Source organism: Paramacrobiotus metropolitanus, unplaced genomic scaffold (assembly GCF_019649055.1).
Source record: "Paramacrobiotus metropolitanus isolate TYO unplaced genomic scaffold, Prichtersi_v1.0 Parri_scaffold0000082, whole genome shotgun sequence".
Lineage (NCBI taxonomy): Eukaryota > Metazoa > Tardigrada > Eutardigrada > Parachela > Macrobiotidae > Paramacrobiotus > Paramacrobiotus metropolitanus.
In genome coordinates this window covers 360,298-421,245 of record NW_026570302.1, presented here as the reverse complement: position 1 = coordinate 421,245, position 60,948 = coordinate 360,298, and the positions used below count along the sequence as shown (strand labels likewise).

Below are 60,948 nucleotides of genomic sequence, written 5' to 3'. Positions count from 1 at the left end.
GTCTTATCTTCAGTTTTTAATATTTACAAGTGCGTAGTGCGTACGTAATACAGTGCACATAAGTGTTGTTTCACCTTTTATTGTATCGAGAGCTACAAGTTAGATATGTTATTGTATGATATGATCCAAGTTTTTCGGCAGTTGTGTAAATCTTATTATTTTCTTGCCGCTGCTAAATTTTCTGATACAGATCCGTGCTTGTGCATTTCCGTTGTCAGGTTTACACGATCACAACGCGTTGTGCTTGCAACACACTGTAAATACCTTGTCCTCCAGGACTTTTCTCAATATGGTGCCGTTCGCGGTTTTTCTTCTCGGATGTACACTGTTGAATACCGCATACTATTTTAAAGTGGCTGTAAGTTACTTTATACTTTTACAAGAGTCATCTTCGGCTTCGCCTCAGATTCTCTTGTGGTCTACAGCCAATTCCTTGAAAAATAATTCTTGTTCATTTATTTTTTAAGCCTGGTTTGTGTGTATGTTTTTACGTTTTACATATGATTAGGCGCTGTTCATAGCTTCAGTTAGCTTGCTCTAATCTGGAAATAGCAGTATATAGCTGATCGGTTCATTTTATGTGAAACAAAATTGTTAATTGCACGACTAATAATCGTGCAATTAACGCTGACCGCTCTCCGGTGAGCGGTCAGCGTGCTAAGCTTCTAATAATTCTGTTTCGCTACTTTTTAATAACTGGTACGTGGAAACCAATTTTGATCGAGGACGATAATATCCTTTGTTCAGTAATCAGTAGGCTTGGTCGGTAGATACAGTAGTGTGAATTTTTGGATAATTCCATTCAGCCAGTCGGCAGCAGGGGAGTGTGTATTGATAACGAGCAACAGAGATCACGTTGTCCTAATCGCCAAACATTAGTAACAGCAATAGCGAGTCCTGTAATTTCCGTTTACCCAGCAGCCCTAATTAGTGATCCCTAAACACTGGTATGACCTGTGGGTTGGCTCTTTCTGAATTTCGATCGTTCCGGATAACTGTTCCAAAATATTTTTTTGACTGAGATTTTAAGCATCTTGTAAGGGCGGCACGCCCCGCCCTCCTGAGTAGCTATTCGCTGTTTCTGGGGATTTCCACCCCGCACATTGCTGCGCTGTTTTGACGGACCTGCAGCACAGTTGCACTGGCTGCAGGATCCTTCCTCATTAGTCTGGTGTTGCTGCGCCACGGTGCGCATTAGATTCGGCAATAAAGCCTCATCCGGGTTCACCGCTGTTCGCTGTCGAGGATACGCGTGGCGCCCATACGGCCCCGCGTTATATGGTAGCAGATCTGGCTATCGTTTCCAGCTGCGCGCTCGTCGCGCCCGCAGCACCTCTGAGTTATGAACCCCATTTAACCCCGGGGTGTGGAGCTACATTCCCACCCCCCCCTCCACGCGGAACGTGATGGATCCTCTCCCAACTGACGGAGATGGACACCTCCCCGCGACGGATGCCTCCCAAACTGGACGGAGATGCCGCGGAGCGAGAAACGCCTCCTGCGATGCCGTGGAGCGAGAATTGCCTCCTGCGATGCCGACGGCGAACGCGACCCGGACCAGCGGGAAACCAGAACGGATACACCGCCAACAGCAGCACCAACTCCGATCCCAACGGCACGGATCGACCACCAGCACCACGCCGAAGAATTCCCCCACCAAAACACTGCCCGAACTTCCTGGGACGGCGACATCCCCCCGGACGGAGAAGTGGATTTCCCCACGGATTTGCGTGCTTTGTTTTTTTGCAGGGGTCACGGGCCACATAGACCCCAAACCCCTGCCCAAATTTCCCCAGAACGTGACCTTTCCCTTGCTGAAGAAACCACGGAATTTACCCGTTTCCGGGTTGGACCCTGGATCTGGCGCGACAGTGCGTTGACCCAGACGGTTGACTCGGACCGAACCGGAGCCGACCTGACCCGGAACCCAACCTGAGCCGAACCGGCGGGGGGTGCGGATCCTCCGAATCCTGGGAGATTTCGCTCCGAGGACGTAGCGATGCCTGCAAAAGGGGTGTAAGGGCGGCACGCCCCGCCCTCCTGAGTAGCTATTCGCTGTTTCTGGGGATTTCCACCCCGCACATTGCTGCGCTGTTTTGACGGACCTGCAGCACAGTTGCACTGGCTGCAGGATCCTTCCTCATTAGTCTGGTGTTGCTGCGCCACGGTGCGCATTAGATTCGGCAATAAAGCCTCATCCGGGTTCACCGCTGTTCGCTGTCGAGGATACGCGTGGCGCCCATACGGCCCCGCGTTATAGCATCTAATGGCGTTTGCATTTACACGGGATGTCGTTCTACCCGGTACTAGGTAGTTAACACTTTTTGTTTATTTGCAATAGCCACCAACAAAACAAAAACTAGCCCTCGCGGTCACACTGTTTGTAGAAAGAGGTGGTAAGGCCGGTGGTAAATTGAGGGTCTCGGACCATGGCGACCGTTCCCTTTATTCAGTGGGATTGGTCGGTGGATAGACATGCCAGCTTTTGACAATTCTGTTCGTTTGACAGCTGGAGCATTAGCATTCTGCTGGACAATGATAACGGTTCTGCTCTTATCTGCTCTAAGCCAGTAACGCTAAGATAATATCCCTTCCCTGAAACTTCAGCTTCCATTCACTCTACAGGCCTGAACGACGGTCAGTATGTTTCATGTAACTCATTAGGTCAGGTTAGTGGATTGTGTAACCTTTGTGCGGTTCTGTTCATTCGACAGCTCAGGAAGTTTGTTAGCATCGAGCAGTGGGTACTGGGCAAGGGCTTGGTTGGGTTCCGTTCTCATATGGTCAGTGAGTTTTTTCATTGTACAGGAAAACTCACGGTTAGTAAATTTGCGCTTGCAAACTATGGTTAGACACTGCCTGTTTTCTCACTACCACCGAGTGAAACGAAGTGCGATTTCGCCTTCTACCTAATACAATGGACGCCGAAATTGTCTTACACTTACGTAATCACAAAACTCGCGCAACCAAGCACTTTTCTGTACTCAAACAGCCAAATTTTTGACTGACCATCGGCCTGCTGACATTTACACTTGCACCTTGCGCATTTCCCAACGAAAACCATCGACCAACATCTCAAACGAATGAGGAAAAAATTTCAAGAATTTTAATACCAAACAAGGTGTTCTTTATAAGATCTAAAAGATAATCCAGGCATCTGAAGTTTCTCGTAGACATAGCATAGGATTTGCATCCGCGGTTTGCTTTCAGTTTTCACACAGAAATCGCACGCTTTGTCTACGACAAACTAAAATGGCTCGATTTTCTCTTAGATCTCATGAAGGATGACCCGTTTGGTATCGAAATTCTGGAAATTGTTTGGAAATTCTGGGAACAAGTGTTCGTATTCTTGCGCGTTTCTGCTTATTGGTCATTTGGTCCTGGCCATTTATTTTTATTGGTCATTCGGTCCCGGACCGAATGTAAGACAATTTTGGCTTCCATTGTATCAGTAATATGTAAAGGAACTATGCAGGTAAATAGGAATACGAGGTAAGTTCGCAAACTTTCGCTTTCGCACCCTCAAACACTTTTTTAGTTCATAGTTTTCATCATGACCACCCTGTAGCCAAAGATTTTACACATCGGTGTGAAAATTGTTTACGAGATAGAGGAGAATAAAATTTTAAAATGTTTAAATCCATTCACGTGGCATACAACAGCTTCAACTTTTTTGGTATTTGAGTTAATATTAAATTTTATGTTTATTGTAGATCTAAGTGTTTTGTAATGCACAGAGAACAATGTATGAGAACGCGGAAAAGTTGAAAGGTTTCAGTGCAAAAGCGCTTTCCGGTTCCGAAAACCAAAAGAAAATTTCTTCGCTTTAGAGCATATTGTTGAAACGTGACAAAGCTGAAAAAGTTTTCGAAGTTAATTTGAAACAATTAGTTTTTTTTATTACACTACATACTGCATTTGATTATTAGCTGCTCCACGGAACAGTGTTTTATGTAAAAGGTCTTTCAAGGTCACCTTGAACTGATGCCTGTACCGGTACCGGCATCCGAGCGATGGTCCCAGGGCAGACATTTTTGAAAACAAAATGCACGTGAGACCCTTTTGGGTTTAATGGTGAAATCGGTTTTTTAATTTGCTCAGCGGTTTTTTCTAGCCAAGTTCCACGGGGCGGCCGATTATACATGTAATATAGTAAGTAATATAGATATGTTATATACATAGGTATGTATTTCCTTGATACCGCCACCAGAAAACCAGTGCCATATTATTGTCCAGTGTATATTCCAAAACATTCTGCATAAGCGCATAGCAATTTAAAACTACGATACTGGCTGCTACATGAAAACGATTGGCGACACGCTCTACGTAAAATTTGTTGCATTTGTATATATTTACGCTATCGACGCGAAATTTAAGTTCGCGGTACAGTATATAGTAGATACTGTTGTAACATGGGTTGCGCCTTTAGCATTGTTTAGCGATGATTGGTTCTTTCCAGCGGTAGTTCATTTCTGTTCATTCCTGTTCGTTAGCGCTGTATTTGCGGGTTATGCATGCGGCTTCGCCGGAACGGAGGATTTTTCAGTCTTGTTTTCTCGCTTTTTGAATAAAGGTTTCCTTTGTTTAGAAAGTCGGGATCTGGGACTTTTCGAGTGTTTTTCAGTGGTTTCCGTGTCGATTCATTTAGATTAGGGTGGTATTTGTCAGTGATCACGATTTAGCAGTCAGATTTGCCGTCATTTTCCGTTTTATCATTTGTCTCTGTGACACTGTGTAAACCTTACATTTTTATACAGATGGGTGCTCCTTTCGTTGGTGAGGTGCATGTGCGGTATGTCGTGTTTTTTTCAGATTTATTGAAACTGTCCTTAACTAATCAAGATTTGTCAATGTCCCTTTCAAAAACAAAAACTAAGGCGCGCTGGCACTGCTTCTAACTGCAATTGTTTGTGGGTAGTATTCTCAAAATAATTAAGTCTTCGTTAACTTTAACAAAATGTGCGTCCAGACAAACCGCATAGTACAGTCTGTAAGTGTATTTGGCTTTGCGCTCCATATTGTGCGTGGTTAATGTCCTAGAATAAAATTGAAGGAGCCGTGCATGCTAAAGCCGACTCAGTGGCTGCGTGCTTGCTGTACGTTAGGTTCTTCAAAAGGAATAACTACAGTGCAATGTTCTGAATTACGGCAAGAATTCCGACGCACTCTCAGATTTCGAACTGCATGTTTACTCGTTAATTTCATATTTTCAACATTTCATCGAACCATGGTACACAAAATACAAAAAATGTACAGTTAACGTATCGTACAAACATTAATAACTGAGAAAGTACAATTTATGCGTCCATCCTTTTGATGCTAGCAATACAAGCGTAAACTTGTTCAATTTATCATAAATACAGCGACAAAACAGGATATTACAACTTCAGAACAAAACGGGAGACGACCAATTCCATCCTTCGCGTTATCGCAAAAAATTACCACGTGGCAGAGTATCCAATCACACGCGCTGCATTACCAGTTACAACACTGGCACTTGCCCTTATCGCAGAAATTGGGGTAGGTGCACTGGGTCTTGCTGTCGCATTTATCGCCGACATTCTTTGCCCACCCGGCTTGCGAGGAAACGATCTGACAATAAATAAGTATTAAAACTCGATGTAGGAAAAAAGGGAATTTTGTGCGTAAGAAAACATCGTTTAATGAAGACACAAGTATGCGCACTAGAAATGGTGAAATGGTTTGCAGAAATCAATGGCCTTGTATTACTGCCACTTACCAGAGAACACAGGACGACCGCGAGGAGTAAAAACCAGCGAAGAAAACTGTTCATGGTAGAAGCAGGAATGTAAACCGCGAAGACTGCAGTTATTCTAATAATCGAAGGTAGTCGTCAAAATGCAGTGATTAACGGTACGTAATTAATCGGTTAAAGCGAGTTTCGTAGTTTTATATACTTGTAGTACTGCGCCTGCAACTTCTCTCCGGCTCATAAATAGGTACCCGCGCTTTCCAGAAACGGGAACTTCCATTACATGCCGCTTGTGTAACCGGTAATTATTAGCTGTGCGCTCTTGTTTTTGTTTAAATATTACTGATTTTTCCTGTGAACACCATGCAGCCGGCTTAACAGTTCGTTAGCTGCATCAGACTTTTTTTCGCGCTTTCCTACGCTACAGATACTCTCGTACGCTACACATTGATGATATTATCATGATGAATTAACCATAAGACATATTAATGCTGAATCATGAATGAAAACAGCCGTCAGCACTGAGGACAGTTTGATGTATGGCTTTAATTACTTGCAAAATATGTGAAACGGCCGTGTTGACGAGCCCTTTTTGTTTGTTATGTACAATATCTTCAAGCTTTTTATCGGATTTTTCATTCATTGAAACAGTGTTTCGTCCAATAATTCGATTAAGAGAAACACGCTATTAATAATGTTATTGTTTTAACCTCTCGTGGCGGCAACATTGCAGTTAACAGCAATATCGGTTACGTTCGTCAATATGCTCGTTTTCACAAGCTGAACCACGAATCAAGTACATGTCCAGCAATCAGCACTGTCATGTTTGTTTGTTTGTTTTAGTGTGGGATCGCTGCAATGTTACCTCGCGTTAATCGCCGTCTCGGCGTGGTACACGGTGCGGGTTGCATCCGTGTTCGTTTGCCGCTGTGAGGAGTAGATGAGAGAAGCGGCTCACGTACAGCGATAAAGCCTCAGAAGGAATTTCAGTACTTTGCGCCGAGGTGCAGTGGTACTGCCTACGCGGATCTTACGATGTAGCGGGGATTCGATTCCCCATTGGTGCGTTTTTCGGCCATTTCTCGGTTTCCTTCAGATGGCACCCTGCTTAGTCCACAATATGCGCTTTCATATAACTCACCTCGCTATTGGATACTTACACTTATCTTAAGCTTAGTGATCTGTATAGGGTATTCATCGGCCAAAAAATCGTATATGCGCGCAACTTCCGGTTGCTGAATTACTATGCCGATTAAAAATAAATACGATGCTCAGGTGTAACAACGTCGTGTCTCAAAAGTAAGGTTACTCTGCGACGCATAATTGTGGCTGAGTATGCAATCAAGCTCCGGAAAATTCAAGAGCCCTTCTGCTACCACGGCTACCGTGCAAGAGGAAGACAAAACTAGAGTAGCGAGCTCATGCTTCACTCTTATTAGCACTGAAGGGAAGTGCAACATGTTTACTGCAGCCATATTGGAGTCGTTAAGACCTTTGGCTTTTTTGGTTTTTAAGAATTAGACAAGCGCTTGTGATATGACACTGCACAAATTAATAAATTTTTGCGAACCCGATTAAACATGCAAGCAAGATTTTCCGTGCATATATGTACACGAATTTGGTACCTTGTATTATGTAACGAATCACTCCTCTTGAATAATCTAGCCGGAAATACGGCATCCGTGCATGGTAGGATGGATGAAACCGATAGATTAAAAACTTTTTTTTGCTGCGAAACTTCAGCGATTATTTGTACCGGTCCAATATTTCCAGCAGCTTATGTAAAACCCTTTCAGCGCAAGCAGGGCACGTTGCAACAAAGCTTGCCAGTTGCCAGCCTACCAGCAGGAGTTTCATTGAACAAAAGCGCTATTTTTTATATTTTTTTGTGCTAGTAGTTACATGCAAACTTTCTGCGCCGTCATCTGGGTTTTTTCTTCTTGAATACACGACGTTAACCCCGCTTTTATATGTGCTTATTTAGCCTTCAAACTACAAATAAAGCGCTTTTTGTCCTCTTGCTGTTATGGCTGCACTCATGGGCGATTTCTGTATAATTTACTGATTTTGTTTCTCAACTCCTCATTTGCACAATTTATCCTAGATATGCATGGTTCTGGGATGGTTTTTAATTGTTAAAAACCTGCAAGCGTTAGGATCGTTCCCGTTAGGAAATAGGAAGTAAAGGAACGCGTCATGGATCCATGTTGCTTGGGAACGCTAGTCACAGCCAACAGGTGGCAGGCTCACAGCTCTATCATGAAAAGTACAGTACCGAATTACCGATATTACAGTGTGTAGCATTGTACGCATTAACGATTGGGAATTTTCGAAACCGGTTCAGGTTCAAACTCAAACTTGAGTTCAAGTTGCGAACTTGAACTTAACCATGAGTTTAAAGTTGAACTTGAGCACTTGTGACTTTTCGAAACGCAGAAAACCAAACTTAAGTTACAAGTTAGTTTTAACCGTCGCCTGCACGCGGTAGCGATTCTGCCTTGCGAAAATCTAGTTACTGGATTCATGATCCTTAGGCATCACTTTCACTTTTCTGATCCAGCGAAAGGTTAGAGTACTCCAACAAGAAAATTCAGAAGTGTTTTTTGATACCAAGGGAGGAAAATTTGGTTGCGAACAAAGGTTTTTATTCGTGCTTGAATATTACCATAGGGACCTACGAGCTAGAGCTACAAGTGGTGGTGTATGAGTACTCCGTCGTCCATAGGGTCAACATGCTAATTTCAACTAGACCTGCAGAGATTCATTGTAAACAGAAACGGCGTTCCATGCATTCAAAAAAATTGCTAGTTTATTTTCTATCTTTTGCCACACAACTGCCTAGTGTTCGCAAAGAGATGAAGTTATCACGACAGTTCAAAGTTTTGCAACGGCAGTCAACAGCCAAGTGGGCAGCGGCGTAACGAGCTCAAAGGTTTGGGGTGGGCCACCAGTATTGACTTTGGGGTAGGCCGTTCCCATAGACTCTATGTTATACTTATTGTAACTTCGCCTTTTCTTACAGTGAGTTGTATGTGGTACTGCTGTATGGTCACTTCAATCTTTGGGGTGGGCCATGGCCCCCAAATTATTAGGCTCGTTACGCCACTGCAAGTGGGTAACTGCCGCATCCAACGGTTGGCTGGCGTCAGTTCGACAACAGAACTTCAGAAATTGGTCGTCTCCGTTGATCACTTTTGAAACTGAACCACCAAAAAGTAAACTTGAAAATAAGCAAAGAAGTTAAAGAAAAATGCTTGTTTTTCTTAAAGTTTGCTATGGTTCAAATTTATATTTCAGCCGTTAACAAACGGCAACGCTCCAAAAGTTACTCAAGTTAAAGGGCCTTCCAACTTAGATATGGCACAGTTCGTACACGTCTTTTTCTGGATCACAGTTTTAACGAGTAATCCAGTAGCGCACGTAGACTCCTGTAGCCTCGGCAGTCTAGGTAGAACGCCGCAATCCCAGAGCTTTGTAGTCCGGTGTAGTCCATGTAGTCCGGTGTAGTCTCCGTAGTCCCTGTAGTCCGGGGTAGTCTCTGTAGTCCGGTGTAGTCTCCGTAGTCCGGTGTAGTCCGGTGTAGTCCGGTGTAGTCTCCGTAGTCCCTGTGGTCCGGTGTAGTCTCAGTAGTCCATGTAGTCCGGTGCTGTCCATGTAGCCGTGGCAGCCTCTGTAGTCCGGTGTAGTCTCTGTAGTCCCGTAGTCCGGTGTAGTCTCTGTAGTCCATGTAGTCCGGGGTAGTCTCTGTAGCCCCTGTAGTCCGGGGTAGTCTCCGTAGTCCGGTGTAGTCTCTGTAGTCCATGTAGTCCGGTGTAGTCTCCGTAGTCCCTGTAGTCCGGGGTAGTCTCTGTAGTCCGGTGTAGTCTCCGTAGTCCGGTGTAGTCCGGTGTAGTCTCCGTAGTCCCTGTAGTCCGGTGTAGTGTCAGTAGTCCATGTAGTCCGGTGTAGTCTATGTAGCCCGGTGTAGCCTCTGTAGTCCGGTGTAGTCTCTGTAGTCCATGTAGTCCGGTGTAGTCTCTGTAGTCCATGTAGTCCGGGGTAGTCTCTGTAGTCCGGTGTAGTCTCCGTAGTCCGGTGTAGTCCGGTGTAGTCCGGTGTAGTCTCCGTAGTCCCTGTAGTCCGGTGTAGTCTCAGTAGTCCATGTAGTCCGGTGTAGTCCATGTAGCCCGGTGTAGCCTCTGTAGTCCGGTGTAGTCTCTGTAGTCCATGGTCCGGTGTAGTCTCTGTGGTCCATGTAGTCCGGAGTAGTCTCTAGCCTAGTCCGGGGTAGTCTCCGTAGTCCGTGTAGTCTCTGTAGTCCATGTAGTCCGGTGTAGTCTCTGTAGTCCATGGTCCGGGGTAGTCTGTAGTCCCGTGTAGTCCATGGTCCCTGTGGTCCGGTGTAGTCTCAGTAGTCTCTGTAGTCCGGTGTAGTCTCTGTAGTCCATGTAGTCCGGTGTAGTCTCTGTAGTCCCATGTAGTCCGGTGTAGTCTCTGTAGTCCCTGTAGTCCGGGGTAGTCTCCGTAGTCCGGTGTAGTCCGGTGTAGTCCGGTGTGATGCTCCGTAGTCCTGTAGTCCGGTGTAGTCTCAGTAGTCCATGTAGTCCGGTGTAGTCTCTGTAGTCGGCCTTGGTCTCTGTAGTCATGTAGTCGGTGTAAGTCTCTGCTTGTCCATGTGGTCCGGGAGTAGTCTCTGTAGTCCGGGTAGTCTCTGTAGTCCGGTGTAGTCTCCGTAGTCCGGTGTAGTCCGGTGTAGTCTCCGTGGTCCCTGTAGTCCGTGTAGTCTCAGTAGTCCAGTTGGTCGGTGTAGTCCGCCCTTGGTGGCAGTCTCTGTAGTCCGGTGTAGTCTCTGTAGTCCATGTAGTCCGGTGTAGTCTCTGTAGTCCATGTAGTCCGGTGTAGTCTCCGTAGTCCCTGTAGTCCGGGGTAGTCTCTGTAGTCCGGTGTAGTCTCCGTAGTCCGGTGTAGTCCGGTGTAGTCTCCGTAGTCCCTGTAGTCCGGTGTAGTCTCTGTAGTCCATGTAGTCCGGTGTAGTCTCTGTAGTCCATGTAGTCCGGTGTAGTCTCCGTAGTCCCTGTAGTCCGGGGTAGTCTCTGTAGTCCGGTGTAGTCTCCGTAGTCCGGTGTAGTCCGGTGTAGTCCGGTGTAGTCTCCGTAGTCCGGTGTAGTCCAGTGTAGTCTTCGTAGTCCCTGTAGTCCGGTGTAGTCTCAGTAGTCCATGTAGTCCGTGTAGTCTCTGTAGTCCATGGTCCGGTGTAGTCTCCGTAGTCCTGTAGTCCGGGGTAGTCTCTGTAGTCCTGGTGTGGTCCGTGTAGTCTCCGTAGTCCCTGTAGTCCGGTGTAGTCTCAGTAGTCCATGTAGTCCGGTGTAGTCCATGTAGTCCATGTAGTCCATGTAGTCCGGTGTAGTCTCCGTAGTCCCTGTAGTCCGGTGTAGTCTCCGTAGTCCATGTAGTCTCTGTAGTCCATGTAGTCCGGTGTAGTCTCAGTAGTCCCTGCAGGCCGGTGTAGTCTCCTTAGTCCCTGTAGTCCGGTGTAGTCCGGTGTAGTTTCTGTAGTCCCTGTAGTCCGGTGCAGTCCTGTGTAGTCTCTGTAGTCCATATAGTCCGGAGGTCGTGTTCAGAGTCGGTTGAGTGTTGTCGTATTCGGAAGTGGTTCGGTGTGGTCTTGGTCACTCGTGGTTTGAAATTTTTGCTTCGCTGATGTGTTTTTCAGATTGTCCAATGGGCAAATTTATGCAATCATCAGAGTCAGTGTTGTGCTCAAATAAAATTAATTAATATTGCCCGAATTGAAAAACCAAACGCATGTACAGCCCTGGGCAGTGAAGTTGGGGCAGTTGTGTTAACTAAATTACAAAATATTGCTCTCAGCCGTTTTTGTTTTACACGTACTTGTACTTCATTTCAAAACAAGACATCTTTGGTTTGTTTTGAAATGAACAAGGCAGAGATGGCATCCTGTACCTTTTGGGCGTGTTTTATCACAAAGGGCAATTTTTGATGTTTCGACACTGCTTGGCGGGCTGAAAAGCGACAACTTCGACAATGCCCCCATTCAAATTGTAAAGGTACACAGGCGTCAGGCATATGGAGTTTTGACAGGTGTATTACTTAGCAGGACTAGTTGGGTCACAGTCCAGGTTTATCACTTTTTTACACTATCAATAAAATTTTTTATCAAATTTCAGTTGCCAGGAAGAATTCTACGGCGGATGCTTCGGGGCGCATTTTTAAATAGGTCTGCTTTAAGTTTGAACTAAGTGCAATTTGAAACATGGTCTCAACATCGAAACTTGTAGTATAATAGGGGCTGGACACATAGGGCAACCATGTAAAAGTTAAGTAACTATTTGTTTTATTGACGACTGGCCTATAGTAATTTTTTGTAAAAACTGGCCCAACTTGGCTGCCTAAGGGCTGTGATGACAACATCATCGTTGTGCTTCCACAACTACCAAGTTCGCTTAATTTTTCATGAATTTTATATGAACATGAATTGAATAAATATGTATTGTGTATTACTTAAGCTTAAATGATTTATAATTACGCAACGACATTGTAAAGAAACAGTTATTATTTAAAGTACTGTTGTTCCACTTTCCAGTAACTGACAAACGGCAAAAATACTGTGCATTTAGATAAAAATTGAACGGTGTCGTTGCAAATCGCAAAATATAAACCAACAATGCTAACGGTAACGCTTTTAAACGGGAATCGAAACATGCAAGAAACAATTAGTTTTAACTTTTATGGTGCATCGGTATAACCTTTCTTTTAAAATTCGTGCATACATTCCGTGTTTTTTGAAAGTGTACAGAAGCATTATTCTATCATACTGTACTGTATAACACCTTTATTAAAGTTTACTAGAAGACCCCGCGCAGTTGCGCGGAATAATTAATGCGATGGACAAAATCATAACCCAGTGCAAATAATACCGGTGAAACTGCATAGTTGGCGTTAATATCTACTGGAAATTTGCCTCTCTTTAACTGACTGCAGAGGCGACCTTAAACCAGAAACGCGGAATTTTTTCCCCAAAAGCCGATAACTTTTTTCTTTGGTTTCCGATCTATTTCTGAATTTCGGATCAGGAACCAATCATTTACCAAAATTTCGTGCATCTACTGAACAGGCTTTCTGTAGTTTATTAGAAGTTGTTCTTCTTTCCAGTTTTGTTGCCGTTCTGCGCTTTTCAACATGTAAACTATCCGTATTAGTTTATTTACTGCACTGTATTTTACCACTGTTTATATGTGTAATTTATTTGACCACTAACACCACTTGTGCCCTTCATATCCCAGTTTAACAATCAGTATAATAGCAGAGTAATTACTCTACTTGCTACTGCTATTTATTATTGTGCCTAACTCCAATGTATTATATCGATAAAACGTTGCCGCGCATGGGGGGTGGATTTTATTGACAAAATCCCTGGTGGACGAATTTGTCCACCGGAAACGAACAAACAACTGGACTGCAACCAATAACTACATAGCACAAACTTCAAAAGAACGCCTGCACAGGGCAGGTACGTCTCCAAACCCCAAATCGCTCTTGCGATCCGACTGCTGCCATACATTGCGCGAATTCCTCTCGTCTGCGATTATCCAAACTGACATATTTCTCATAACACCTGCTGCGCCAGTTGCCTTGCGCTTTAATTACCGCTGCCGATGCTACGAATTTGGCTGCTGCTGTGGCACCACCTCGCCGGAAGGAATGCGTGGATAACTTACTGCCGTCGATTCCGGCATCTGCCAGCGTTTGCTTTAAACAACGGTTGTACACGTGGCACGTTGGCTTCCATCGCACTAGTTTTGAGGAGCGCTGACCTTGCAGGCCAGAAACAATTGAATGAAAGCTGAAATAAATGGTACCGCGAACAGTGATCCAGCGAAATACGGAGCTTAGAGAATAGATCCTAATATCCATCCGGTAGGCTAGGACTGTGTTATGCTGCCAGAAAGTTTTCATAGAATTTCGTTGGCTTAATAAGCAATGGTGTTAGCCGTTAGGGATGGCTGTAACAGTGATCATCATTTCGACGACCGTCACTTCGAATAGCACAACGTCGCCCCGTCTCGACGTGCAGCTAACGTATAACTAAACCGTCTTAAGGAAGACCTCATTTTTGTAGCAAAACTAGCTCCCGCATAGTACACAACCGTCCCGGAACATCAGGCACGCGAAACGGTATCGTGGTTTTTTATTCGCGTACCAGGATACCCATGAAAAGATTCGGGACGGATGTACGCTTAGGTACGTCCCGTATTCGCAACGGGTAGATACGAAAACTTGTACAGCCCGGCAGTAGACAAATTAGAATAAAATTAAGCACATTTTAAGTTACATTTAAAGTTTAAAGCACGGGCCTGAAGTCCTGCCACAATTGAGTCCTCGTTCTTGTCAACAGAGCTTCGGGCAGAAAAATTGTCGAAAACCGATCTGAGGGTCAGCAGGTTGTGGTCGGTCAGCAACTAAATTGTTGGGATGCAAAACGTAGGTTAGAGAACTGACGTACTAGTATGTTGGCACCGGTTGTAAAACCAACTTACGCTGTTTTCTGGTTTTCAACCTGAAGTATATAAGTCGGTCTGATAGTTCATCTTCATGTTTGAATAATGCTAAATTTTATTCGTTTCAACGTGAAAAGGCCAATGCTAGAACGCCAGTGGAATGTCTTGCCGGCAGGATTCCTAGAGATCAAGTCGTCGACGAAAATTCTAGAGTCAAAAAGCCGGTGGAAGTTTCGTAACTTTTCAATTTCATTTACTGTGCAGATTAAAAAACATTTTGCAAGGAAAAGGTATCTTGCACAGATTCGGGAGCTCCGTTATCAATATAAGCATCGTTATCGGGCCGCATGCAGGTATGTGTTTTGTTCCGTTGGCAGCTTGCGCAGAACGCGCGGATGAGTTCTTGAGAATACCTGAGCAACGCTAAAGAGACAAAAGAGGTATCTTACGACGGCACTGCGGCAACACTCAAGTGTAATCTAGTCCGATACCATTGAAACTTTTCTTGGAAAGAGTCGCAATTTCTGAATGTAGACTGGCCCAGCTAACCAGGACGAAAGATTCCAACACGCGGAGACACACAGAAACCGCTTTGATTAACGCATTCCAGGACTGTACTCTAGGGATTAGACGATCTAGAGTGTAGCGACTGTAGCCTCTAGAGTACAGTGTTGCGCATTCTTACGGCAGAAGCGGCTATATCACAAACTATTCTTCACACACAGCACAGCAGCCGCTGCGTGTTGATTTTAGGAAAATTGGCATATGAAAAATTTTGCGAAAACAGATAACCGTTAAGCGGCGTCAACCGCAGTTCATAACTAGGTTCGCAAATCATCTTGAAGACGCCATTAAATTCAGAAATGATAAGCTGGTTGCAATCGCAAACTTTCACGCTGAAATTTAACTGCGGTAGTGTTGAACTGAAGGCATGTATGTTGTTTTGGCATTGTGTTTCTTCCATATTTTGTTAGCTTGTTTACCGGCCCAGTTATTCTTGTTTATTGTAGTTGACTGTTTGCTTGCCGAACCTTGAAGGATGTTTGAGAAATAACAGTAGAAGAAATTTGGTTAGAGACAAATACTGCATGCTTGTAACTACTTTTTGTATTTGTTTTTAAACTTGTTCAAAGATGATGATAAATTTGCTGTCCGTCCGGCGGTTATTGCCACTATATGCATATACGCACGATTGTATGATTTACCAGATGTGATTTTCTTACCTAACAGTGCTAATGAGAGTTTTTATAAAAGGTCACTTGCTAACTTGTAGATTATCTTTCCCGCTTAAATTTTTTTACCTACCTGCGTATATCATCTGCAGTGTATACGTATGTAAAAGTGCAGTGACGAAAAGAAGTGCGCATACATGCAGGGACAGACAGATCGTGGCAAAGTGGATAACTAACCATAATTTAACAATTACCATGTTCCTCGTACGACGGTATCCGAACATTCTACTATTTATATACTATCAGTATCACTGTATCAGTCCTATTAAACAAACATCTGCAGTGGTTAGGCAGTGCAATAGATGACGCTTTTCGGTATATTGCGCTTCTGCCGTTAGATGGCTTCGGCCAACGCCGCGTCCGATCGTTTCGGCTGCGTTACATTTCGGCCGCACATAATCATTTCGGCCAACGTAAAATTTGTACGAGGTTTACTTCTGCCGACACTTGTTTCGGCAACAGCATATCTCGGCCATCTTTGATTTCTTAAGTTTACTAGTTTTGGAAGTATTTCTAGGTTTTCTTAGGTTTCTTAGGTTTTTCAGGTTTCTAAGAATTTCTCGGGCTTGCCTTTCGTGTTTTTCTAGGACGCTTTTTTCACTCTTAGGTTTCTTATGTTAATCTTTAGTTTTTTAGGTTTTATACTTAGGTTTTCGGAAGTTATTCTTAGGCTTGTGAGGATGTTCTTAGCTTATGTTTCTGAGGATAATCTTAGATTTCTTAGATTTATTGGTCTTCGCGCTCGTGACGGTGGGCTTCGTACAACCGCCCTTTGCTTCTGAGGTTTCTTACGGTAACGGTAAGTGGCTGACCTCTAATGCTCATGATCACTTTATTAGTTTTGTTAGATTTTTCATCGTTACACGGAGAGATGTTAAACCAAGGTGTGTTCGTTAGTCCAAAAAGGCAGCGTGGCAACACCAGGGACATTCATCGTCCATTTACTACGGGCACAATAATAATCGCACATTCACGACGCATTCGTACATCGCCGCACATCTTGACTAAGGAGACTACAGTGGACTTTACAGAAACAATGTGGGACTACGGAGACTACATGAGACTACGGATACCACATAAGACTACGGATACTACGTGAGATTAATGAGACTACATGTGACTACGGAGACTACATAAGACTACGGAGACTACGGAAGACTGCGGAAGACTACAGTGGACTACGGAGACTACAGTGGACTACGGAGACTACATAAGACTACGAAGAGTACATAAGACTACGGAGACTACATGAGACTACGGAGACTACATGAGACTACAGTGGACTACGGAGACTACATAAGACTATGAGACTACATGAGACTATGGAGACTACATGAGACTACGGAAGACTACAGTGGACTACGGAGACTACGGAGACTACAGTGGATTACGGAGACTACATAAGACTACGGAAAGTACATAAGACTACGGAGACTACATGAGACTGCGGAGACTACATGAGACTACAGTGGACTACGGAGACTACATAAGACTATGAGACTACATGAGACTACGGAGACTGCATGAGACTACGGAGACTACATGAGACTACGGAGACTACAGTGGACTACGGAGACTACACGGGACTACGGAGACTACACGGGACTACGGAGACTACACGGGACTACGAAGAGTACATAAGACTACGGAGACTACATGAGACTACGGAGACTACATGAGACTACAGTGGACTACGGAGACTACATGGACTATGAGACTACATGAGACTATGGAGACTACATGAGACTACGGAAGACTACAGTGGACTACGGAGACTAGTGGATACAGAGACTACATAAGACTACGGAAAGTACATAAGACTACGGAGACTACATGAGACTGCGGAGACTACATGAGACTACAGTGGACTACGGAGACTACATAAGACTATGAGACTACATGAGACTACGGAGACTGCATGAGACTACGGAGACTACATGAGACTACGGAGACTACAGTGGACTACGGAGACTACACGGGACTACGGAGACTACACGGGACTACGGAGACTACACGGGACTACGGAGACTACACGGGACTATGGGGACTACGTGCGGCTACGGAGACTACACGGGACTACTGAGACTACATGGGACTACGGAGACTACGGAGATTACGTGAGACTACATGAAACTACGGAGACTACAGGGACTACGGAAACTGCAGTGGACTACTTTGACTACATTAACTGCAGTGAACTACCGCAAATTCAGTGGAGCAAGCTGTCTTGTAGTGTCATTCAGGTGCGCATGCTGTCAAGGTTACAAAAGTTCTGACGATAGAGACTACACCCGACTACGCAGTCTGAAAGTGACTACTGCACTACGAACCGATAATGTGATCCGGAAAATGGTCGTGTACGAACTGTGCCATAGGTGTCCAACTTGAACTTAAATTGACTTTTGCAAGTTCAAGTTTACGTTCAGACGGGCCCAGCCGTGGCCTCTACTACTTTTTTAACTTGAACTTGAGTTTGGACTCGAGTTTGAACCGTCTTCGAAAATTCACAACTACGATAAGTAGATCGTGTACGGTGTTCACATACTTACACTAACCACTTACTCTGTGCCGACTATACGTAGTGGTAAGTCTTACTCTGTGCCGATTACGTACGTAGTCAATTACGTGCCGATTACGTAGTCAATTACGTACCTACTTAACCATAAGTTGCACGGTAATATTATTATACTGTAACATGCGCCCTGGTTGTTCCACATTTGTTTTATTATGTGTTACTTAAAGTGTAAAGTAATCCAAAATCGAAGTGCTCAATATTACAAGTACAGTGCCATATAATTATCATTAAAAAAAATAATTATTGTGTGGCTGGCATTCAGGTTATTCGCTTGTGTTGACGCTTTGTAGGTGTATCGTCCATTCCTTTCATCCCAAAACAAGATGGATGTTACTAAACTGTTTAACGAGGAAACCAGGGACTTGATGAGTAAATATGCCATAGCGATGGGGGTCACCCCCGAAGAGCTATATGGAGCATTTCTGGGTGCGATGCAGCCCCTTATCAACAAATCAATCCAGGTAAAGAACGTGCTTATGATGATGATATAAGTTAAATGCCGATACTGTAATTTACTCGTAAAATGCAAATACATTAACAAAAATTACATTAAATACTGTACTTTATTCGTTAAAATTTAATCTGATTGGTTAAATTTCGGGTATCGCAGCTTTTGAATTTTGGCAAAATATCAAAAAGCAACCGCAATTTTCCTGTGCAGCAATACCGTAATTACAAGTATACAGTACTTCTATACAGTGTACTTGGCATTCTAACAGTTATTTTGCTTAAAAATAGGAAATGCCTGTTCCCACCACCCTGGCACCTCTTCTGGTTATTATCACCACCTTTCACCGCGAGAATTAATTTCGCGAGAATTAAATGTGCGGGGTATCCCTCCCGGAAAAAGTGAGATCATAGCGTGTTGCGTTGATATGACTCCACATATCAACGGAGCACGTTAGTATGTCCGCTCTCGCATTGGCCTGTCGAGCCTCTATCCGTTCTGTGAGTGGCCGGTTTCACCCAACCACATTTGTGCGAAACCACTAGGCTTAACGATAACAAATGTGCCGATTGGTGCAAGGCTACCCAATCATGGAATTAATGGTCAAACAGCATAGCATTTGAAAAGCAGTAAAAGCCGAACATTCCCTGCGAAATGGCCCGCTAATATGCAATCAAAACTTTGTTTTATTTTGATGGCAGTTTAGATTACTAGTGCTGCTTTTTCATTTCGTTTCTGATTTTTTTATTCTCTGATCCGGAGGGCGCCACGTTGGAAGTAGAGAAAGGCTGTGCGCAGTGTGCGGAGCTCCGCAGACGCACCTAAAAACGAGACTCGATTCAGCAATATGCGTTATGGTTCCAGTAATCTTCTCATTCAAACATGTAGACTACACTTTTGTATAGTACCTACTACCTACGACCACATGTGGCTGTGTGCTCAACGCTCAATGTGTGCGCTCAGTGAGTGTGTATTAATGCTGCACTGCATAGCCGTTGTATACGAGTGCAATAGCCCGAGCTTGTACGAGCAGGCGCTGTACGCAATATTCCCCTAGTGCGTCCCTAATCACCTATGTAGAAAGATGTTCACGGAGTTCTCTCGCAGAACTTCTTCGCTTTAGCGGAAGATTTTTTTACCGGCAGGGTATCAAATTCTCTCTTTCTCCGCTAAATACGATAAAAGGATTATCTCAGGTTTTTGCAAGAAAAACAAAACAAAAACGGTCTATCTGAAGTAGCAACCTATCGGCCTCTAGAAACCGGTAATATTTGCCGGTATCAATAAGTACTAGGGTAAGTTTCCGGCCGGTGCAACTAATCGTAAGGAAAAAGTGCCGCTAACGGCAAAGCTGATTTAAATCTGTAGATTGAGTCTTTCAGATATACACAACTCATGGTATGAAAAGTACTATAAAGAGGTGAGAATAACCAAAAGAGGTGTACAAAGGAGGTGGGAACAGTCAAAAGGTGATGTAAAAAATATTTTCAAAAAGGTGGTGCGAACAGCCAAAAGGCGGTGAAAGGTTGTGAGAATAGCCAAAAGGTGGTGTGAAGTGGTGGGAATAGCCACACCCTTAAAAATAAAATAGAAGGACAGAACGTGTTTTTAAGTAGTATTTGAGTGTAGAAGATTTAAAGCAGCCATTTATGTACATAATAATTGTTAACCCAGGTTAATCAAAAGGACACATGACTTATCTTAGATCTACCGCTTTTGCTGATTATTGTAAAACTGTCTCATTAGAACGCTGGCTTTTATCGAATATCGAGAAAACCAAACAATCGATTTATTTCTTGAAAACTCGAGAATTTCTTAGGAATTGTACTCGTACAAATGTAAACATGTAACATGGCGCTTCGGTGGCTTTCAGATTGGCGATCGGGATATAAAAAACGATGTAAACGTCGTTGTTGTCGACACCAGTGGGAATGCCGGCAAGTGTGCCCGCCGACTGCAGGGGATCCACAATCAGCTGCTTGATCCACAAGAGTATGAACACAACAAACATTTGACCGACCGCATCCATTACCAGTTGTAGTACCGTAGATCCGATGTTGAACTTAAATACTTAATCTAAGCGTTTCTGGTTGCAGGGCTAAGCGACTGGTAGAAGAGGATAGCAAAAGAGTGGAGTGCGATCCTGTAACCGGGAAGCAGGTGTAAAATCGAAACGCATTTGACGTTAAATTTTTCGAAAATAGCGCATACGCCCTGGGTCATTTTTTCCCACACTAATCTTTTGTTCTTCGTTATGCGGTAATTCGATTACCCGAGACGAATTACCGCATAACGAAGCACTTATATAGTGAACAGCATTTCAGAGGCTACGCGAACCAAATTGCCTCGTAACTTAAGCTGTCAACTTGTCACAAATTTAAACCAAGATTTTGAAGCAGTATACTGGTTGGCTTCGTGTGACCGTGTGGCTAAAATGACTAATATACTTAAATGACTAAATATCTCATTTCTAAAACACGAATACCTCAAAACGGTTCACTATTTTTTTAAAATTTTAAAATATGACAACCAGAAATTTTACTGAATCTGTGATTATGTATAAACAGAACGCCAAAAGCATTACGCTTGTTAGAGAAGTAAACGAAGGTGGTGAGCCGTTCAACCTCTTACTGTAGTGAGCTAGGTTAAGACCATAGGATAATTTCGAGTTTCTGGTCCCTAATTTATTATGACATTTTCAAAAACAGGTCAAAGAGGTGACCCAGTTCATACCACCCAAATTTGTGGGCATGCACGAAAACGTTCACGCACTCAAACGCTCTTTTCTGCAATAGCTCATGGCAGTGTGATAGCCAAGTGATTGGCATACTTTGGCGGGAAAACCTTTTTGCGCGTAACCTCCGGTTGGGGATTATGGCTTTCCGAAAATTCCAAAAAGTTTAAATGTGTCTAGGTGTTTAAATGTGTCTAGGTGGTTGAACATGGCGCTTACGTACCGCGCCAGATTTAACCATATGTATTGCCGTAACGTCATGCTCCAGGCGGGTGCCGGCAGCGGTACAGGGGAACGGTGGAACGCGTTTACTTTTGCCCCTTATAGCCTTATACTCCCCCTTATACCCTTATAGCCACAGCGTCATGCATCAGCCGGCTGACGGCAGCCAGCACAGGGATTATCTAGGTGAGCCACTAACATCCCCTCTTATATAGGGGACAAATAAGTCTACTCGGCCCGGTTCCCTGTACTGCTGCCGTCACCCGCCTGGAGTGTGACGTTACGGCAATACATACGGTTAAATCAGGCGCGGTACATAAGCGCCATGTATAGCCACAACGTAAAACACCAGCCGGCTGACATCAGAAGTACAAGGGACTGGTTCGACTAGACTCATTTTTCCCCTTATATTCTTCTCATTCTGCGTATTTCTGTTTTGTGTTTGTGTTGAATATTATACGTCTGAACGCTATCACGGTAGAGAGCCAATCTGGATGAGAACACGACGAACGGGTTGTTCGTCTTAAAGGCCGAGGACGTGTATGGCGCATTGCAAAACAAAACACCGCTGGGCCATAACTATACGTTCATCGGCAACGCGCCTGGTACATTTAAAGTGCAGCCGCGCAATTCCGAAAAAACAACAGGAGGAGGATGCCAAGGTCATCCAGGAAATGGAGGCTGTATTTGCGGGGATCTTCCGCGCGCTACTGGCTGCGCGGCAGACACAGTTCCGGTTATCACCGGACGCTGTGAAATTTATCGAAGAAACTTGTTCGACGACGAATTAATAACTAAACTGAAAACATTGGGATCTTTTAGGCATTATGAAGCTGCATGACAGCAATCTGTTAGCTAATATAAAAACTCTTTGACAAATTTGTCCAAAAAGAAGCAAAAAACTGAATCTAAAACAGAATCCAAGTACGGAAAGCTTGATAAACACCATTAAATTAATACTCGTACTGATTAGAACGAATATTTATTAATGTAACCTAGCGAAACGTTATTCAGCAGTAAACTGAAATAAAGAACATAGACTGTCTTAGGATCTTCGATTCCGTGCTTAGCAAATACCGGTACTTTTTACTGGTTTTTGTTTCGGTAGGCAGAAATCGGTAGCAACCTGATCCCACATTTCTGTGAATTTATTTTTTTGTTAATATTCTGATAGTTTCGCTTTAGAAAAATTATATACAAGATTCATATACAAGATTTACCGTATATTATGCAAGATTCATCGTCGAAAACGACGCTTTAAGTACGCAGTAAAGAATACAAGCGCAATCCCAGCAAACCCATAAAAAATAACAAAGGTCGGCAGCGGCATCCATTCTTGGTACGCCATGAACGGTATAACACATTGTGACCTTTCCATCCACCACTCATAAATGTCGTCGTAGGACTTCATCGGCGCGTCTGCTCGATGCAGTAAAATGCACAGTTGGCATGCATCGTTGTGGTGAGGCTGATAATCTTTCGGCAAGTGCAGATATCTGGGATCGTACTTCCAGGCAAAATACTCTTCGTACGCGCTCACATTTTGGGAGAGATACGTCAGGTATTCGCCCAGCTCGCGGGCCGATCCAAAATTTGCAGTGTTGATGAAAGACTTTGGTGGGAAAATGGCGCTGTAATTAGCCGCGCCCATAACAACCGGAACGGTATCGTAAAACACTGCACGCAAGGGTTTCTCGGTTATGTAATCTTTGCAGTACCTGCAACAAAATAGTCGTTAACCATAAGCCAAAATCACAACAGGGAAACAGCAGCTGATCAAAATTTATAAGCGCAAAAGTCGATTTAAATGCGTTGCCTAAATTACTAGCACAGTTTTTTTACAGTTTATGGTATTAATACGAACAAACCCAGTACAATGCAGAAAAATTATGCGCGTACCATTCTTCTAATCAAGCTCATGAACTGGCATAAAATTAATGAGAGTATGCGCCGCATATGAATTTCTCGTCCACCTGACGACAATTTTCTTCATCTAAATACGGTATGCCGTAAGAAATTTCGTTGAGAATTCCAAAAATGAACTTCGACAACAAAATCTAATCGGGATCATTTCTGAATGACTTGAACGTGTTGTATTGGTACAAGTAAATACATATATACATGGAACGTTTCGTACCAAAGAAAAAAACTGGAACGTTTTTTTCCTTCTTGTAGTCACTGTAGTCATCCGTAGACAACCTGTAGACTCCCTGTAGACAACCTGTATACATCCTAAGAAAACCTAAGAAACCAGGTGACTACAGTATGTCTACAGTGGTGTCTACGGGCTGTCTACAAGTGACTACCGGTGTATACAGGCAGAGTATCGAGCTGATGCTCAGAAGGGCTACCTGTATACAGCGGTAGACATCTGTAGACATCCTGTAGATATCCTGTAGACAGCCTGTATACATCCTAAGAAAATCTAAGAAACCAGCTGACTACAGTATGTCTACAGGGGGTGTTTACGGGCTGTCTACAGTGCGTCTACAGATGTATACAGCAGAACATCCAGGTGAACCTAAGAAAGCCTGCCTGTATACACCGGTAGACACCCTGTAGACAACCTGTAGACACCCTGTAAACATCCAAAAAAGCCTAAGAAACCAGGTGACTAAAGTGTCTACAGTGGAGTCTACGGGGTGTCTAGAGATGACTACCGGTGTATACAGGCAGAGTATCGAGCTGAACCTAAGAAGGGCTGCCTGTATTCAGCGGTAGACATCCGTAGACAACCTGTAGACACCGTTGTAGACACGCTGTATAATCCTAAGAAACCAGGTGACTACCGATAGGTCTACAGAGTGTCTACAGCATGTATACAGATGTCTACTGTGACTACAAGGAGCGAAAAAACGATTCACTTTTTTTCTTTGGTACGAAACGTTCCACAGGTGTATACATAGTATCTATACGGTGGATATTGCCTTTACACGGAAGACTCACCCGTTCTCGAAGGCTAAATAGAATTTATAGTGCCGAATGATCGATTCATCCCGCGTCCACTCTCCGCCCTTCGACCCACACTTCCCCAGCGAATCCACCGGAAAGTACCGCTCCAACTTGCGAATATAATCATCGCGCTGGCTCTCCGCTGCGCAGTGCGATACCAACGACGCCGCGGCATTCTTCCTCTCCTCCAACTTTCCCCGCTCCGCGGCGGCATCCTCCCACAAACTACGTCCTCCGTAGTAATTCACATAGATGACCGAGCGCACATCCGAATCCCGCCGGTACGTCCACGTCAGATTGAAGTAGTTGCGCCATAACGGTAGCCGGAAGTTGGGCGTGGTGCGGAAGGGGTTCTCCATGTGGAAGAAGACAAAGTACTGCGCGGGATGTCGCGTTGGCGGAAGATCCTGGATTTCGACGTTGCCGGCATGGATAACGACGGCGCTGCTGGCACTTAACCGCGAACGGTCGTTGGTTGTCGTGCACGTTTGCACAGCACATCCCGCGAAACTGACGCGCAGATCGGGATGATCGTAGTTGAAGTATTTATTCCAGAATAATATCAGTTTATGAGAATCCGGTGGCGGTGCTGCAACGCGTTCGTTCGATGCATTATCAATGCTGTTGTGGTGGAAAAGTATGACGGTAATAACAAGAACGCCCAATGCGAACAATCCGGCGAATGCGGTAAACCGTCGATTGCATTTTGCCCGCACCATGCTCGCCGCATTTCTGGTTAATTTCAAAACGGTTTGCTGATAATTAACGGTAATTAACTTAAACGATTTGCTAGGATTTAAAAAAGTATTTTACGGGCAAACAGACCCAAAACAGTTGCGTGGTGACAATTGCCTCGAACATGGTGATGAGTTGTAGCGATTCTACAACGGTCGCGTTGCTGTTTCAGACGCTAGCGCAAACCGCAGTCTGGGATCATGCACATTGCACATCATTGAGATCGAACGCTTATGAGCTGTTATAATCATGTGGGGCTATGCTCTGCATGCGAGCGCATCAACCACACAATCAAACTTTGCATCGATCGATAAACTTGGCCCGGAAGACGGCTGCATGGATAACGTCGACTCAGCGGTTAGCAAACGGCTGCAGTCACTTGTTTTTTTACCATACATCCGGTTCTTCCAACCGCAGTAGAAATGTAGTGTGATTAAACAGTGCACCGCGCTGTGCAGATGCTGTACAATACATAGTGAAGCATTCACCGTTAAACAATACTGCACAAGCACATCACTACGTACACAAACGTATACAGTACTGTGCTCGTGCTGTGGGGAGGCTATGCGGAATTACTTAATAATCGTTGTCCACCACATTTTGAACGATTTCTAACATACACATTCTCCTTACACTCTGTTCTTATTATTTTTGTACGTTTCTCGTATGCATTTCGATAGAATTATTGGATAATTCGGTATAATGTACAGAGTAGTTAGTCATGCCTCTTTCTCCTTCCATATTCGCCATTTTCTCTCTGCTTTGCAAGATTCTGCCGTTTCGACGTGCTTTGAACGGGTTATTGCCTTCTATGTATTGCTTGTGGTTACCGTTGCACCTTGCAGCGAATATTTATATATATGGTATCCGGTTTACAGTAAATAAACCGGTAAAACTGGTACAGATTACAATTACCAATAAATTGTGTTTTATTTTTGTCAGTTGTGCTCGTTGTCTGCTAGGGTTGGCCTTCGAACAAGCATGGATGGTCGACAAAAACGTAATTTTGATCATACCTCGGTCCAAGCAAAATACGTAGCGTACTTGCTCAACTTTTGGAAAGCACCGAGAGACACGTTGTACGTGCTCCTCTAGCTCGCGGGCCAGCTCCCAAAATCGGCGGTGTTAATGAAAGATTTTCGCGGGAAGTTAACAGTGTTGTCCGCGCCCAATATAACAGGAGCAGTTTTAGAAAACATTCCGCCTAGGAGTGTCTCTATTGACTATTATGTTATTTTAGTAGTAACCGCAACATACACTTTATAGGCAAGTAAAAATAAATGTATGCCTGATTCAGATCGGAAATGCCTCGCTTAATTTTCGTGCTCTTTCCTGCTTAATTCATTCTGCAGTAATATTCTGCAGTATTTCTATTTTATCTTTGCAACACAACACAGACTGTACACATAGTTCATCTTCGGAAACGAAACCTCAAATACCCAATAACAAACACAAAACCAATCCCAGCGTACCCATAAAAAATCACAAAACCTGGCAGCGGCATCCATTCTCGGTACGCAGTAAACGGTATGACACACTGTGACCTTTCCATCCACCACTCGTAAATGTCGTCATAGGACTTCGCCGGCGCATCCGTTCGATGCAGTAACGTGCACAACTGGCAAGCGTCATTGTGTTTAGGCTGATAATTCCCCGGCAAATCCAGGTATTGTGTATCGTATTTCCAGGCAAAATACTCTTCGTACGCGGTCAGGTTCCGGGAGAGATACGTCAGGTATTCGCCTAACTCGCGCGCCGATCCAAAATCGGCAGTGTTGATGAAAGACTTCGGCGGGAAAATAGCGCTATAATTGGCCGCTCCCATCACAACAGGAACGGTTTCGTAATACAGTCCGCGCAGGGGCTTCTCGGTTATATAATCCTTGCAGTATCTGCAACGTTATGAGTATTAAACTACAATTTATATTTAAATTTGGGAGACAACAGCAAATCGAAGCGAATTTAATACACTCTTTGAATATTGTGTAACATTTGTATATTTAGATTGTATTTTTACCAAATTTTACCCTCCGTTGAAACTGTTTTTAACTTTTTTGAAAAGAAGTTTGTGAACAAATGCTGAAATTGATATCAGTAGTTTATTTTATAATTTTATTGCCCGTACCTAGTAAGTTTGTGAACAAATGTTGAAATTGATATCAGTAGTTTATTTTATAATTTTATTGCCCGTACCTGGTGATATTGCTCTTCGGATTAAAAGATTCAACTGATGCCGTGGTTAAAATTTGTTAATTTCGTAGTATAGTGGATGCTAAAACACCCATGTTTTGGTCTTAATTTCGAGGGAAAATTGACTTGGCATAAACCTATATTAGTAATACTAGCAGACTCTTTGGTACTTGCATATATAGTTTTTAAATAGTTTTCGTTCAAATAATTAAGAACGGTAAGCGGATTTTTATTCCAAACATTTAGTGGACTAAATGACTTAGTTAAAATTCTTATCCGATTAAGTAAGGCATTTATGCGCAACTGTTATAATTATACTGTAGCAGTTCTCGGCTGTTGACATTTTTTCCATTACTTGGATCGTTGCAATGTGCATTGCAAAGTTTAGAAAAATCAAACAAAAGTTTAAAAACTTTTACTTCAAACTGTTTGTGCAAACATTATGATTTTAAATGCGTGCTAAGCGAATTTATGCCGCCGAAGGCGTGCGCACGGTAGTATTTTTTGCATCCACTGCACTACGATATCATCAAACTCTAATCACCACATCAGTTCAGTCTGTTAAACCGAAGAGCACAATCATCATCTTACTTACTAGCCAGATAAACTATTCGTATAAAATTCAACAGATCACATTTTTTTTCGGGAAAACATTGTTTAAAACACCCTTTTTCAGAATTACTGTATTGTGCAACAGATCATCTTTATTTTTAGTCAGTGGATTTAGACCGTGTCTCATTAAGTCAATAGCTCACTCAGCAAGGGCAAAAACATGAGGTTAATAGTGGTTTCTCTTAAAACCTCACCCGTTCTCGAAGGCCAGATAAAATTTATACTGGCCAATGATCGATTCATCCTGGGCCCACTCTCCGTCCTTAGATCTACACTTCCCCAGCGAATCTGCCGGAAAATACCGTCCCAACGTGCGGGTATACTCATCCCTATGGCTCTCCGCTGCACAGTGCGATACCAGCGCCACCGCAGCATTCTTCCTTTCCTTCAACATATGCCGTTTTCCCGGCGCATCCGTCCACCAGTTGCGTCGCCGGTACAAATTCACATAGAACACCGAGCGCACATCCGAATCTCGCCGGTACGTCCACGTCAGGTTGAAGTAGTTGCGCCATAAGGGCAGCCGGAAGTTAGGCGTGGTGCGGAAGGGGTTCTCCATGTGGAAGAAGATAAAGTACTGTGCGGGATGCCGCGTGGGCGGGAGATCCTGGATTTTGACGTTACCGGCATGGATAACGACGGCGCTGCTTTCGCGTAACCGCGAACGGTTGTTGGTTGTCGTGCACGTCTGCACGGCGCATCCCGCGAAACTGACATGCAGATCGGGATGATCGTGATTGAAGAATTTGTTCCAGAATAATATCAGCTTCGGGGAGGACGTCGGGGGATCGCCGCGGTTGGTAGGATTATTGTGGATGCTGTTGTATTTGAAAACGATGGCAACGATGATGAGAAAACCGAACGTGAATGATCCAACGCATGCTGTAAATCGGCGGTTACATTTTGGACGAAACATGCTCGCCACATTCTAAATACCTCTCCAAAAACTTAGCAGTGATTTGCCATACGGAACAAACGCTACTAAGAATCCAAGTGCTGCTATAGCGGAGAGGTGTTCATCTAAATGTGTGTGCGACAGGTATGAAGCGAAGTGTGTGCCGCCGTAACGGCTGTGTTTGCTATCTCAGTAAGCTTATCAAATCGTCGTTAAATTTTACGATAAAAACGATACTGTAATAAAACGGCCATACGCTTGTGCATATCGCTCGTGTAGCAAGCGTATTTTCTTCTAGTAGTTGTACACAACTGTGTTCATGTACAGTATATTGCTACACGCATCGTTTCTCCGCCATGCATATTCCGGCAGTCCAAAAATAATCTTCCCAATGCGCACAACTAGGTAACATGTACAGATACTCTGTAAGTAAATTACTGTCTTAAGCGTTGCGCTATGGTACGATAATTTTTGGCGGCTCTAAGCAAAGCTAAAAATACACTCCATGCATGTTGCACCACATCCTTACCGCTAGCGTTATTAAAGGCAGTTGACGGTATTAACGCTTCGAATTGTATGAAACTGGTACTTACAAATGCATTAATTTGTGTGTTACTTACTTAATACCTGTAGCATGTTATTCGTGTAATGTAGCGGTGAACCGATGTGGAATTAATCCGGTGTATAACGCTAAGATGAATAAGAAGAACGACCAAAAATAAAATTTCGCTGTTATGGTACACACTTCTAATTCTGTTATCTCGTACGTATATCTATACTTCGTATACGTATACATAAACTTCGTATACATAAGCTGTATACAATCGTATCTGTGCAAACGGTAAATTTCTGGAGCAGCACTTGCTCATGCAGCTAACACCGAGACATTTCCTGATGATTCAGCATGGAATGGAACACACACTGTACGCACAACACGGCCGTTTTTTTCTTGAAATCCATCTTCCTGAGGCAGTTCCTTAAGAGATACGCTAACCCAACCCGCACCGGCTGTCGTGTTATCAGTGTCATACATCTCCATGGTCAGCGGAGGTGATCCATCCGCGTACCGTCCACCGTAGACATACAGTTTGTTACCGACAGCAAACGCACAATGATCTACTCGCGAAAGTACCAGCTCTGCCTTCAGTGTCTCCCAGTGTAAGTTTTCCATTTGTGCATCAGCAATACGTAAACGCAAACACGATTTTTCGACTGTTGTTTGATGTCCCTGGGAGGTGTCCTTGAAACTCATGCCACCGGTAACGTAGACATCGGTCCCTACAACGACTACCGCATAATCGCGACGGCCATCCGCAAGACTCGGCAACGGTTGCCACGATCCGGTGACTGTGTCGTAACATAGCGCAAAAATGGAATTGTGATTGATCACCTCGTTGATTTCACCGAAGAAGATTATGTATCGGTGGCCGAGGCGCGCTGCACTGTGTATGAAGCGCAAACTACGAAAGCAACAGGATTGTAATTACGACAACTGCAACGCTTTTCTTATGAAGTGACCTTTCCGTTTAATTTTACGCGGAAATTGTCCATTTACACTTTAACGATTCATGTTACCGGAGAATTATTTAAAGAGCTCCAAGCAGTTTTCAATTAATGGATTGCTCAAGCAAAAGCAGCAGAATTAGCGTGTACTTACTCTGCAAATTTTTCTGGTAATACAATGCGCTTCGTGATAGGCACGCCACTTGCAAGATCCATTTCCAGCAGTTCAGATTTAACACCCGCACATGGAAGCCGATTAGAGAAGTAAATCTTATTCTGCACCTTTGTAAGACATCCGGGCGACAAACGCGAAAATACAAGCGTGTTAGAGGATTGCTCCTGTAAATTCCACGAAACCGTATCCCAGCTAACCTTATCCGCACTAACAACCTGAAATACCGTCTCGTTGTCCAGTCCTTTGACTTGCCCCGCGAAAGCCTTGTTCTGTAAATCCGCCGGTAACTTGAGCAATTCCATTGTATTTGTTCTTGCTTCAAACACATAGGCCGACACCCCGGTCTTTCCTCCCATGAGACGGTGTACAAATAAGGCGATTTTATTTGGTAATGTATCCCTAACATTTCGCAGTTTCTGTAGGAGTTCTTCGGCTTTTATCCTATCGCGCCTATCGTACGTAAAGCAGCGCATGATGCACTGCGCTATATCCGACGGTATAGAATCCCAAGTATATGGCACCCATCCCTTAATCACCGCTGTAGTGTACTTCAATTTCGACATGTTTTCCATGGCCTTAAGACTCCCCGGTAATTTGACCAGCGATCTCTCACGCTGATCCATAACACATGCAATTAAATCAAGAATAATACACCCCAAACTCCATGTATCGGTTCGCCGTCTAACCAGATTTCCCTTCAGGTCTTTGTTGATAATAAAGCGGGACAACTCGGGAGACATGTAGCGGCATGTTCCCACCCCCGTAGTAAGATCAGCGCTGCTGATCCTTTCATCCTGGATTTTAACAAAATCATCCAGGTCACAGATCATCAACTTGTTCTCCTTCCCTATGGACTGGATCAAAATGTTTTCCGGTTTTAAGTCTCCGTGCATAATTTTAACATCATCCTGGTGTAGGTAGCTTAGTCCATCGGCAATTTGGCATGCATAATTTACTGCGGCGTTGTAATCAAGTAAATCCTTCTCTATGACCGCAGCTAAGTCTAGACACGAAATAAGAATTTTGACGGATTAGGAATTCGTTTGAAATTTTGTACTTTTAAATGTCATTAAGTATGTTCTATGAAATTGTCTAAACAACCAGAAATTTTGGGCAGGAAGTGTTTTACCTTCGATACGAGTACTGTACTGGTAATTCCTAATTCTCTACAGATCGTTTGCAAACGAAATGCTAGGAAACGGTGCAACAAAAGTTACAAAACGTTTGAATTTGTACACAGCAACAAAAGCGAGAGTTTCCGTGGATGTAACGAATTTAATATCATGTACCCAACTCATTCTCCTCATATCAACATTACAACATACCGGGATAATGTCCAAAGAACCCGACGAAACCTCTTACCTCGGTTACAAGAATCCATCACCAGAGTGGCATTTACCACGGCATCTTCTCTTTCGATAGTAATTTTATGGTACGTAACCAGATGATTATGCTGCAGACGGAGGAGAGTTTTTAATTTATCACACCATTTATTCCATCCCTCTGTGGTGCCTAACGAACTTCCACCGTCAGCTTTCTTTTGAATAAGTTTAACTGCAACGGCGTTTCTTCCATCGAATTTACTGCCTTCTGCGGCTTTTCCCTTGTACACCATTCCATAGCTGCCTCTCCCTAGGAAATCTTTGGGTGCGTAGGTATAGACACAATGGCACGTATGGTTACCGTTTGTGGCGCCATCGATGTTACAGTATTTACAAAGGAGCATTTGAAAATCACTCATCTTTGGCATTAGTAATGAGCAAAATAGTAGACAAAAAGTAAATATATAAAAATTATCCACGGAATTCCAGATTTATTGAGCTGAAGCTTTCGCAACGCACGCTAGATATTGCTGGCGATTTCTAAGCGCTGATTAATAATTCGGTAAGTTTCTTAAATATTATCTTTTGAGGCCGCCGTGATGACACGGATTATTTGTTTGAAATGTACAGCAGAGGACAGAGGTTACTCCCAGCCGCTAAGCAAACAGAAGGCAAGCTATGTATTGACAAAAGTTGAGGTCGCACTCATTTCTGCCCCTCTTATCAAGGTGACCAATTGTTGTCCCGGCTTCAGGTAACGGTGTTCATATAAACGTGTTAGGTACTGTACACGAAGGCACTGGATACTTATCAGAGGGTGACCTCGTTTTACCCGAGTTGCCACAGCCATTGATTATACAAGCTCGTCCCAAATTGATTGTCGACCGCTTTATGAGTGCTTGAAGCTTTATTAATTTTGGGTTATATTACTATGATAACATTATTGCGCTAAACTAGGCGTAGTATCTGTGTTTTTACCATTCCAGCACCGATTTCAGTGTATGAACTGATAGCAAGGAATGGTAATATTTATTATCAGTCCCAACTGGCAAGCCGGTCGTGCGGCCATGAATCAATCAACCTGGCTAGCAGCTTCGGGCGCTGTACTCTGTACAGTAGCTGACACGATACACTCAACAGCACAGCAGCCAATGAATCATTAAGGGGGTCCCTATGAGATGAAAGTGGGTCTGGGAAAACATGAATAGGTTAAAAACAACTGGAAGATCATTGTTTCCATTGTTCTGACTGCATGCGCAAAGGGTTTGGCTACACAATGGTGTATTGCGATCTTGTCTACGCTCTCTCTGGACAGAGCTATTCCAGAAACAAAGGAAAACCTTTGAATTCAAAAGTCGAATGAGAAAGTTTTTTTCAAATCAGATGTGATACACATCATTGGATGTGTTTTAGCATGAGAAAGTTTTTTCAAATCAGATGTGATACACATCATTGGATGTGTTTTAGCCTAGAAAGCTTATATTCTCCAACATGCTAATAAAAAATGTTGTTAGTTTACAAAAAAATCGAGAAAAACACTTTTTGAAAAGGGTTTCTTTTTGAGTTTATTCAAACATGCCTTATTGGACTATGGCAGTATCTCGACTTTCTAGAAAATAACACATTATCTGATGCCCATTTGGAAAGTGTAGCAAGTTTTACAATGGAGTTATCGATTTTTAAAGCCATTTCACAAGTTTTTGGAGAACGGCAGCTGAATGAAAGGCTTGCTGACTGACCGGCAGCAATGTGAGCCAGAGCCGGCTACCCAAGCCCGCGTTTTGCAGGATAGAGATTAGACAGAGCATAGCCTGAGAAGGAAGAATGAGCTTGGCTCCGGCCACAGGACAGCATGAGGCGTTCTGTTCTGCTGTTGAGGTCTAACAGGACAGCATGAGGCGTTCTGTTCTGCTGTCCAGGTCTATCTGTCATGCGGCTGGCCATGGCTAGCCGATAAGATCATTGCACTTACTTCGCCTATGCTGACCCGGTCTTGTTGTTTTACTAATAACTTATGATCACAATACAATATATCCCATCGAACATACTATTTGAAAGCCCGAAAAATTTCCTACAAGCTGATTATGAGGTTGCACTATTCTGAGAATCTGTGTAATTATAACTTATTTTTTGATTTTTGATTCACCTTATGGACGGTCGGCTGAATAACTAATAAAATTTATTGGGCCTTTTTTTTATTTTGCCCCTGAATGGCAAATTTCCCGCCGTTCAGTATGGAGGGTGGCTGCGGGACCTGAGTCTGGAAGATTGCGTTCTCCAGAGGCTGTGTGGTGGCAGCTGTCCCGCAGACATCAAGCGACACACCTGCGGAGTTCTCGTAAGTCTCTTTTCCTCCACTGTTTTGCTTTGCGTTGTGCACCTGCTGCCTGTTCCCCTCTTTTTGGGTTCTACCATGTCTGCGAGCGGGGAACTGCCGTTGACACGCAAGAAGGACGGGACGATCGACATGCGGTTCAAACCTCCAAAGACCGTATGGCATCGAAGAGTACGGTAAATATGTCCGCTCAGCCGTCTGTATCCTGTCTTAGCAAGATTTTAACAGCCCCACGGATCCACATTTCCGCACGAATCCCTAAAACAGCGCGCTACCTATGCACACAGGAGTTTCTGAAGCGAGTCCGTCGCTGTGTTCAGCTGAACGATACACAATCCTGGTGCGCTGTGTTACTGTTTTGTAGAGAAGCCCTCGCCCTACCTGAAACGAAAGCGCTCCGCAAAGAATCCTTGAGTGTTACAGTAAAGAGAAACCTCAAGTGTATGGTAGAAGCAGACGGAATACAAGAGCCAGAAACGAAGCATGGGCACCCTGTACGAAATGTATCTTCAAGGAGCCGTAAAGAAAAGCCCGATGACGTTGCTAAACTCCGTAAGCGCGTTACTCAGTTGTTCCAAAACGGAAAGACTCGGGAAATTATTAAGTTCCTGGCTTCCGAAGAATCGCTGGCAGAAATTAACGAAGAGACTATTGCCGCTTTAAAAGAAAAACACCCACCACGGCCGCCTGGCACGGTTTTCCCTGAACCACCTGCACCCGCTCTTTCTATCCCCCGCGTAACCCTCGCGGAGCTGCTGGATGCTGTTTTTGATATGCCAGCCGGCTCTGCCGGTGGATTTATGGGAATGAAACCGCAGCATCTCAAAGATATGCTGGAGAGAAGAGATGCCATTGAAGGAGTCTTGTGTGTAGCTATGACCAGTTTGTTGGATGTTATTGTCAATGGTAAAGCTCCTGTTGACGTACGTCCCTTTTTGTTTGGTGCAAATTTAGTAGCCCTGAAAAAGCCAACTGGTGGAATTCGTCCAATCGCAGTGGGAGATGTATTGCGCAGATTAGCGTCCAAGATTATCAGCGCACGATGCCAGGAAGAAATGGGCAGAAAACTTCGACCAGTCCAGTTAGGACATGGTACGAAAGGAGCCGCCGAAGCTGCCGTACATGCAGCACGAAGTTATCTGGAGGCGGAACATGTCGAGGCACGCGTCATGGTGAAACTAGATTCAAGAATGCCTTTAATATGATCAGCAGGACTGCCGTGTTGGACGCCGTCCGCTCTGATATACCACAGTATTATCCCTACTTCCACCAATAGTATGCTCCAGTTTCTTACCTGGTATGTGGAGAGGACGTAGTCGCTTCCGAATGGGGAGTTCAGCAAGGAGATAACGCTGGCCCACTGGGATATTACCTGGGGACGTTGCCACTGCTGAACGGGCTTCACAGCGAATTGAAATTAGGTTTCTTAGATGATGTAACATTGGCCGGAAAAAGAGAAGCCGTTATGGCAGACATCCAAAAGATTGAAAAAGAGGGTAAAAAGATCGGTTTGGTTCTAAACCATGAAAAGTGCGAAGTACATTTTTTTGGGGGAACAGAAGAAGAGCGTGCAGCGGACAAACATCGCTTCCTATGGCAATGGCCGGATTGGGAAGTTCGCGAGAATGAGAAATTATATCTCCTCGGCTCACCGATTACCGTATTTGCAGTTCCGTCTTTCCTACGCGCCAGGATATCTGAAATCGAAAGGTTAGTGGAAAAGCTAAAATTACTACCATCTCAGCAAGCACTGTATTTACTACGAAACTGCCTAAGTGCGCCGAAACTGTTGCACGTTTTAAGAAGAAGCCAAACGTATGCGTGCCTGGATATTTTACGGGAGTTTGACAGCTTGATGAAAAAAGCTACCACTTCAATCGCCAACGTGGATAATAATGAATCGCAGTGGACACAGATGACTATGCCAGTAGGACGAGGAGGACTGGGTATACGGCGTACGGAGGAGCTAGCACTGTCAGCGTTCATCGCTTCGGCTACCTCGGTGCAGTCCATCTGCTCAGAATTGCTCCCTAACTGTCAGTTGTCGGGTCTCAATGAAGCCATAACATTATGGACTGATACCTACCATTGTGAACTGCCAGTAGAATATGCTCGGAAATCTCAGAAAAGCTGGGACTGGCCGGTGGTGGAATTGTCTTACTCGAGATGTAGACTGAAAACCATGGAAAGCGGAAGCGACAAGGAAATGGCACTCTTGCTGGCTGCTTCAGAAAAGGAATCTGCAGCATGGTTGTGTGCGTTGCCGGCGGCTAGTTTGGGCACCCTACTTTCCGATGATCAAGTGAGAATCGCCATCGGACTGAGGTTTGGCTTACCCGTGGTAGCAACTCACGACTGCCAAGCATGCTCGTTTCCGGTAACCCCCGACGGTCACCATGGCTTGTCTTGTTTGTACAACAAAGGCAGATGGAGCTTACATTCCGAGTTAAACAGCATTCTTCACCGTGGATTTTTTGCGGCGGGTATTCCTAGTGAACTTGAGCCCAAGGGAATGTCGGGAGACAATGGCATGCGGCCGGATGGAGTTACTCTGGTACCCGTCCGTGATGGAAAACAGCTGGCATGGGATGCCACATGCGCAGATACAATGGCACAGTCGTACATTAAAGGAACTGCAAAAGCGGCTGGTGCAGCAGCTCGGCAAGCGGAAAGTCGGAAGCGACAAAACATTCCCTCGAGAACAGTATCTGCTCTATCCATTCGCGGTGGAAACGCTCGGCGCGCTTGGAGAAGCCGCGAAAAATATAGTCAGCTTCGTTGGACGCCTAATTCGGGGAAAGACAGGAGAAAGCCGATCTACCGCCTTCTTGAAACGACGCATCAGTCTGGCGATAATGAAGGGAAACGCTGCCGCAGTTTTAGGCACTTTGCCGGGCAGAAGTAAATTTGGGGAAGGGAATGATTTTGGTTGTTTTTGGAACTTGTAACCGTAGTGTGTAATCATTGTTGTTGAACACAAAGGAAACCAATTAAATAAAAAAAAAGCTGATGTTAATATCGATAACCCATTTATATGAAAGTCATCTCATAGTGATCCCCTTAAGTACAAAAATGCAAAGTTAAGGCCTATTTATACTTCACTTCAGTCACATTTTTTTCTACGTCCGTCAAAAATGTGTTTTATGGACGTCCACCAGAATGTACGAGAGAAAAGGTGGCCGTGACAAAAAACGGCGCTAACATCCAGCTTAGATCACGGTCGTGTACAAAGCGGCTTTATATTTATATTAGGACAGCATGTCCGTCAAAAACCAAATTTCGAGCCCAAAACAACCCGAATTATGTTTTGGAATCTGTCCTGAGTGTATGCCAAGTGGAACCTAGTACTGTACATACATCTGGTACCAGTAATTATCTAACTCCGTTTTAAATTTTGTTTAGATTTGAGTAAATCAGAAACTGCGCTTGTGTTACTGCGTGTGAACCCGCGGTCGGGTTAAAGACTGAAATATCGCGCATGACAAGTTTCTAATGCAAAAATTTTGAAAATGTTAAAGGGAACAAAACGTAGTAGAAAGTATTGTGAAAACCACGTGCAAGTTTGGGGAAAGTTCATAAAGAACGGTGAAATTTGAATTCTTTTTGGGAAGTTCTCTACTGAATATAAGCAGACTTGCGCGAAAAGTACAGCACTTGATGTCCGTCAACTTTGAAAAATAGAGCCAGTTCTATTTCAAAATTTTGACGGACGAAGCCAAATTTTGACGGCCACCAACTTGACGGACCTAACTTTCGGACGATGTCCGGATATGTGGTTATACTCCACAAGTCAGTCACGTGCAATGTGACGGAGATAGGGAAGTGTTTATCGTTGCGAAACTTCATCAGTTCCGTGAGATGTGACGGTCTTAAAGCCGAGTATAAATAGGCCTTTACAGATGCAGATACGTTATGCGCCTCTTCTTGCACTTTCAGATAGATTTTGGTTCCGTTGATGAGACTATACACTGAATTTTTTAAGCAGCTGGACAAAGCTGGAAGTACGAGCATTTTGCAATGAACCAATATTTAAAAGCCCTATTTCTGCACAAACAACATTGCTCCTACCGGTATTTGGTACTGCACACATACTGGTAATATTGGCGTCAGGGAAGCTTTTTCGTTACTTCTGGGTGCGAAGTTTGTTGTTTCTCGTCTCCCCGTTCCTTAGTACCAGTCTCTGGAAAATATAGCCGGTAAACAAAAAAATCTTTAAAGAATCGCAACTTTTAAAACATTCTGAAGAGGTATGGCAACGAAACGGAATACGGAGCAACTAAGAAATGGGCCAATCCCACATCCGCATCGATTTTCGTGGATTTCGATTTTTATGTGCGAATTTTTTTTTCTTTATGCAACGGTATGTACGTACATCAGGTATTGCACATCGCGATCAACTAAGCAAGGTTTGAAAGCATCAGGAATTCAGAAAGGAGTCAAGACAGCACTTCTTCGCTCAATACTTTTATTCCGCGTATCAGGAGGGCGGTCCGCACGCTGGTAACTGGATTATTTTTCTTATCCTTTCCCACATTTAACTAAGAATCGGACCGGCCTGTATTAGGAGAGCCGGCTTTCAGCCATCACATAGTGATACACGCGAAGCCATTTTAAAATTCAGTTATTTAACTTCCTTTCACGAAAGCAGTTGGTGGTTTGCACTTTGCATTTTTTACGAGGTACTTACTAGTTACTACCAGTAACAAGATACTGTTGGCACTTCGATTACGCTTGTCAGTTGTCGAAACCAGAACGTGTTGTTAAAATTGCCATAATGAGTCTTAAAACGAAGAAATTAAAGACGTCGGATCAACCAGACCAAACTTCCATTCGGATCCAGCTGCGCATCGGCACTTCCGAAGTGTCCGTGGACAAAGCTGCTCTGGTGGCCGAATCAGCGTACTTCGCCACCATGTTCGCCGGAAATTTCAAGGAGAGCGACGCGACAGTCATTGAACTGCAGCTACCGGCCGATGTCTGCCCAAAAGCGCTAGTCAAATTGGTGGAGAGCCTGGGCCAGAAAGACTCGGAATTGTCCGTTGATCGGAAAGAATCCGTTAAAGTGTGGATGGTCGCCAAATACCTGCAAATGGAGAAAGCGGAGAAAATGGCTGCCGGAATCTTGGACGAAGAGATGAAGCGACCGAAGCGCGCCTACCGCTTGTGGCGATCGGCCCGTCGCGAGGCTCTGGTGGATTTGGAGACTTTGACCTCTGGAGCGATTTTAAAAAACTTCCTGCATGGTGCCAAGTTTCTCCAGTTTCCGAAGCCATGCGAAACAGAGTTTCTCAAGTGCTCAGTGGATGAAGTCACGGATCTGCTGTCGCACGAAGACTTCGTTCCACAATCCGAAGCAATGGTGTAGCAGGTTTGTACGCCTATTTAGAGACGTGTATGACTTCTAGCGAAGATAGAGTTAATTTACAAAGTAGTTACAGAAACGGTTTGCTATAAATGTTACAACACTTAATCTTATGTAGTTAAGGTAAACGAGAAACTTGAGCCCGAAAACCAGCGATACTTCAATAGACGTTGCGGTGCACCGTGTACTTGTCAATAGAAGTATCGAATGTTGACGCTTGCGCTTGCAGATGATAATATGGTGGTGCATGCATAACGCCACGCAACGAATGCAGCATATACATCCTCTTCTGAGCAGCTGTGTTGCGTGGGATGATCTGGATATGAATCTGCTGATCGCCACCGCGAGCGGAAAACTGCTTGAGGCACTGAAGCAGATTGCGGAAGAGCGCCAGCTGGGTTGTGGAGCGTTGTTGAAGCGTGCAGCGAAGAAAGAGGCAATCTTCTACCACATGCGCAAAGGTCAGCCGCACCAGCTCCTCCGCTTCGACTTCATCCGCAACGAACTGACCAAGCTCTACACGCCCGTTCAAGCCAAGCTGGCAGAGTGTTGGGCGAGAGTTAACGTCGAGGGTTTCGCGGTGGCCGTGGGCCGGGAGCTGATCCTCCCCGTCAAGACGGATGGGAAGTACGACGATGTGATTGCGATGGATTGCATCAGTGGCGCCACCCGCACTATTATGGCGGATTCGCCCTTCCACGAAGAATGCATGTGTGTCGTGGCGGTCGGCACGGAGCTGTTCGGCGCCTCAGGGGATAATCGTCACCTTGTAAACTGGCACCGCTTTGATCTGGCGACGGGACAAGCGCGCCGGGCATCCAAAATGGAAATGCACGAAGTCAGGTAGTTCGAAGGCGGATGTTACTCACAGTACGACCGGTAAGTGTCGTTTGATGCTAGGCTTCGTCTACCCAATATTTCAAAAAATAGTACCAATATCATAATCGACAACTTACAGAGAATCAATAGAAGCGGTCCCGATTGGTCGCGAAACGATAGTCTTCTCGTCGGCGGGGTCCGTTAACGCGAAGCACGAGAACAATCCGGAATGCAAGGTGGAGTTGTACGATGTTCGCAGCAACAAATGGACGCAGCATACCTACTGGAAGGAGGATGAAAAAAAGTTCCATCATCGCTGCGGAACAATTGTCCTGGACGGGTATCTGTACTACACGGGCGGTTGCGTAGATGCCGAAGGGTTTTCCTTCTCCAGAAAGGAGACTAGCAGGGCGACGACTGCATGCTTTCGTGTCGCATTGAGTGAAAGCAGACTGTACACTCCCCAACCGGAATCCATCGCGAACCTAAACATCGCACGTTATCATCACTGCGTCTTCATCAAGAACGGAGATATTTGGGTGTACGGCGGGACGACCCATGTGGGCGGGAACAATCAGCGCAAGCGGGCGCTGATGTCTTTCGAAAGATACGATGTCAAAAGGGATGAATGGACCCTGATGGATGTGCCGATGACGAAGGAATTGAAAGCGGATCTGGCGGGCGGTGATTATGCGCAGAAGACCTTCTGTCTGCCGCTGCAGCATCGCCTTTCGCCGGAGTGTTTGGTTAGCGACATTGTAGGATATTATGAAGAACATCAAAGTGGTGATGATTCTGGAACCGATGAGAATAACTCTGGTACAGATGAAGACGACACTGATAATGCCGAATAGCCAGCTGGCATGCGTGACTGATACGCTTAGTTGTGTATTATTATTGCGTTTGGTGTTTTCGGTCAGTTGTCACTGTCAGTACAACGCAGCTGTTCTTTTAAACATTTTTTGCACTGTTTTGCGCATTCCTTTCTGTATTTCTTGCACACTGATCATATTTTGCGGAGGAAATAAAGTTTAATTTTTGATGAAGAAACTAATTTATTTCAGTTTAAAATGATGTATCCCAAAAACGACGAACGTGAACAGTTTTGAGCTAAGACAAGACGAAGCCGAAATCAGTCTGTCAGGGTTTGGTTTAGTGATGTGCTACTACAGCTTCATGCTACCTTACTTACTATTTACTAATCTTCCAAAACTTTTACTTACTATTAACCCAAAAATTTTTGAAATACTTACTATTACTTACTATTCACATTTTTCCCAACCAATTACTTACTAATTATACTAAATAAATTTAATTTAATTATTAATTTAATGTTATTATCATTTTTGGGAAGCTTGTGCATTTCATGAAGGAATCAAAATATACATTACTGTATTTTATGCGAATCTATGGTGTAAAGGCAGAATCTAACAGAACAACTATGCTGCACAGTCTGCTTGCCAGGCTGCTGCTGCATTGCAGTGTTTCAAATCCTATAATTATAAGTACTTTACGTAACCGCAGTTTCGGGTCGGCGGTACATTGCGTTTACGTGAGCAGCATACCACCGTCTGTTAAGGCACCAACTTTAGGCTATGCATCACCGTTAATGATGAACCTCCCCTTGTACAGCAATGAGTCTTCTGGTTATTCGAAAAAATTCGATTAGTAAATGAATTAGTAAATAACTTTTTTTAGCGAAAGCCAAATCTTACTATTTACTTACTATTTACTATTGTAGCTGAATATTTACTTACTTTTACTAATCTTGCCTGTAAAACTTTACTGTTTACTACACATTTAATTTTAGGGAAGCTTTTACTAATTAAATAGCATTTATCTAGTTTTATTTAGTAGCACATCACTAGACTTTGGTTCCTCTTGGCAGTTTGGCTTGACTAGGAGTCTGGAGAGCTCTTAATAAGTTTACAGTTATGGGACACAAATATAAATATGCAAACCAAGAAAAGCACTTTTGTTCACGTCACTGGCAAATCTCAACCAACCAGTAAACCGTTGCCTATTTCCGCTGCGTAATTTACGCGCGCTTTCCAGCTTTGTGCACCGTTTTGATAACTGCATATCGGAATTCTTCCCGCACTGAACGTAGCTGCCTTCAAGAACGGTCACAGTACTAATAAAAAACTCAAACAAATAAATGCTAGCGCATGGGCTGTTCTCATTATTTTCTAAACTAAACCACTTTAAATTCAACTGTATCATCATGCCGCGCGTTAACCACCGTGAACTGGCCATAAGATTGACGGAGCGGACGGTGCTGCATGACTGCTTACGTCAAATTCTTGATAACCGGTTTCGTGCCACCGACGATACCGAGTCCAGTTCCGGAGAAGACAAAGAAGAAGAAACGGGATGCATTTTTAACAGCTACCTGGATGATCTGACTTCCCCTTTGATATTACGGCTTTATCTGGATTACATAAGATACACCTTTCGGCTGCGTGTTCCAAAATCCCACAGCTTTTTTGACAACCTGTTATTTTATCTGGACGACTCCCGATTTAAGCAGGAGATGCGATTGACACGTGCCACGTTTGACGCCGTTCTGGACCGGATAAGCACCCATCGGATTTTTGTTAACAATTCTCGCTATAGCCAGACATCAGTTGAAAAACAGCTAGCGACCGCTTTGTGCCGTCTGGGATCAACTGGTAATGCTGTTTCTCTTGGTTGTGTGGCCAGAAAGTTCGGGATATCGGAGGGAACCGTCGAACTGTTCACTGGTAGAGTGATGGTATCACTGCTCTCGCTGGAGAAGGATATCGTGCGGTGGCCAACCGAGGAAGAGAAACGGGTAACGAAGCAACGTATTAAAGCGAAACATCATTTTCCTAGCTGTGTGGGCTATGTGGATGGGACGGATATCGTGTTAGCATACAAGCCAGCTGTTCACGGGGAGGATTATTTTAGCCGGAAGAAAGTTTATTCGCTGTCTGCCATGGTTGTTTGCGATTACGACAGGCGAATCCTTTACACTTGCTGTGGTTTTACTGGCTCCGCTCATGACAGTCGCGTGTATAAAAGTACTGATCTTTACCGCAACCCAGGGAAATATTTTGAAAACGATGAATACCTTCTTGGAGACAGCGCGTATACCTGCACAACTTCCGTGATCACGCCGTACCGGAAAAGTGAAAAAACTAACAACCGAGATAATCGTCGCTTCAGTAAATTACATTCGGGCGCAAGAGTGGGCATTGAACATACCATTGGTATGACAAAAAATCGCTTTCAAGCGTTAAAAGGACTGCGCGTTTTAATTAAATCTAAGAAAGACCATACACGTGCAGTATACTGGTTTCGAATTTGTGCCATTTTACATAATATTTGTATCGAATGTAAAGACCCGTATGAAGACGAATGGGGTGAATTGCCAGACCACGCCACAAACGCCGACAACGATGCTGCTGATCCCATCGATGCCAACGAAGCAGGACCACAAAAAAGAGAGCGGATTAAGTGCGCTGTATTAACCAGCTTACTTGAGTGATCTACTGTTTTTCTGCTTGTTATAAATTTCGGGTCGCATTATTAAATTTATTTAAAATTATTCGTCCACTGTTTCATCCACTAAAATTTTATATTAAAATTAACAGTAGTTTGACGGCAGTCCGCTATCATAATCATAACTCCTTTTTTATGACACATTGCAAGTGCTAGTACGCGCATTTCACATAATCATTAGTTGATATCTAAGCCCAGCTCTCTCATTTTTATACGTAATTCCATGCGACGGTTTTCTGCTTCAAGCCGGTGAGTTTCGGCTTCCGCTTTGCGAATTTCTCTGTCCTCAGCTTCCGCGGCTAATTGTTGCCTTTGAAGATTAAGGCGCTCTTTTTCCAGTTCATTTTTGGTGGCCGTACGCTCGCGTTGCAGTTCCAAGTCTTTCGCATGACATTCTGCGCGGCTTTTTTCCAGTGTAATAAGCGTCTGGGAAAACGAAAGTGAGCTTTTTGTCGGTGCTGGAATTTTCTCCTTCGTCGGTTTAGTCAGTCTACGATTTAACACCGCCACGTATTTTGCTGCTGTATCGGTATCAGACTCTGAGCTGTCCACATCGCCATCTAGTCTCTTATCCCGATAGCTCCTCGTATCCAGATCGGCCGATTCAGCGTAGACCGGAGCATTATCAGCACTTGGCGTTGGGACGTTGGCTTCATCGGATCCAGGAGACACTTGATCGCCTATCTGAGCTTCATATGGTGCATTAGTCAAGCACAAGATCACTTCCGGATCATCTTCATTCTGGCCAGTTTCACTGACACTCGGCGGTTCGATCCCTGGTCTGTCGCTGAACGTCGCATCCAGTTCAAAAAAATATTTGAACCGCTTGACCACCTCCTCTGCAATCATCGACTCACGTAGAAATAATATAAGTCGTATCAAAGTATAAGAACTCGCGAAAATGGAATTGTAAAAACGATCACGGCTGACAAATAAAAAGATACATGAGTAGTTATGATATCATATTCTTGTATAAAAATTTAAATACGTGTTTAGTTTCCTGTACCTTGCACTGTGGGCAACTTGAGATTTCCCGCTCTGTCTAGAGTGGGATCGAGGATTCCTTCACCTGTTCCTTTCAGCCAGGCGTTCACCTTTTTGTACTGGTCTTCCCATTTGGCTACCTTCTGCGTGATGGCCTTGGGATCCAGTGCCTGGGTCTTGCACTGAACGGCGATGTGCTGAGCAATTATGCGGGCCACGGCTGTGCGCTTCTCTCCATTGCTTTTAACACCAATCCCTACTTCATGTTGTTTACCAGATGATTTCCATCTGCCGAAGTTAGACTCTTCTGCCATCCATTCGACCAAAACTTGCTCTTCATTCTTCGACCATTGCCTGTATTTTCTTGATGTCGGGACTGCAGTCACAGTAGAAACAGGCGCCGTTGATGAACGAGATACGATGGCAGAGGAAACGGGTCCGCCAGCCCTGTTCACGGTTTTCTGTTTCTTAGGTAGAGGCTCCAGTGCTGCTGGCGAAGGTGGATTCGGAGACGAAGAGCAAGACATGATCGGTCCAAAAACATTACAGGCTACTAGCCTACTGCTATGGAGTGTTTGCAATTACAAGTGGAAATAAAACAGCACTAAGGTGACAGAAACAAGAGGGAGAACCTGCTGAAAAACGATACAGAACGTTCGGTTTGTTACGTTATGAATTGGTCACTTATTTAGACTGCCATTTCAAAAACTACTCCGGAGTAGTTTTTTTATTTTGCTTATTCTGGGCGGGATATGCAAGTTCTGCATATCTGCGTCACGCAATATGGACCAACTGCCGTAAAGGGGAGGTCGTTGTGACGTGAACAAAAGTGCTTATCTGGGTTTGCATATTTATATTTGTGTCCCATAAGTATTACTGTGAAAATAAGTGGCAAATCTGTAAGAAACAAGACCTGGGTGGCCGCCTTCTACTGGCGGTTGCCGCTGCAACCGTACTGCTTGTTTGTCACCAATGTGCTTCCGCCACGGTGTGCGGCTTACTCGTACATAGTCAACAAACTTTGCACATCTTTGAGTTGTAGGTGGTTTTGCATCAAAACTTTTGTCAAGCTTGATCGAAGAACAGAAACAAGTTTTGCAGAAACTGGAAAACGCACGTTTTCTGTATTAAATAATTTCAGTTAACTGCGATTCCTACCAGGAGAATTCGATCGTCGTGTCTGTCATGTGGCGTGCAGTCTACCTCCCCAACAGTGTGGACATCTTGGGCGACGACGGCCTGCTGCGCTACGGACGCGTAGTGGACGTCGCTGACAACGGACTGTTCATCGATTTTCTCTGCCCTAATCGACGACGGGAACTCACTGCTTTCGGTAGCATCTACCTTCCCACTGCTTCGGAACCTCTGCCGACGCGCGGAACCAACCCGCTCCATGCCTTTGCAAAAGCATCGATCCCCGTGGAAGTGTTGGTACGGGAATCTCTCTGCGGTCCCTGGATGTGGGTCCCGGGTGAAATGAACAGTCTAATACCCCACGAAGCACCAAGTTCGTACGGTCTGGCAGTGGTCCACTGGTGGAACAAGATAGAGCTTCAGGATATTGTTCCCGTGGAGCGTATTCGCTGGAGGTTCCCGAGCCCCAGGGGATGGTGGGGCGCTGTGGGCCGTCCTGTTCCGCCACAGTTTGCAGCCCGTCTGATCGAGCATTTTGAGGGTTATGTTGAGGGCGTCGTATTCAAGCAGCCCGTGGCCGTGGCCAAAGGAGAGTTCGCCAAGTTTAGTGTTTCGTTACCTAAACGACAAAAGTGTTTCGTTGTCGGTAACATCGACGTTGAACGTTTGAATATGGAACTGTTGTTACGGGATGAACCTTTCTGCTGTGTGGGCATCACCGATGGACGTATATGGTGTATTGGACGTCGACATACGCTGGCCGAGAATACCCAAAAATGCTATTCAAAATTTCAGGTAAAGCGGACCCAAAGTTTTACTAATTGTCACTCTGTATCCCAGGTTAGCATTTTTTGCTATGAAAATTGTTCTGCTCCAGGAGTCCAGGTGTTGCACACTGGGCTGCAGTTTCGGTATTTTACGATACTCCTTAATTTCATTGAAACCGTTCTTGTCATTGCTTAAGAAACATATAGACAAAATTGTTTTTTGTTTTGGAAAATAGAAAAATTTGTGAGTAAAAGTGTAAAACGATTGGAAAAAGAGCAATAATTTGGCGATTAAGATTTAGTAGTTAAAATGCATTAGCCCAAGCATGCAAATCTACGGCGACTGCCCCATAAAGCAGCCTGCTGATGCTCAACTCAAATAGCGTAACGCGTTAGGAATATCTCCTTTATCCGCAAACCTTTTTACTTGCAAACTTTGGATTTTCCATAACAAACATTTTTCTGCATTTGTGTAGCGAACACAAGCATTTTTGCGTTATAATACAAACGAATTAGAGCCTTTAATAAAATTTTGAGCCAGAGGGGTTGCCCATTACGCACCATCACACACATGCATGGCACATTTCTTTTTTTCATAGCAGAAAAGCTGTACTGGCATATCGACAGTCATTTTTTAATCCATGATTTGTTCAGCGTTTCCAGGACTTTGTGCTGGTGCTGGATTTACTGCCCCTGTACCCTAACACAAGAAAACTGATTGCGCTCACACCTAACGACGGTCCAGTGGACGAATTTCGAGCTGTACCGGTGGAATTATGGCGAGAGGTGTTTTCCCATCTGGACACGTGCGAACAGAACCGACTCCGCGCGGTCTGTTGTATATGGAATGGCATCGTGGATTTGCCTGCTTTGACTGATTGCCTTATAGCTGGGACGGATGGCAGCGGTAGGGTTGACTCGCTAACAGTTGTGGACCGCTTAAAATGATTTGAAATGAAATGCAATGAAACGGGTCATTACTGATGTACTTCTATCGTTACTTTCAACAGCTATTATAGTAGTTTATACTGAACGGTATTTTTATCAAATTAAATGCCGATTTGATCGATTTGATCAATTTTTCTTTCTAAAATTGTTTTTAATAATATATGAATTTCTAAAACTTTTTTCTAGAATATCTTAATATACTCTATATATTTTTTGAATAATATATTATTAAGAAAATATTTTGTTCTACATTCCTTATTTCAAAGCATTTCTGACGCTCAAAACCCGGTTTGATTTAAAGATTAAAATGCTTAAAAAACGTCATTAAATTATGATTTCAGTCAAAGGCAGCGGAACATCCAATTTCTCCTGCATTCTTCGCTGCATGATGTCGACGGTCTTCCACTGTCTTCGCCCATCAACCAAACACATTATCCTGACCGATCGCCAGCGAATACTGGAAATGAAAGACTTCTTGAAAGTGCTGCATGTGATCATTTACGTTGGCCAGCGTAATCCCGGCATCCGGTTGTCAGCGATCTACCTGAGGAAACTGCGATGTGCTTTGTCATTCGGGAAGATGGATTTCACCGGCAATTGCAGTGTGCATCATCCTGACCCAGCGGCACCAAGCATCCTAGATGGCGACTGGGGGGAAATCCTTCTCGATGATTTCATTGGGACGTGCGGCGCACTTCCGTGCGACAGCCTCCACCTGATCCGCTGTCGTGTTCCGCTGTCCATCCGGAGCTACAAGAAATCCGCCAAAATCGCCAGATACACGTATATTCCGCTGACTCTGACCCTATCGCAGGTTTTCGTGAATACCCAACTGAAGTTGGATGGAAATTTTGAATGTGCCGTGTGGGATGCCCTGGACGGGAATTTACCGGTTCTGGACGGGGATAAGTTGGAGAAACTGTCTGAAGAGTTGGCGACCATCGCGAATAATCTGGATATTCAAAGCACCAAAGCGCGTCGGGTACGTTTGAAATGTTAGTCATCTTTTTGTTTCTAGATGTTAACCTGTCTGATTGAATCTGCTGTAAATTGAAAATCCATATCTCTTCAACCAATTCGGAAGCATTAGATGCCCGGGCTACGTCGTTTGCTTTGGAAGGAAGTCAAGGAACAACCGTCGTTGTAGTTTTCAGTTGGAACCTGTACAGGCTTGTCCCATAATTTCTGTCGCATTAACTCAGCGGTAATTGCAAAAACAAAAATTCACGGTTTACACCGAACATACACGACGGGGCGCCCCGCCCCGCTACTTGCGTCCTAGGCGCACTTAGGCATGGCCATGCCTGATGCATGCCTAATATCGATCTAAATTTTCCGAAACCTTGCGCCAAAAACCTTCTATCTGTACCTACAAAAATTCGATAAAAATTACGGGACACGCATAGGGATGTTTAAATAAACGTGGTAAAGTTGGTATGTCTTGATGAAGCGCTCAGTAATAATATGTACAGAGTACCTGTTATAGTACTGGTACCGTGTTTGCAGATTTTATGTGCGACAACGCCAACTGACCCACGTCCATCGTCGCTTTACCGAGGAGAAATGTGGTGCACAAACGGCTTAATGCATCTACAACTGAAGAACCTCTCCCGTATTACGCAGCATTTTCTCCTTCAGTTCATGGAATCTGTGGCTCCGCTACCTTGGCACGACGATTATTCGGCGTAGCGTATCAAGAGTTCAATAGAAGAAAATTTTAGTTTCAGCAGATTTGTGGTGTTGGTTTGGTCGCAGTGTTTTAAATTTTTTCGCATAAAGTATTATTATACCGGTGTGATCTGATCAGGCTGCGCACGTGAACGTAGTAGCTATGCTTTAAGACAGTTCAATTTTTCCATTTTGCATCACAACGAAATCTTGACAAAATAACTGATCTTCTGAATAATTTTATCTTATCAATCCAAACGAACTGAATAATAATTAACAGCTGATAATCCATACCCTTTTAAAAACAACAAGCGAGATCCCGGTACGATAAGCCGCTACAAAAATGGCAACATTCAAAACTGTACTCGTACAGTACATCACCAAGATTTTGATCCATGCTTATATAGAAACTGGGTTTTCAAAGCAGATGTTTTACTGCGCTTGCTCGGCTTTCAAATGAACGAAAATCCGCCGGTAAATAACACTTTATTATAGTATGTGTCTGTATTAGCGAATTCCGTTTCACTGGAGTGGTGACCTATCATGTTGACAACTATTATGTCCATGCTGTAAATCGACATTTATTCCCAGACACGAAACAGATCGCCATCTTGTGTAGTCTATGAAATTCAGATCGGTTTTCGGCCAAAGGTCTGGTTCTCGAAAAATCAAATACTGACAGAACAAAAGACTCCATAGATTCGCTCAAAAACACGGTTCTATTTGCTTTCATAAAAAAACATCGGACAATCCTAAAGATAAAGTGCTCAACATAGAAGGCTCTAACGAACCGAAGACTTCATAAAGTGCACGAGGAAATGCAGCGCAATACGCGACAATTTCTTTACCAGTAAATCCGTCAAACCGTTTACGCACCACTCCTTCCCACGGTAATTCAACCATGGGCGTGGGTCCGCTGTTTGAGTCGCACACAGTACCTGCAACAAAAGCGAACGGCTGGGTTGGTCTGTATAGAGTATAGAGCTAAGTATATATTGTACATTCACCGACCCGCATTACACAAACTTTAAGAACTGTACAAATTTAAGCAGATTCTCGTCCTGAAAGTTCCACGATTGTGAGCAATTTGTCACTTACTCGAGATGCTGCAGTGATATCCATGGTCATGTTGACAGCTGGAGCCTTCAGCCAGGTGGACAGCGTTTCCAGCTGATCCACATCCAGCTCAGGTAAACTCATCTCCAGAGCATTCCACAACGAACATTCGAAGTCATCCCCGGTCATCAGCCGGGCACTGCTGATATTAACTGTGATCTCCGGGTGAAAGCGCTGCGTAGCCAGAATCCCCGAGCCAAGAATGAGAATACAGCGGCTTAATCGCAAGGTATTACATGGAAGACCGCGACAAGTTTCGATGAAATCCTGCAGCCGGCGGGTGCCTTTTTTCCACCACGAAAACCAATCGCCCTCTGTCGGCGCATGAGGAGTGTGCAGACAACACGCATCGTTGTGAAGACGTTCTACGCTGCAGCCTAGAACCAGCGGGCACTGAAAACCCACCAAATAGACGGCTGACAAGCGTATTTTGACGTTGTCTTTTCCAACGTAGTTGATTATATCGACCACTTTCAATTGATCCTCCGTGTCCATCACTCGCGCTCGATCCACCACGACGATGTGTTTCGATGAGACGCGCACACATCTGACGATGGTCGATACCATACAGTACATAAGTCGGTCCCAGTTCTTCAAACTAGCCATAGCGTTGCTCCCTACTGATATAATAATGGTGGCCATTAAAGCTGGTGCATCCACACTGCGATTCCATAATGAGCAGACCAGACGCAGCCGGTTCTGTGTCAGAGTGTCCAGATGAGCAAACACATTCAACCACAATTCGACCGGCAGACGACCGCGGTGAGTCGGTGCCCTCGGCCCGGGGACATTGGGTAAACATCCTGGTGCTGCACACAATATCTGGGAGACCGTCCACTGCAAATACAATAAATATGTTAAATAAACAGGAATTTGAACAATCTAGAGTTTAGCAAGGTGGTTTCTTAATTACACGCCAATCGGTCCAATTCTCAGAATTCTGTGCTGTACGTTGACCAGAGGACTGGCGCTTAATACACCACACAATTCCATCCACAATCTCCACAAGTGAGAAACTCGGACGCCATTTTCCGTGGATCAGTTCACGGTTCAGCTGCTGGAGCAATGTTGCGGCATTGAAGAGCCGAAATCGCTCCGGCAACGCCATACTGCATTTCTCGAATGTCCACCGGGTTACGACCACGGGCAGACTGTACAAGGGCCAGCGAAGGTTATGATGGGCGCTTGTAGTGCCAGCCGACAAGAACCGTTGTGGTACTCCCCGACCCACTGCGGCCCACCAGCCGCCCGGGCCCGGGATCCTCCAGCGCAGGCGTTCCACGCGGACAAAATCCCGACCTTCTGTTATATTCCACCAACGAACGAGAGCCATACCGTACCGACGACCGTGTACTTTGTAACGCGGCAGAGCAATAATTTCCGCCGGGACCCACATCCACGGACCGCAGGGGGGCTCCCGCATCAGTAACTCCACAGGGATTAAGAAATCAGCACCAAAATATAGCAGGATATCATGAACAGGCAGATGCTGCGTAGCAGTGGGAAGGTACACACTGCCAAATGGAATAAATTCACATCGTCGATTGGGACAGAGGAAGTCGATCAAGAGCCCGGTGTCGGTCAAGTCGACTACCCGTCCATGACGGAGCAGACCGTCATCGCCCAAAATATCAACGCTGTTGGCTTGGTAGATACTCCACATGGCTGATAAAGCCGGCAATTTCCACGAGAAAATAAATATTTTATAGATATGGCAGTGTTACACAAGGGATCAGTTTGGCAGCTGAAACCGATAAAGAGAAAATTCAGTCGAGTTGGCAATTCAACTGCAGCAGTACTTTTATCCGTAAAACAAAACGATCCTCGCTGTTCAACAGACTGTAGACACAGTATCAGCGAAAGAAAACTGCCTTCGCTAGAGTAGAATCTACCTAGAAATATCTTATGTAACAGTACGGACGGTGTCTTAGGTAAAAGTCGTAAGACTCGTATGTAAGACTAAGGTGACACTGCACTCTGCTCATCATCTACCGGTTATACCTATAACCACGCAACCGGCTTTTAAAACAAAATCGAATTATGTGTAAAATTACATTGAAGTCCACTCTGCAGTATTACCAGCAGCTGCGCTGCATAGCAGCTGTGCATAGCGGATTGGATTCAGAGGGACGCAGGAATCCGGGTATTACGACACTCGACACGCTCCCTTTCTAGTGGTTTCTGTATTACAGTTATGCGCCTGTGTGTGAATTAGTATAAATTGGGAAATGTTAAACGCTAACATCTGCCACTTGCTGCGTAAGAAGTTTTTTCTGTTTTTGTTGTCTTTGTGATGGCTTGGGGCCGTTTCCGGCCATGTTTGGCATAACTGCCCAAAGGAAGTAAATTTCAAGCCCACCTTTGGTGTTCTCGCGGGGCGTGTAGGAGCGATAGGATACTGTTCCTATCTGTAACGTACATATACTGTGTATACATGTTGGCTGTACCCTACGCTTTCAATTTTATGGCATAGTTTAGTAACATTGTTTCATTGCGACCATAATTATTACGACTCGTACATCTGGAAACTGGAATCTACCTAAGTTACGTTGAGCATGTCGGGAATGGACATGCCGCTTTTTATGTCACTTAATACTTTTTCGACTGCTAATTATAATTAAACTAGCTAAACTTTCTATGACATGCACGCATACATGTGTAAATAGTAAATAACTAAAGGTCACTTCTATACGCCAGGAAATCTCCTGGCGCATAGCACTTTTGATAAATAAATAAGTAGTGTTGCAAATAATAAAAAGTGTAAATAGTAGTAAATAGTGGACAATACATGTGTAAATAGTGTTGAACGAAAAGCGTCAAGAAAAGCGCGGAAGCTTCAGCGTTTCTGGGTAATCCAGTTTCCGAACGATTACCCACTCAGCCAACGTTTCCGCGACAAACCGAACAATAATAGTCCCCAAAAGCTATAGTTATTCCGGCAATCGCATGTTGGACGTAAACGTATACCTTGCGTGTGCCGGGTCGTTTCGTAATGCTGTCTTTAGCCAAATTACCAGTAGCGAGTTTTGACAGTACGCGCTCGAAGTGCGCTCGTTGTACTACGCAGATTTTTTTAATAATTGCAGTTACAACAGTTTAATATTTTATGCACTCAACAAAAGTGGAAACAAGTAATGCCGATTGGTTAACTTCGGAAACGCAATAGGTCAAGCACACACAATTGTCAATAAGATAAAGGTCAGACCGTCTCGTGGTCAGCAGCGAACGAAAAAAAAACCCTGTTCCAAAATAATTACGGACATCTCCACACACAAACTTGAAGCAAATAACGTCAACCACAGCTGGAACCTGAGGATGATGAAAGGCTGCAAGTATCCAAGGACTCTCTGAACTGCTTGAGAAAATGCAGCGCAATACGGGACAACTTTTCTAGCTGCACATCTTGCAGTCCATCCATGCACCACGCTTTGCCGCGGTAATTCAACCACGGACGCGGATCCGCTGTATGAGCCGCACATAATACCTGCAAGGTGTGCAAAGAGCTGACATAACTCGTCTTTACCGGCGGCGGAACAAATCCGCGTTGCATAACAACTGAAATATCGAAATACGCGCACATTCGTTACGGAATTTCCCGAATCGGATGTGCATACGATGCGAAACTGTATGCGATTTACCCAACATGCAGTGTTGATTGTGTCGTTCGAGTTGTCCACTAGAGTCATCAACCAGTTGGACAGCCTGGCCAGCTCAAGTTCGTCCAGCTCGGATAAACGCGCCTCAATCGCGTTCCACAGCGAACCTTCAAAATCATTCCTTGTCGTCAGTTGAGCCAGACCGAAATCAACCGTAATCTCCGGGTGAAAGAATGACCTGCCCCGTTTGGCCAGAACACCAGAGTCGAGATGGAGGGTACACGAGCTTAACCACACGGTATTACACGGAAGACCGCGACATGCTACGATGAAATCGTGCAGCGTGCTAGAAGAAGCGTCTTCCGTCGGCGCAGATGGCATATGCAGAGAGCACGCGATGTTTCCAGTGTTTCTATGGCTGCAGCTAAGCGCCAGGCTGAATTTGAAGTCTACCAAGCAAACCGTCGACAATCGAATTCCGGCATGGCTTTTTTCTAAATAATCGATGACATCGGCCAGTTGCAAGAAATCTTCCGTCTTCAATATGCGTTGTCGGTCCTCCACGACGAGGTGTTGCGTTAAGGGGCGTACACACTTGACGATGGTCAATAAGGCGCAGCGCATAAGCTGGTCGTGCTCCTTCCACGACCATTCTGCGCTATCGTCGACCATCCAATCGCTACCGATAATGATCGTGGCCATGAGCGCTGACGAATCGACCAATTGGTTCCATGTCGAGCATACCACGCGGACTTGGTTCTACGTTATAGTGTCCAGATGGGAAAACACCTCCAGCCACAATTCTACTGGCAGCATAAATGTATTATCCGGCAGACAAGGTGAACTCGGCGTGAGAATAACCGTCACACATCCCAATAGTGCAGACAGAAGCTGGTAAACAGTCCACTGCAAAGACAACAGCAGTACTTATCAGTGGAAAGACTAACAGTTTTATCAGGAGTATGAACACTGTTGGTGGCAAAAAGGGACACTGATCCATTCCGAAAGAGACCGACTCGTTAAAGTCGCGAAAAGCTACTCTAAATAAGATAATGCAGATTGCAGCCGCAGAATAGTCAGCATGGTGCAATAGTTGCTTTGATTTGATATGTTTGAATCACTATCCTGCTGCCAGGCAACATTTACCCCAAGATTCATTGACTGAGGACATATGGATGATCGACAGCTTTTTGAATGATAACCTGCTTACGACATTACTTTTTATGTAACACACAGAACTTCCCAAAATAGACTAAGAAAATAACCACTAAGAAAGATCGTGTTGGAAACCGAAAAACCTGTCATACTGCTAATAAGGTTTCGGTCGTCGAGATGGCTTCGGCAAAGCGTCGGCCAACGAATTCACAGAAAGCGAAATGTCGATCATGCATGGGCAGCATGGCGAATTGCCATGCCACCGGTTTCGGGGTTTCGGTATCGTGATACAGCGGGTACAACCATTACAGCGTACACGCCCACTGTCGCCTGATGGCTAACTGTTTTTGCCCTGGTGGTAAAGCTATCGTGAGTACAGTGCAACTGAGTGCATGCTCAATGGCCCAAACAAGAATTCCTGACTTACACGCCAATCGGTCCGGTTCTGGCTTGTAACTTTGATGCCACTGTTTGAGGACATACGCTGAATACACCACACATGACGATCCGTGATCTCCACAAAGACAAGACTTAGTCGCTGCCTCTTGCTCATCAGACTGCATGTCAACTGGCCCAGCAGTTCTTCAGCAGGAAACCTTCGAAACCGCTCCGGCAGGGCTACACAGCGTCTCTCAAATATCGATGGGGTCACGACCACCGGTACATAACGAACTCCATCTTGACCAGTATTATGGGGCTGTGCGGAACCGCAAGGTAAAAACTGCTGCGGAACTTCCCGCCCTGCACCTGCCCACCAGCCACCCAAACGAATGCGCTCTACGCGGACAACATCCCGGTATTCCGCAGTATTCCACCAATGGACAAGGGCCACACCGTATCGACTGCAATGATGCACTTCGAGACGCGGCAGCGCGGCAATTTCAGCGGGAATCCACATCCACGGACCGGAAGGAGATTCCCGTATCAGCACCTCGACATGTTTCAGCCGATTTTCATCAAAAACATTTATATGCGTATAAGCATGGGGGAGGTAGATACTGCCAAAGGGAACGAGTTCACGTCGTCGGTTAGGACATAGGAAGTCGACGAAAAGCCCGTTGTCGGCCACGTCAACTACTCGTCCATGGCGAAGCAGGCCGTCATCGCCTAAGATATCTACGCTGTTGGCTTGGTAGATTCCACTCCACATTGCTGTTGAGATCGTCGAGTTTCACTGAAGAAACATCTTTTTAAGCCAATATGAAGGAGTCAATAACGATTCTGACGGTTTAAATCATTGTAGCTTTGCTGGAATGAATACTCGTCGTTAAAGTACAGCAAACCAACCAACAATAAGGAATAAAATTTGAATACTTAACACTAATAACTTGGCTTAGTCTGCAGTAACGATACAAAATAACAAAGTAAATTAGTGTGGCCTGCTTTGTCTGTGTGTGGTTAATGTCAAGCACGATTTACTAGCTAGCACACCAGGTTCGTGCCGGCAGGTGATACTCTCATGACTATCATTGACTGACTGGCGGCAGTAGCTGTCGGGCCGTCGGCTGTCAGTACAATGGGTACGGCAACTTTGAGACTGAAGAAGCTGAACAGACATAAGGGAACTGAGAAAGGGATGGTGCCATCCCAAACTTGAGCTCGTTCCATGTGAGGTGCGACCCCAAAGACCGTGTCATGCTGATACAGTTCACCGTTTCATGTTAAGACGAGCTTTTGTGCGAAAAACGCGTTGCTGGATGGGATTGTTTGGATACGAGTATAATAGTATTAGTAAGTAATCGTATTGGGTACACGATTCGTGCTTGACTGCTTGTGCCACATTTTCAGTTTTACCGCAGTCGCGCCAAATTTTCCTATATGTGAAAAAAGCGAATAAGTAACTCCTGTATATTAACTTGCAATTTCCAATCATTTCTCATCCAAATAGTTAACGTAGGCTCGTAGCTGACACCTGACGGTCGAAAACCTTCGGCTGCATCGCATCTCGACTTCTCAGATGATCCCATACTTTATACCGAATGTCCCAGAATCTGTCGATTATGTTGACAATATCAGTTATGACGGTAACAATCCGTAATATGGGACATCCTTCCGGAATTACCTAGCTGCCCCACCATACCAGATCTATCAAATGCGATCGTCATCAGATTGACCAGAATCTTAGTATGACTCGTAAGCACACTACTCTCTCTGTAAGAATCGCATTTAGCACCGATTTTCTCCGTAGACGCATTCATTTTTCATACTGCAGGTAAAGCAGCTAACAAAACTGTGGACATAAGAAAACAAAGAAGCAACAAGTCTCAACCGAATTTTAACTGATCGATCCTCAAAACGTAATAATACGCTTATTCCTCGTATACGCTGCATGTACTATAATCGTTGCACTGGATGAAAAAAATAACCTAAGTAAACCAAAGCGGGAAAAATCATGGGCACCTAAGAACAAAGTCCAACAAACCAACCAACCAGATTCAGTTTATCAAATCCTCACAAAAATATGATAACGTTATTCCTTACAAGAGTTACCGAGTCCTATAACGAAATCATAACGAACGTCACAAAACCAGCTTAATCAAGAAATGCAGCGCGATACGCGATAACTGTGCGAACTGTACGCCTTCCAACCCATCCACGCACCATTTTTTCCCGCGGAAGTTAGACGACGGTCGCGGATCACCTGTCTGTGTCGCACATAAAACCTGGAAACAAGGAAATAATAGGTGATTAAAGTATTTCACCGCATTCACGAGACATCACAGAGTTTACGTAAATCTTGCGGATAAAGGTGTGTGACACAACGACATTTCGCCAAAGGCAACTAAGCGCAGAGCATTTGGCTGCAGACATTTCGCGGCAACCTCATCTCACCGCGGGACATAGCGCCGCGAGGCCGATTCAATGCCGTGTCATTTCGTCATTGGGATAACTAATTTATTAATCTTAGTAAAACAGTCAAGAAAGCTAAGGAAAACTGAGTAACCTGAAAAATCATAGTGAGTTAGACAAATCGTACTCGTAGTGAAACTGATTACAGTTTACGGAAGAAATTATTGAAAAACATAGAATCACGGAACAACAAGAAAATGTCGAAGGTGTACCTGGCATATAGTATCGACGCCAATTGCGTCGTCATCCATCACCCTCGTCACCCATTCAGACAGCTTGGCATCCTTCAGCACGGCAGACAGCTTGGCCACCTTCCGCGCGTCCGGCACTGGCAAACTCCCATCCAGCGCATTCCACAGCTCCGACTGGAAATCCTCACCCATCACCACCCGTGTCGTCAGCACCGTTGCGCTACGCGATGGCGGCGGTACAAACATATCGAAGCAGTCGAAGCCCATGGTAAATTGGACCGTGCAACGCACCAGTCGTATGCTGCTGCACAGCAGAGCGCGGCACGTTAGGATGAACTCCTTGATGTCATTGGGGGCCCAGCCGTGGCGACGGCATAGAAGGTGTCCAGTCTGTCGATACCGTGGATCCGAATGATGTTGGCTGCACCCGCCGCAAAACTCTGGACGACCAAACCAGAAAAGCCACTGGTGTTCCACGGCAAAGATCGCGGACATTTGGATCCCGGGCAGACGCTCGCCGACATGACGGATCACATCCACCACTTTCAAGAAACAGTCCTCACTCATCTGACCGGTTAGAATAACGTGTTTTGTTGAAGGGCCAAGACAATGGAAGACCGTCGACATCATGCGGTGGAGAAGTTCATAAAAGTTGTCGGACGGGTGCATGTCACCCGTTCCCAGGACGATGTTGGCTGTCAAGATCGGCGAATCCGCAATGCAGTGCCATGCCGGGCACACCGTGCGGAGTCGGTTCTGGTCCCGCGTCGTCAGATAGGAAAACACTTCCAACCACACTTCCGTCGGCAGCACAGCGGCGTCATGCACCGGATTCCCGTCGACCGCTAAATTATCCCGCATCCTATGGCGGAGGAAACGCAGTGAATCCAGTGCTTCGTTAATAATACCCTGCAAAGAATTCCCGAATCACGAATAACTGCTACAAAGACGCGTTGTCATCGCGCGCTCGGCAGTACCTGCAATTTGGAAGAACGGGCCGACGTTGGTTCGGTGATACCCGCTACCGATCGACGTTCAATCAGCCACAAACGTCCATCCGCGATGTCCACACCACACAGCGGCTCCATCCGCCTCAACAGTTCCAAATTGAAGCTTGAGAAGTGGTCCCGGATAACGGAACATTCAGATTTGCTTGGAATGACAACGCTGCATTTTGAGAACGTCCATTTGGTCACGGCCACGGGATGAGTAAGGACGGCATCCTTAAAATTCTGCGCACCATCATCAGCCAGACAGGCTATGAACTACGGAGGAACTGGTCGGCCAACGGCGCCCCACCATCCTCCCGGACCCGGAATCTTCCAGCGGATGCGCTCCACGGGAACAACATCCTGGCGCTCTCTCACGTGGAACCAGTGGACAACCGCCATACCGTACGTCCCGGGGTATTCGTGGCTCACCAGAGCCGTCATTTCAGCCAGGATCCACATCCATGGACCGGAGGGAGTCTCTCGTACAAGCAGTTCTACGGGGATTCGTGCGCTGGGAAGGGTAATGGGTTCGTCGCTTTCCGGCATCTCTAATGGCTGCCTAGCAGTGGGAAGGTAGATGTTACCGAAAGGGACGAATGCCTGTCTTTGACCGGGACACAGAAAGTCAATGATGAGTCCGTCGTCAGCTATGTCCACCACTCGCCCGTAGCGGAGCATGCCAGCGTCGCCCACAATGTCCACACTGTTCGGCAGGTAGATCCAACGCGGCATCATGGATAAGATGTGCGAATCCATCTCGAGAACGCAGCTGTTGACTGAATTTAACGGGAAAAAATATGTGTTCTTTCAGGTTTCAGGTCCTATAGCGTAGAAGTAGAAATATTTCAACCGGAATTTTCCCAATTAACGAAACCTATTTTGCAGTTTTGCTTCCGCTTTCGCCTGCGTGATGCGCGATTGCACGGCTAATATGCACGCGATTGCACGGACAATATGCCGTGCATTATAGCCGTGCAATCGCGCATCATGCATGACGCTGTTTGCACCCATTACACCGTGGTCACGTGACGGGTGAGTCAGTGACCCAAGTGGTGGTCACCGGCCAGTTCTGTGGTGGTCACAGGGCAGCTCTGTTCTTCCCTAATCTCCCTTTTGGCATACTGCGACTTTCTCGACAGTGAAGCACATAAATTATTGATCACCGGTTTCAGGCACTATAATGTGAATAAACTACTGATCGCAGTTGCAGTGAGGTGCCTTTCTGTGGCTTGTTCGGAGTTTTTAACCAACAAATTCTGTTTCTGCAGTGTAAAAGCAGCTAATCCAGTGTAAGATGTACGATCTTTTTCCAGTGTTTTTGCCGTAACCACAGTGCAGTATCCCCAAAAAAAGTATGGTTTGAAGCCGAAATCTAATGTAATACTATTGCATTTCCACAGGGTAGTACCACGACATCAACAGTCAATAAAATAATACCTTCGGCCAGCGTTTACTTACAGTAATGCTTTCCCTGCCTCCATATACCGATGCCAAACAGTTAGTTTGGTATACTGCGCCATGAAATAATAATAATTCTACGGTACACCGGCAACGTCTCTACACGGATCGGCAGATGCGGGATAGTATGCGCACTTATCGGCTGCAAAGGGATTTATATTCCTGCCTTACCACTTGCCGCACTGTGGTAGTGAACATGGTAGCGACTCTCTCGCTACGCAACGCCGAAGGAGTCGGAGTGC

The 60,948-nt window shown here is 44.7% G+C and overlaps 6 protein-coding genes across 7 annotated transcripts; 2 read left to right on the top strand and 4 right to left on the bottom strand.

The window, feature by feature from the left end:
- The first annotated feature begins 18,341 nt into the window (after positions 1-18,341).
- LOC129595766 (uncharacterized) lies at positions 18,342-22,297 on the top strand. Its single transcript, XM_055492869.1, has 5 exons — positions 18,342-18,479; positions 20,340-20,458; positions 20,563-20,626; positions 21,904-22,084; positions 22,245-22,297. Exons 1-5 carry the CDS (start codon positions 18,342-18,344, stop codon positions 22,295-22,297), a joined length of 555 nt encoding a protein of 184 aa, XP_055348844.1.
- A 304-nt stretch (positions 22,298-22,601) lies between these two features.
- LOC129595774 (alpha-(1,3)-fucosyltransferase fut-3-like) lies at positions 22,602-25,346 on the bottom strand. The gene is made up of 2 exons (XM_055492883.1): positions 24,369-25,346; positions 22,602-23,140 (listed from the first exon to the last, which is right to left on the bottom strand). The coding sequence occupies exons 1-2, from the start codon at positions 25,091-25,093 to the stop codon at positions 22,660-22,662; spliced, it is 1,206 nt and encodes a 401-aa protein (XP_055348858.1). The 5' UTR covers positions 25,094-25,346; the 3' UTR covers positions 22,602-22,659.
- Positions 25,347-26,449: 1,103 nt separating this feature from the next.
- Positions 26,450-29,024, bottom strand: LOC129595750 (alpha-(1,3)-fucosyltransferase fut-3-like). The gene is made up of 2 exons (XM_055492853.1): positions 28,106-29,024; positions 26,450-27,001 (listed from the first exon to the last, which is right to left on the bottom strand). Exons 1-2 carry the CDS (start codon positions 28,825-28,827, stop codon positions 26,521-26,523), a joined length of 1,203 nt encoding a protein of 400 aa, XP_055348828.1. The 5' UTR covers positions 28,828-29,024; the 3' UTR covers positions 26,450-26,520.
- Positions 29,025-29,600: 576 nt separating this feature from the next.
- On the bottom strand, positions 29,601-32,275 carry LOC129595787 (uncharacterized). The gene is made up of 3 exons (XM_055492897.1): positions 31,847-32,275; positions 30,464-31,487; positions 29,601-30,266 (listed from the first exon to the last, which is right to left on the bottom strand). The coding sequence occupies exons 1-3, from the start codon at positions 32,232-32,234 to the stop codon at positions 29,672-29,674; spliced, it is 2,007 nt and encodes a 668-aa protein (XP_055348872.1). The 5' UTR covers positions 32,235-32,275; the 3' UTR covers positions 29,601-29,671.
- A 13,618-nt stretch (positions 32,276-45,893) lies between these two features.
- LOC129595788 (uncharacterized) lies at positions 45,894-49,444 on the top strand. 2 transcript variants are annotated; one of them, XM_055492899.1, is made up of 4 exons: positions 45,894-46,760; positions 47,396-47,639; positions 48,022-48,662; positions 49,187-49,444. In XM_055492899.1, exons 1-4 carry the CDS (start codon positions 46,017-46,019, stop codon positions 49,367-49,369), a joined length of 1,812 nt encoding a protein of 603 aa, XP_055348874.1. In that variant the 5' UTR covers positions 45,894-46,016; the 3' UTR covers positions 49,370-49,444. The 2 variants fall into 2 exon arrangements, with proteins under 2 accessions (XP_055348874.1, XP_055348873.1); XM_055492898.1 differs by having other exon boundaries at positions 47,387-47,639.
- Positions 49,445-53,524: 4,080 nt separating this feature from the next.
- On the bottom strand, positions 53,525-54,762 carry LOC129595764 (uncharacterized). The gene is made up of 2 exons (XM_055492868.1): positions 54,103-54,762; positions 53,525-53,948 (listed from the first exon to the last, which is right to left on the bottom strand). The coding sequence occupies exons 1-2, from the start codon at positions 54,760-54,762 to the stop codon at positions 53,757-53,759; spliced, it is 852 nt and encodes a 283-aa protein (XP_055348843.1). The 3' UTR covers positions 53,525-53,756.
- Positions 54,763-60,948: the final 6,186 nt, after the last annotated feature.

What these genes read in the sequence shown, in the direction of transcription:
- LOC129595774 (XM_055492883.1), bottom strand. Translation starts at nt 25,093, where the DNA reads ATGGTGCGGGCAAAATGCAATCGACGGTTTACCGCATTCGCCGGATTG. An exon ending in TATTTAGCCTTCGAGAACGG is followed by an intron (nt 23,141 to 24,368) that starts GTGAGTCTTCCG and finishes ATTTTGTTGCAG; the next exon opens with GTACTGCAAAGATTACATAA.
- LOC129595787 (XM_055492897.1), bottom strand. Translation starts at nt 32,234, where the DNA reads ATGCCAAAGATGAGTGATTTTCAAATGCTCCTTTGTAAATACTGTAAC. An exon ending in GATGGATTCTTGTAACCGAG is followed by an intron (nt 31,488 to 31,846) that starts GTAAGAGGTTTC and finishes TTTCGTGTCTAG; the next exon opens with ACTTAGCTGCGGTCATAGAG. An exon ending in TTACCAGAAAAATTTGCAGA is followed by an intron (nt 30,267 to 30,463) that starts GTAAGTACACGC and finishes TTGCTTTCGTAG; the next exon opens with TTTGCGCTTCATACACAGTG.
- LOC129595764 (XM_055492868.1), bottom strand. Translation starts at nt 54,762, where the DNA reads ATGGCCACGATCATTATCGGTAGCGATTGGATGGTCGACGATAGCGCA. An exon ending in CAATCAACACTGCATGTTGG is followed by an intron (nt 53,949 to 54,102) that starts GTAAATCGCATA and finishes CACACCTTGCAG; the next exon opens with GTATTATGTGCGGCTCATAC.
- LOC129595788 (XM_055492898.1), top strand. Translation starts at nt 46,017, where the DNA reads ATGTGGCGTGCAGTCTACCTCCCCAACAGTGTGGACATCTTGGGCGAC. An exon ending in AATGCTATTCAAAATTTCAG is followed by an intron (nt 46,761 to 47,386) that starts GTAAAGCGGACC and finishes TGATTTGTTCAG; the next exon opens with CGTTTCCAGGACTTTGTGCT. An exon ending in AAAGCACCAAAGCGCGTCGG is followed by an intron (nt 48,663 to 49,186) that starts GTACGTTTGAAA and finishes CCGTGTTTGCAG; the next exon opens with ATTTTATGTGCGACAACGCC.
- LOC129595750 (XM_055492853.1), bottom strand. Translation starts at nt 28,827, where the DNA reads ATGTTTCGTCCAAAATGTAACCGCCGATTTACAGCATGCGTTGGATCA. An exon ending in TATCTGGCCTTCGAGAACGG is followed by an intron (nt 27,002 to 28,105) that starts GTGAGGTTTTAA and finishes ATAACGTTGCAG; the next exon opens with ATACTGCAAGGATTATATAA.
- LOC129595766 (XM_055492869.1), top strand. Translation starts at nt 18,342, where the DNA reads ATGGATGTTACTAAACTGTTTAACGAGGAAACCAGGGACTTGATGAGT. An exon ending in TTATCAACAAATCAATCCAG is followed by an intron (nt 18,480 to 20,339) that starts GTAAAGAACGTG and finishes GGTGGCTTTCAG; the next exon opens with ATTGGCGATCGGGATATAAA. An exon ending in CAGCTGCTTGATCCACAAGA is followed by an intron (nt 20,459 to 20,562) that starts GTATGAACACAA and finishes TTCTGGTTGCAG; the next exon opens with GGCTAAGCGACTGGTAGAAG.